Below are 55,000 nucleotides of genomic sequence, written 5' to 3'. Positions count from 1 at the left end.
TAGAGGCACCATCAAAGGTGCTCAACGCATTAGAGGTTTGTGGCGCCTTTACCCGCAACAAAAACAATTCAGAGACAAACTGCTGATAGAGGGCATTGATTTGAGTGGAGTACACATAAATTTGTTGGACAAGAACCCTTTTGCCTTCAGTGACAGTGACGGTGAGGAAAAACCAGCCACCAAAGTCTGGATTTCAGACATCCCACTGCATTGTGGAAACAAAGATATAGAAACGGCACTAAGAAAGATAGGCTCAGAAATTCGATCGCCCATAAAGAACGAACTTGCAAGAGACAAAAGCGGACAACTGACAAAATGGGAAACGGGGAGGAGATTTGTGAGTATCTCCACCCCAAAAGAACCTCTACCCCCCAAAATAAAAGTTGGCATCTTCTATGCCGGAATATATCATAAAGAACAAAAGCAGGGACAACAGAAAAAATGTAACAAATGTTTAACAGTGGGACACGTTGCGGCAGAATGTCCCAACCAAGTTGTGTGTTTCACATGTGGTGTTGAGGGGCACAAGAGGGGGGATCCTGTGTGCAAACCACCACCCCACTCCCACTCCCAGGCAAACACACAACACACCACAGAGATGTGTGCTCAACCAGAGGCACTAAACTTAGCCTCCTTCTACACTCTCTGGCTCAACCAAGCAGTGTGCAGGAAGAGAGTGAGAACGATGCTGACGCACATGAGCCCTCGCCTGCCACGAGCACGAGAGCAGTGCCAGAGGAAAGGAACAACACGCAGCGCTCACGCTCACACAGCACACCAAAGAGAAGACGCAGCCAGTCTTCGGAGGAGGAGAGGAGTAATCTTCGCCGCTCGCGGATTGAGGATTTCTTCTCGCAGAAACTAAAGGAAACGGGAGTCAGCAATGAAAGAACGGAGCCACCAGCAGCAGACAGCGCCATGGGTGATACATGATATCACCGGTGTTCTCTCCGTGTCTTCCCCCACCACGATCCCGGCTATGTTTTACGGACTTTATGATTGAATGAACAACGATTTTTGATGTGATGTTACCACTTCAATGGCTAACGAAATTAGCATCGGAACTTTGAACGTTAGAGGGCTCCGAAATAAGCTAAAGAGAATGGCCTTGTTCAAATACTTGAGAGAAAGGAAACTAGATATAATCTGCCTACAAGAGACATATATTACAGAAGATTTAGCTTCCCAAATTAAAAGAGAGTGGCATGGAGATATTTTTTACAGTGTAGGTACAACAAAAAGTAATGGTCTCCTTACTCTTATAAGTAAAAAGCTACATTATGATAATATGGACCTAAAACATTCCACCAGCAGAATATTAAGTTTACAATTTAGTATGAAAGATAAACTACACACAATTATCAACTGCTATGCACCAAATACCACGGCAGAGAAAGTAGCCTTTATTACACAGCTCACAGCAGTGCTACAGGATAGTGAATCAGATCATATTTGGGTAAACGGTGATTTCAACATTGCTCTGAACGAAATTGATAATATATCAGGATTACAACATGCCAAAAGAGAAATTCAGTCGCTCACGGAAATGGTAGCCAGTTTAGACCTGCATGATGCATGGCGATCCCAACACCCAGACACAGTGGCTTACACGTGGTCACGACCCAACCCTTTCACTGCCAGAAGAATAGATTATATTTTTTGTGATGCCATTGCTAAGACGAAAATCAAAGAGGCGAATATTGAAACGTTCCCACAATCAGACCATAGACTTGTTACAGTCACCGTAAAGCTAAATAACTTCCAAAGAGGAACGGGGTACTGGAAATTCAGCTCAACACTTTTGAATGATAAAGACTTCACAGATCAGATAAATAATACAATTGATGAACATTTCAATGAATATTATAACAACGATCCAGAAACCGCATGGGAAATGCTGAAAGTTAGAATAAAGTCTTTCTGTATACAATATGCTATCAGCAAACGCAAGGAAAAAACAGACCCAAATGAAAAGTTAAAGCAACTAATAGAACTAGAAAACACTCTAAGTGGGGATCCACAAAATAAAATGATACAACAGCGAATTCAGCAAAAGAAAAGAGAGATTGAAATGCAGGAAATGCAACGAGCAAGGGGAGCCCAAGTTAGGTCACGAATGAAATGGATTGAGGAAGGAGAAAAAAATACAAAATACTTCCTCAATATGGAAAGAAACCGGGGAACAACACATATAATATCGTCACTGAAACTTGATAATCGAACTATGGAAAATCCATCAGAAATTATAAACGAAATTAAATGTTTTTACCAAAACCTATACAAAGAAAAGAAGGGCAGATCACAAAACCGAAGTTTGACACAACATTTCCTCAGAAACGAATCATTTCCAACTCTTTCTCATGACGAACGAGAACTGTGCGATATAGATTTGTCTATAGAGGAATTCACACAAGCCCTCCAGACTCTAAATAAAGACTCTGCCCCAGGCATTGATGGATTAACCCCTTCGTTCTACCTACACTTTTGGGAAAGACTAAAAATGCCTTACTTCAATTGCATTATTTCATCGGTCCAAAATGGACGACTACCTTATTCGTTAAAGAAGGGCGTGATTACACTATTACATAAAGGTCAAAATCTGGACAAGAATAACTTAAGAAATTATAGACCGATTACATTGACGAACACAGATTATAAGATTTACACAAAAGCTCTCGCTAAACGTCTGCAAAAGGTAATAAAGCAGATAATAAATGACGATCAGGTAGATTTTATAAAAGGCAGAAATATAACTTCTCATCTAAGGCTTATTGATGATCTTACTTCATATATAGATAAAACAAATCAGGCTGGTGCACTAGTCGCGCTAGATTTTTCCAAGGCCTTCGATACTCTATCCAAAAAAGGTATCACGGAGGCACTCAGCATCTTCAATTTCGGCCCAAAATTCATACATCTCATCACAACCGCGATGAGTCAATCAGAAAGTTGCATCCATAATGGAGGTTGGCTATCTGAATGGTTTCCTGCGGAACGAGGAATAAGACAAGGTTGTCCACTGAGCCCTATGCTTTTTATAATTGCTGTTGAGATCCTTGCAATTAAAATCCGGAATAACCAGGATATGAAAGGAATCTCTGTTCGAAGTGGTTCCATCAAAGCAACAAAAAAAGTCAAACAATTCGCAGATGATACAACATAAACAATGAAAAACGAAAGAGACATTAAACTAGCGATCCAAATTGTCGAACAGTTTGAAGAATTCTCTGGTCTAAAACTGAATAAGCTAAAATCGAAAGGTATATGGCTTGGTACAAAGAAAAATGAAAGTGGAAAGGTTGACGAAATCCCAATGATAAACGGAAAACTCAAAATCTTGGGAGTCTACTTTTCGGCCTCTATAGAGGCATCGCTAATCAGAGAAAACTGGTCAGAAAAAATCGAAAACATCCTGAGAATAATAAAGACATGGGAACGCAGGAATCCTACACTATATGGTAAAATAATACTGGCAAAAACCCTGCTTCTGTCACAACTCTCATATATCTTGCAAGCGTTGGCTATACCTAAAATAACTCTAAATTACATCAACAGTATCGTATACAGATTCCTATGGAAACGCAAATATAACAATAAAAAGGCTTTCGAAAAGATAAAGAGAAGCGTGCTTAATCTAAAATTAGAAGAAGTTGGCTTGAATATGATAAACGTGGAACACCAACAAAGGATGTTTCTTGCAAAATGGGCATCTAAATTTGTAGCAGAAGATAGAGACAGGTCTTTTTGGACACTATTAGCTAAAGAACAAATGTCTCCCTTCACGAACGTTCATTGCACTTTCAACGCAAACATCGTCCCAAACGAAATACAAGGCTTACATAAGATGAAATCGGTATTTTGGAAAGAAGTCCTAAAAGCTACTACAGCTTTGAATACAGAACGACAAGTAGAAAATACGCGGACCGAACCAATTTGGAACAACAAAAACGTTAAATACAAAGGGAAAACTATTTTTTTCGCCAGATGGGCAAAAGCCGGTATAGTTACCTACAAGATTTGTGGACTACTGGAAATCTAATGACGTACGAACAGATAAAAGACATAGTTGGTTCTGACGCTGGCCTTGTGTTGGAGTACAATGCCCTGATCAATGCTATACCAAAATTAATGACTGGAAAGCTGAAATGAATAGAGACCCTACACAACACACAGTTGGACACGAAATCAACACAGACAGAGGGTTCCTGAGTACATTACATAACAAAACGATCAGAGAAATAATAAACAAAAAACAAAACCATGACATATGCGCAAGTCAGTTCTGGAAACGAAAGCTAGATATAAATATAAACAATTACTTTACCACAGCTCGTGACTGTACGAAAGAATCAAGACTAAGGCTGCTTCATTCATAATATTTACCCAACCAACATTATGTTGCATAAAATGGGGGTAGCAATTTCAAACAAATGCATGTGGTGTCAAGAGGTTGATTTCATTGAACACTCCTTTTACCACTGTCAGAAATTGTCATCTTTTTGGAAAATGGTACAACAATATATCTTGACACATTTTGAGCAGCACATCAATATTAGTGAAAAAGTCGGTCTTTTTGGACTTCCCAGCCCTTTTAAACTGAAAACAAATCTCAAAAACCAAATCAATCATGTCTTGCTAATAGCACGACTAACAATCTCCAAGTTCAAATATGGAAAATGTAAACACTTAGAACTAATATTTGATACTGAGATAAACATGAGAGTGAACACCAGGGATCGATTTTAAAAAGGCATTGGAAAATATTGAAATATTGGGAAAATTACAACCAAGTGAAAGAGAGAGGGAGAAAGAGAGAGAGAGAGAGAGAGAGAGAGAGAGAGAGAGGTGCATGCTACATTGCTTTGCATATCAGCAAGAGATGCCTATGTGACTGTTGTATTCATGTTCTATATATGTATGTGTAAGTATGTATATATATATATATATATATATATATATATATATATATATATGTGTGTGTGTGTGTGTGTGTGTGTGTGTATGGAGAGAGAGAGAGAGAGAAATCTATATATGTATGTATGTATCTAAGGAAATAAAGTAGATTTAGGGACCAAAAGGGAAAAATGATGACGAGAAAAAAGAGGATCACACACACACACACACGCGCTCGCGCGCGCGCACTCACCCCACACATTCAAACGCACGACTTTACACGTGCATGCTCATTCACATACTAATGGCAATACATGAACGACCAGACACCCTCCCTGGCCTGCCACCAAACGTGAAGAAAACAAAGAAGAGGAGATGGACGGGAAATGCAGTACGATGAAAAGAGGACACCGGGCAACAACCAGTGAAAGAACCAGATGAAGAAGATAAAATGTATCAGCAGGATGGAAGAATAAGCCCAGGACAACAACAACCAAACAAGCTGCAGCTCTGAAGATGAAGTCAGAGGATAAAAGGCGACGAACCCGAAGGGCAAGAGACAATGACAGAAAACACGAGAAGAGAACCCACAGACATACAGAAACATACAATAGCGAACAGCCAACTCTGAACCATTAACAGACAAAATGGACATAACCAAATACAAAGTACATTACAGACACAACAAAATAAGGATGGTCTCAGTATAGACCAGTCATCCCTGATGACGGAAATGTCTGATTTCCCTTTATAAAAAAAAAGAAAGAAAAAAAAGAGAAAAAAAGTATAACCAAAAACAAAAAAACAAAACAAACAAAAAAAAAAAAAAAAAAAAAAAAAAGGCCCGGGGTCAGATTTCGCGGACAGGACGCTCCAAGCAAGGGCCTGATTACACGGTCATGGTTTAACTCTCTCCTTACCGAAGGGCACACAACAGGCGACGATGCTGCGTGTGTTTTTTTTTACTGCTGCTGACACCACTAACACGTAACAAAGCAAGGGAAGGTTCTGACATGGAAGACTTTACAAAGGGGAGGTTCTGTTACAAAGAGAAGGTTCTGATATGGGAGACGTTACAAAGGGGAGGTTCTGATATGGGAGACGTTACAAAGGGGAGGTTCTGTTACAAAGGGGAGGTTCTGATATGGGAGACGTTACAAAGGGGAGGTTCTGTTACAAAGAGAAGGTTCTGATATGGGAGACGTTACAAAGGGGAGGTTCTGTTACAAAGAGAAGGTTCTGATATGGGAGACGTTACAAAGGGGAGGTTCTGTTACAAAGGGGAGGTTCTGACATGGAAGACGTTAGAAAGGGAAGGTTCTGTTACAAAGGGAAGGTTCTGATATGGAAGAGGTGGGTGATGACGATTAAATGACGGGGTGCGATAGCCGAGTGGTTGATTAAAGCATTGGACTTTCCATCTGAAAGTCCCAGGTTCGAATCTCAGTAACGTAACGGCCCCTGGTGGGTAAAAGGGTGAGAATTTTTCTGGTCTCCCAGACCTGCTTGTGCCTGAACCCCCTGTGTGTGTGTGTGTGTGTGTGTGTGCGTGCGCGCACACACACACACGCAGAAGATCAGATACGCACGTTAAAGATCCTGCTATCCATGTCAGCGTTCCGTGGGTTACGGAAACAAGAACATACCCGGCTTGCACACCTTCCGAAAACGGAGTATGGCTGCCAACACGGCGGGGTAAATAAACAAAACGGCCTTACACGTAAAATGGTACATGCCTGTCTGAGTGTGTATGTGAGTGTGACTGAAACCTGATTGAATAACACAGGAAACGAATGATGAGCGCCCAATGGCAGCTCTCAGTCGGCTCAACCCAGGAATTGCGGCCTATTGTGCAAATGTGTTCGTAAATCACTTAGAGCTTGGTCTCCGACCAAGGATAAGCACTAAATAGGTATCCATATCATCAATACCGCAAATACTACCCACAAAAGGTATAGACTCTGTTTACGCATACCCAGATTCAAACAGTCGACTGTTGGCCACCGTTCTTTCTCTGTCTCAGGACCTTGCAATTGGAATGAACTTCCTCTTTCACTTCGTCAGGTCTCCGCACTCAGCTCTTTCAAGCCTGGTCTTAAAACCCACCTCTTCCCAAAATAGCCTCCCTTCTCTGCCTCTTCCTTGTTTTCAGTTTCTCCAGTTTTAGAGTTTTGCATGTGTGTGAATGACTGGTGCGAAAGCACTTTGATTTGTCTCTGCACAAGATTCGGTGCTATATAATAATAATAATAATAATAATAATAATAATAATAATATTAATAATAGACTGGACTAATCAGACAGGAGTAGGTCCGTTTCGCCAACGCTATTTGATCATGTCGTCCTCCTAAACGGCCTCTTGGAAGTCTTGACTCTTTTGGTTCTGTTTCGCTTCGCCTACCTGCTGTTTCCGTTTCGCCTGTTCAGTCTCTCTATCTCCGTCTGCCTCTCTGTCTCTGTCTGTCTGTCGGCCTGCCTGTGTCTCTCTGTGTCTCTGTCTGCTTCTCTGTCTCTGTCTGTATGTCGGCCTGTTTGTCTGTCTGTCTGTCGGCCTGTCTGTGTCTCTCTCTGTCTCTGTATGTCGGTCTCTTTGTCTCTCACTCTGTGTCTCATTCTCTCTCTGTCTGTCTGTCACACACACATACACACACACACATATGTTCATATATACACACGTGCGCGCGTTCGTTCTCCTCCTTCAGGGGAAAGACGATACGTGAGCTGACATGATACGACTCTTTCGAGTTTGGAAGAGAGCATAGTCTACAGAGACTGAGTTCATTGTTACAGATTTCCCTGTAACTTTTCCCCTCGAGCCACTGCCTTCAACGGAACTCCAGGATCGACACTGGAACAGTCTTCGTTCCCCTTCCAGTTGTCCTCTTCAGTTTTTCCTCACTCCCGCTCCACACTTCCAGCGCCCTTTCCTATTCTCCCTCTCACTCCATCCAACCGTAACCCCCAGGTCTACAAATGACATCCATCTTCAACTGTCGGGTGAAGTTCGCGCCAGGTGGACGCTGGCAGTGTCACTGAAATGAACTGGTGCCGCAATTGACTATTAAATTACGAAGTCTTGAATCTGAAATGGAATTGTGCTTTATTTAGATGGGGGTAATCTTTGTGTGTTTGATTTATTTAGGGTGATCACAAGTAAACAACTGAGCTGAACTTTTCTGTGTCTCTGTGTTTGTGTTGTCGGGATGTTAGATATTCTGGGAAGGGTGGGGGGTACATGGGCAACCCCTTACGGGTTGTGACAGAGCCATACGTTAAAACGCTGCAGACAACAGATGTGTAAAACATTTGGAGCATCTGCTTGCACACATTAAAATACTTCATTTTTATAAGACAGTACATGCGACTGTTGCTTGTAAGGTGGACAACTCTGTCTTGCCATTTGATGCTGCAGATACTGTGCAAGCATTGTTGATGGAACAGTTCGAATTGTGGTGGTACGTGGTCCAAGTCTCACAAAAGCAGAGGCGACCTTTGTGCGCAATTTGATGTCACGGTCTTGCCACAGTCTCTTTCAGAGTCTGCCAAAGACAGAGCTGGCCTTTGAGATGCGCAACATCACTCCTGCATCCAGAACTCCATTGCTGCTTACAGTGCTGCCCAAGTGGCAGAACTTGTCCACAGATTTGATCTCAGTGATGCTGATGACGAAAGGTGGTGGTGGAGCACTGGCAGTTCCTGACGGTGAAAGCTGGAACATGGCCTCGGTCTTACCAAGACTGATTGTAAGTCCAAAGCGTTGACAGGCCCTTGCAAAGTGACCTGTGATGCACTGGATGTCTTCATGGGAGTGCGCGACCAATGCACAGTCATCAGCAAAGATGAACTCTCTCAGAAGGGCCGCAAATACTTTAGTCTTGGCCTGAAGTCGTTGAAGGCTAAAGCGTTTGCCATCTGAACGAAACTGGGTGCATACCCCCTAGTTTGCCAGAACGAAGGTTGTAGTAATCAAGTAATGTTCGGAACTCATCGTGAAACAGAGAAGACGTTAGGTTGTTTTTATGACTACGAGGAGGACGATACAGACAACAGAAAATAATTGAGTGGCCGGGAACATTGAAAGTGACTTCGAGCATTTCAAAAGTGTCATGTGGAAAGGCATGGTTATGGGAGAACGAAGGGGAAGATTCCAAGATGTCTCTATAGACGATGACGATGCCACCTCCACGAGACAGTTGAGGAAGTAACTTCTGTTTTGTATCCAGTGGGGGTCAGTTGTTTAAGTTTGAGTTCGTGACCTTGTAATTTCAAACAGGTTTCGGTAAGAAATACGATATCAAAGTTATTTTCAAAAATATAATCAGAAATATGTGACCCGTTCTCTCAAAATCACCCATAAGTTATAATTTTCACTTTTTGAGATATGTACATATTCGAAAACTAGATTTAATGAAGATTAATATGATATAAGTATCATTATTGTATTAAAAAAACTGACCGAGATATGCAGCTTTGAAGTTGGTATGTATCAAGGCGGCCATTTTGAGAAAATGGACTTTAAAGATTTCGTGTCATGCTGCTTCAGATTTTCCTTAGCAACGGACCTTCAATATTCACCAAACTTTCCCAAACTTTGCAGAACACAAGATTAATGTCGAATACATTGTCTGAACTAGTAAAATTTTAATTCTTTCTTTTGATATGCCCATTATGGGTCTGCTAACAGTTGTACGTTGGACGCAGATTTTCCAGTCAGACCAATAAAACACACTGAGAAATTTATATCCAGAAATATTTCATTTATATCAGCACACAGCCACATGAAGCCATACAATGCATATATATATGCAGGTTATTTTGTGCATGTATGTATGTATGTGTGTGTGTGTGTGTTTGTAAGTATGTCACTATGTGTGTATGCATGCATGTGTAAGCATGTTGTTTCCACAGTGAGTGCATTTGACATGTCACATGATGGAGCATATTGCATGCTGCATAAACTTAATACAAGGTAGTCTCCCATTCAAATAAATGGTGAAAGGATTTAACAGTAAACAAAAACTTGGCTTAAAAAATAAACAAAAAGATTAAAAATAAACTTATGCTAAATAGTAGCTTCAGCTTCTCATGCAATGACACAAGTAGTTCAGCCAGCATATTTTAATACAGTTTTATAACAATAATAATAATTTTGACATTTCTTGAAATGGAAACGGATTTCTAAAAATAATGATGATAATAATAATAATATAAAAAAATAACAATAAATGCACTTACATTTTGATGCTTGAATCTTGTGAAGAGACAAATAAAAGCACTAACACAGCAGCTGTTCACACCACAACTGAATCAGAGGGAAGCACACTTTGACACCTTGAAATGGAAACTTTTTTTTTTAACAGCACAGCACATGTGAAGTGGTGTATATGGATCAGTACACACACTTTGACACCTTGAAATAGAAACTTTTTTTAACAGCACAGCACATGTGAAGTGGTGTATATGGATCAGTACGCACACTTTGACACCTTGAAATAGAAACTTTTTTTTTTAACAGCACAGCACATGTGAAGTGGTGTATATGGATCAGTACGCACACTTTGACACCTTGAAATAGAAACTTTTTTTAACAGCACGTGAAGTGGTGTATATGGATCAGTACGTACACATCCTTGAAACAGAAACTGAGCCTGGGGCCTTATTCTTCGGTGCGATCTTCTTGGGGAGGAGGGCACACAGTGTCTTTGTGTTCTTCTTTCACAAACTCCCTGATGGCTGTGTACAGGTAGTTCTGCCGAGTGTAGTCCAGCCCTGGAGGGGGCAGAGCAAGAGGCATGGCAGCAAGCCCCTGGTATCCTGCTGGCTTCACTAGCTGTCGACTCTGTTCTTCATCCAACAGACCAGATTTGAAGAACACAAAGCCAGGCCGCTCTGCACTAAATCTAAAATGTGCGCACTTTTTGATGCCCCTGAACTCAAAGCACGCAGGCTTCAAGTAGTTCTGCCAGTCATAGGTTGGCACAGTGACTGACCAGTCCTCCCTGCCGACAAGCTGTGGAATGTTCACACCGGACTCTGGGGTTGAGCTGCTGACAACCCGACACAGATCTTCCAGGCAGTGAACTGGGGTGCGACGGAAGCAGCGTTTCAGTAGGCCAAAACACCAATCTGGCGAAAACTTTGTATGCCCAGGAGGCATAAAGTTTACTGTGATACTGGTGTGGAGGCCCCGCATCACTCTCCAGGCACAATACCAGAGCACAAATTTGTTTTTGTTCTGGCCAGAACAGTTGTCACAATGCAGATCAACATGCATTTCACCGACAGCAAAGTTTTCAAAGAAGTGATGTAGGTAGCTGATCACTGCATTTGAACCTTTGCTGACGTTAACACTTTCGTCAATGAGGTAGTTAATTTGCTTTGGAAAACCTTCACAGCAGATCCCAAAAATACTGCATTTCCTTGGGGTGAGGAAATACATGGGACCTGGCTGATCTGGCCAACTGGGGTAGTGCACCTGCTGAGCAAAGTCAAAGGAGTAGTGCATTCTGATGTCCTTACTGTTGGGAACAGATGGGCCAAGGTTGGCAAATGCATGCTCTGTCACTGTTGCCTTTGAGCTAGCTACCATGTCCCGGTAGAGCTGTCGTTCAGCATCAACCTGACTCAGATGCTGCTGATGTTTTTCCATAAGGGCTTGTTTTTCTTCCAGGGTCAGGTTAGCTCCCCGAAAGATCTGTGTTGTGTTTTGCTGACACCGCCAACAAAGGTCAGTCAGAGGTCTGGTCACCACAATGAAAGGGCAGAGCTGCAGCCAGAGCTTCCTAAAAGTTGAGGCACTCACATGCCGATGACCTGAAACAAACCATCAGAATATAAAAAATTATGTTTTACACTATGTTTACATTTTTTCCCATTATTCATTTATGTCTGCTATACTACTTTCATAAAAAAAATCACATTACTTGTGATTTATGTACACAGTCTTACAATGCTATGGTTTGTTGTGCCATTCCTAGACCTAGTACAATGAAACATCAAAGGCATGTCACCAAAGGGTCATTTAAATCTGTCATTTAAATATATATACATATATATATATATATATATATATATATATATATAATATACATATAATTATTGGTCCATAATGTTACAGTCTTGGTGTGCATGTTAAATAACAATAAGCCGACTTGTGTGTAATTACCTTAGTTGTAAAACTGTCCCATCTTTTTAATTTTTTTCATTCATAATTTTTTAGTTGTGGATTCAGAAATTCAGAAATTTTCAGTGCTGACCTGCATTCTGGCAACTTGCACGGTACAGCCTGAAGATGCCGCTTTTTGTCTCTGCTGACGGAAGCAACTGGATATCATCTCTCTTGAATCCAGGGACTCGACCAGGCAAACTGACAGCATGATGTTGAGCGTAGCCTTTAATGAAGTCAACAACACGTTCGGTGTCAGGGAGGGAGAGAGCCTTTGTGTTATTTTTTCTCCCACCAGACTTCAGGTTCCGTGGGACCAGTCCAAACTCCTTGTAGTGTTTGCAGAGTGTTTTCAGCTTCTGGTCACCAATACTGCAAACATATCAACAGGTTGCACTGTAAAAGTAGCTGAAGGGGAACATACTACACTGTCTTATGTTACAATAAAGCACACACACACACACACAGCTGATGAAGTCTGCCATATTTGCCAATAAAAATTTTCTGTATTATCAGAGATAATAATCGAGTTGTATTAAAATCAAAGGCATTCAAAATTGTTTACTCAGTCAGTGCACTGCTATTTGTTTTTGCAGTGATTAGTATACTTCAGCAATGTATTCAGTAAACTGCAGACAATTCAAAGTAAAAGATTAAAACTCCACTTCTCAATTTCTTAAAATGAGGGCTAACTTCAATTTCAAGGGGATGGGAAGGTAGTGGTAGTGGTGTATAGGTATGCCTATGGCAATGGTATAATGTTGTAAAGCATATTTTTCAATTTTTTTTTTCAAAATCATACAACAGTACAGTTGTAAAATGTGACAACTAACACTGCTGTCAGTGCAAAGTGATAACTGATTTCAATTTTCAGACTGGCAATGGTAAAGATGAAGATAATTTTTATTTATTTATGTATTTTCAATGTACTACAGTTCATGTGTAATAATTAATATATGACAAGCGACACTTGTGTCAGTGCAAGTGATAACTGATACATTACAGATTTAATTTAAAGTTATATGCAACATTTAATTAGATAGTTCACACTACTAACAGCAAAACAAATCTTGCCCAGTCTCCAGGAGTAATTAAAGCCCTGTAGGTTTCTTTGATCTTACCAAACAAGTTTGCAGAAAGTCTTGCTGCAGACAGATTTGCCCATCAAGATATATGAAGAACGGGATTTCTGGCGGTCCTTCTGCTCTTTCCGTCTGGTACACTCAGTTTTGTCACCAGTGCGGATGCACATTGCAACCATACCAATGACAAGGATGTCTTTTGCTTCTGCAACGCAGATGAGATAAATATGAAATTTGTTGATTTTAAAAAGTGTTATTCTGTCATTCAAAAAATTCAACTAATACCAAAAGCAATATATTATATGCAAGTGCATCAATTATGTTTGCACACATTTTTGTCATTGAACTACTAATACAACACACACACACACACACACACACACACACACACACACACACACATTCTAAAACCTGAAATCACACAATGTGAACAGATGTTAAACTCAAATTAGTGAAAGACACACACATATACAGCACAGCAGAGTTAGTGCATACACACACATAATTATATAAAGATATATATGTAATTATTATGTATGTATGTGTATACAACATTGTTGCTTTTTATCAATTTTAACATCACACAAAAACACCAGAACTCAAGGCACACACACACATACACAGATTTGTCGCTTTATTATGGCATATCCAAAAATCTCAACACCTAGTTACACACACACACACACACACACACACACCAAGTGTTGTTGCTTTGTTATGACATCTAATTCAATGCACACTGAATACATGCACTCTGAGTATTTACTTTGTTATGACGTCTAAACTCTCAATGCATACACATACCATCATCAATGTGCATGTTCACCAACAGTAACACACACACACACACACACACACACACACACACACACACACACACTACATTTTTATTTTGCCATAAAACAAAAATTGTAAAAATAATAATAATAATAATAATAATAATAATAATAATAATAATAATTGTCTTATCAAGTGAAAAACACAAGTAAATCACATCACAACTTACCTCTACTCATGTCTTGGATTGACAGCTGAAATTCCACAATTTCATCTGGGGTGAATTGTGCAATGCACCCACTTCTATGGTCACCAGCCGTTTTTGAAGCAACTTTGATTTGCTTGCAATGACATGACCACTGATGTGCATTTGCAAGCATGGCAGGACTTGGGGCTCCGTTGCAGGCCACGTCGTCAGCACATTCAGCGGCTCCTACCACTTGAAATTTAATTTCATTGGTAGCACTGACTATCCCGACATTAGTAGGTGAACTTTTTGTCTCATCGGTTGTGTCGGAATCATCACTATCATCGCTGTTTTCACAATCGACCGTCGATTTGGCAAGGCCACGTGGTGGAACTAGGCCATCTCCACACTCTTCATCCGAGTCCTCATCCGAGTCCGACCAGTTTTCTACAGCATGATCAGCAGTGAAATAATCACTAATGAAGTCTTTCGCTGCATTTCTGTCCCTTCCATTTCCAAACAGATTGCTAGATTGGCAGGAATTCAGATAAGAAAGCAGAGCACGGTCCTCACGTTCCATCGTTGAAAGCGTGGTTTGTTTGTTTGTGTTCGACCGGAAACTGGGTTTTCATAGCTTAGCCAATCAGCAAAGGTTTTACAACCACTATCACTTCATATCACCAACGCTTTGTTGTAGAATGCTTGCTGATTGGTCGAGAGTCTGGTTTTATTTACAACCAAACTTTGCTGTCTAAAGCATTCTGGTTGGTTTGTCAGTGGATATCTTACATCAAACCTAAAAATAGAAGCATCGAGCTTTCCACAAAGGTATGATGTGTGGGGGGCCCTGTCAAGTTTGCAGAAGAAGAATGAATTTGAAAACAGACGATTTTACACTGATAGCGACCGCAAACTGGGCATTCGAGTGCCAGAAAAACTGCAAATTAAGCCATTTATTATGCTTTTTCGGATAAATCCAACCAGTATGTGGTAGATTAACCTCTTATGAAGTGATTTGTCCACAAAACTCAAAATCGTCAAATTTCACCTCAAACCCTTTAAGGCCTCGTTACTCGAAATGGGGTCGGCCGACTTATGGGTGATTCCGAGGAAACAGGTCACATATAGTCAGTGTTTTGATCAGGGCAGACAGACAGAACATTGAACAGACATGCATGTGTTATAGTGTGCCAGCAGTGTCACCCCCACCACCCACACTCTGTCCCCTACCCCCCACCCTCCTTCTTATCTTCCTTCCCGCTCCATCCCAAAGTCCAGTCTTTGAGGTTGTGCCTACACCACGCCCCCCTCCCTCCCTTCCATCCCCGCCCCCCCCCCCCCCCTCCTCACCCCACTCCCTAGTTGGCCCTCTTTGGTCCGTGACACCGTGTCACCCGCCCCAGTCGTTGAAATACGTGCGGTTATGTGACGTCTGCCACAATCCCCATGTTCGAAACGGACGAGCACGACATGTCGGAACATCCCGTGTGGCGGCCTGTCTTTCAAGTCGTTCCCCATCTCCCCTTCCACGAACGCAACTGACGTAGATGGCGGGACTTCGGAACATAAGCTAGGGAGAATTTATGCTAATGTGAACTTTGATCATGCCGGCTAACATGCCCAGAGTTGTATTGTCCCGTCTCCCCATTCTCTTTGTGACGTAAATGTAAACGGGTGAACCTGTCATCACAGAATGTTGTAGAAACAAGTGGAATGAATTGTAGCGAATCAGATCAATCTGTTGAACTGGACGAATTGGGATTAAGCAGTGAATCTGTCAGTCATTCACATAGCATCACTAGGGTAAGCAAAGATTGGTTATTTCTGTTTAACTAGTTGGGGGAGTGAGTGTTGTAGCTTGCATTAGTATGCACAGTATGTTGGGGGAAGGGATAAAACCAGTCAGCACAGCCAGTTCTTAGCTGTCTCCCAGAAGAACTGACTGACACAGGGTGACTGACTGATCAGTGATGTGAGGAACAAGGAAATCCCTGTTGGGCTGTGTGCTGCTTATAGGTGCTGCTTTAGGTGTAGGATGATCTTTTTACTGTGTGCTGCTTGTAGGAAGTACTTGAAGTAGGCAGTGTGTGCTGCCTTAGTGTGCGTTGCTGTTGCTAAGTAGGGTGAACTGCTTAATGTGTGTGCTGTATTGTAAAGTAAACACTCTATAAAAACCACTCCATGTGGCCCTGCTATTGGTGTGAGGAGAGAGTGAGTGAGTGCATCATTAGTTGATCCTATACCCCCCTGTCTGTTCCCCTCTCTCTCTCTAATAGAATCGAACCACACTCTCACAGAAAACACTTTTTACACAGGAAAGAGATCAGAGGCAGGCTGAGAGGAATTTAATGGTGAATCAGGTGAGTCAGACAGACAGGCGACGGAAGGAGACAATGGTGACTGAGCAGTGGAGGACAGTGGGAAGGAAGAGAAAGGTCCGGGAGTTGAGACAGGTGTGGGAGGAGTAGGAAGCAGAGCAGAGCCAATCACGGGAAATACATCACATTCTGGAAAAGTGTCAGAGGACAGTGTAGCGGGAAGTATAGGTGTCATCTTGAACATGAATGTTGAGGTTGTCCGTGACAGTCACAGCAACAGCAGGGCTGACATCGGAGACAGGACGATCAGTGCAGGAGACAGAGCCCCACAAACGGCGAAGTCTGCCTGCTCTGGATCCTCTTTTTGTCTTTGCTCCGCCGATGCCCAGGCTGATGATGTGCTGCGTCGTGTCATCGTGTCGTCTGAATTGTTTCTGCCCTGATATATTTGGCAGCAACGCTCTGATGTAATTGACGTTCACCATGGTGACAGAAGCAGTGCGAGAGCAGAGGTCGGATGGTAAGAGAGGGCAGGGCATGTGAAAAATGGAGAGTATCGTTGACAGGACGAAGATGGTCGCTGATGCGATAACGAGGGTAAGGTGAGTAGCATTCGTTTATGTGAGTTTGTAAATGGAAACACTGATATGACGAATATTATTTAACAAATTGTTATAAAAAGCATAAAGATATCCATAAGTAGTAATAGTAGGTTTTTTTAATTTTTTTTTTTTAATATACATTCTGGTCTATGTCTGTCACTGTAGACAGTACACTTTCTTTGGCATATTTATACTGTTGACAGTACACTTTCCTGGGTATGTTCATGCTGTTGACAGTACACGTTGCTAGGCATGTTTATGCTGTTGACAGTACACTTTTCTAGGCATATTTATACTGTTGACAGTCCACTTTTCTGGGTATGTTTATGCTGTTGACAGTACACTTTACTAGGCATGTTTATGCTGTAGACAGTACACTTTTCTAGGCATGTTTATGCTGTTGACAGTACGCTTTTCTAGGCATGTTTATGACACGGGGGAGTATTGACACGGGGGCAGTATTGATACGGGGGCAGTGTTCACATGGGGGAGTATTGACACAGGGGGAGTATTGACAAGGGGGAGTATTCACAGGGGGGGGAGTATTCACAGGGGGGAGTATTCGCACGGGGTAGTATTAACACGGGGAAGTATTGACACGGGGGAGTATTCACACGGGGAGAGTATAGACACGGGGGAGTATTGACACGGGGGAGTATCGACACGGGGCAGTATCGACATGGGGAGAGTACTGACACGGGGCAGTATCGACATGGGGCAGTATTGACACGGGGCAGTATCGACACGGGGCAGTATTAACACGGGGCAGTATTGACACGGTGCAGTATCGACACGGGGCAGTATCGACACGGGGAAGTATCGACACTGGGGAGTATCGACACGGGGCAGTATTGACATGGGGGAGTATTGACACGGGGCAGTATTGACACTGGGGAGTATTGACACGGGGTAGTATTGACACGGGGCAGTATTGACACAGGGGGAGTATTGACACGGGGGAGTATTGACACGGGGCAGTATCGACATGGGGGAGTATTGACACGGGGTAGTATGGACATGGAGCAGTATCGACACGGGGGGAGTATTCACACGGGGAGAGTATCGACACAGCGGCAGTATTGACACGGGGCAGTATAGACACGGGGGAGTATTGACATGGGGCATATTAACACCGGGCAGTATTGACACGGGGCAGTGTTGACACGAGTCAGTATTGACACGGGGCAGTATTGACATGCGGGGAGTATTGACACGGGGTAGTATTGACACTGGGCAGTATTGACATGGGGCAGTATTGACACGGAGGCAGTATTGCCACGGGGCAGTATCGACATGGGGTGGTGGTGGAGTATTGACATGGGGGTAGTATTGACACGGTGCAGTATTGACACGGGGCAGTATCGACATGGGGCAGTATCGACATGGGGGGAGTATTGACATGGGGGTAGTATTGACACGGTGCAATATTGACACGGGGGATTATCGACACGGGGCAGTATTGACACGGTGCACTATTGACACGGGCGGAGTATCGACACGGGGGGAGTATCGACACGGGGCAGTATTGATATGGGGGGAGTATTGACACGGTGCAGTATTGAGACGGGGCAGTATCGACACGGGGCAGTATTGACACGGGTGCGGTATCGATACGGGGGGAGTATCGACACGGGGCAGTATCGTTACAGAGGGAGTGTCGATACGGGGGGAGTATTCACACGGAGTAGTATTGACACGGGGCAGTATTGACACGGGGTAGTACTTCACACGGGGGAGTATTGACACGCTCTCCGGGTGGTCGTACACACGACGAGAGGAGAGGGGTCAGTAGGTCAAGTACAGCGAGTTTAATTCAGTTACTTCATGTTTTGTATTTATTTGTGATTGTTTTCCAAACCCTAACAAATGGGCCGTCTGTAGGGAAAAGCAAGGCAGAAAACTTTCCGTCCCTAGTGAATTAAAAGAATCCTCAGTGTCCATTCACGGAATCTCTTTTTCTGTGCCCTTATCCTGCCAGTTGTCTATTATGCGTCACCCCGTATGGCTGCCTACATGGCGGGGTAAACACGGTCGTACACGTAAATGCCCACTCGTGTTCATACGAGTGAACGTGGGAGTTGCAGCCCACAAACACACACACACACACACACACACACACACACACACACAAAAGCGTCAACTTTATGGCACAGCTGTAGCGTCACAAACATAAAATTTATTCACCATTTGTACAAAAGAACACTGAAAATAGTATTTGTTAAAATAGATCACCCTGACCCCAATGGACTATAAACAACTTAATATATTTTTTTATTATCTTTTTACAACAGGCTGTTCTTCAACAAAGCTGTTTGCACGCATAATGCTATGTATGGAAATGCTCCAAGAAAGATTGCAAACACTTTTAAAACTAATGAACAGACAACCACATGCTCTGCTTACCTAGACTAAGAAATGTTCTTTTATATCCAGCTTTCTGTATTCTGGTGGAAAATTTTGGAATAATCTTCCACTCACTCAAAAAAAATATCATGAATAAAAAGAAGAAAATCCTGAAGAATGACATCACTGAAAACGATTAATAGTGATACAAGTCTCAATGTATTAGACTAATACTGCTTTCATTGACTGTGAATTGGTTAGTATATGCTTGTGTTGGCAGCAGCTTTGCATAATATTTTGTGAATGGGATGGGTGTGGTGTATTTGTGCTTGAGTATTTGTGTTCATGTGTGTGTGTGTGTGTGTGTGTGTGTGTGTGCGCGCGCGCGTGCGCGCGCTCGTGTGAAATAGAGATGCAGTTGTGTATTTCATTATCACACTATTCTTGTATGTATATGCATTTATTGTTGTTGTTGCTTTTCCTCTCTCCCTCTCTCTTTCATTGATGGACTGATGTGAAAAAGCAACTGTGAAATAAGATTTTGACTTGGCCTGACACACATTCACACGCGCGCGCGCACGCACGCTAACGAGGATAAAAACAAGACATAAATCACACCTGTGCCAGTAATGGGAATATCATTGAAATGTTGGTTAATATGTTGAAACAAAGCGCGTTACTGTCTCGGCACAGGATTCAGAACAAATTTTATATCCAACATACAGCTGTTGGACATGTGACAGACGTGGCTGCATTGATTAACATATCAAGTGACAAGAAAATTGTCTGCACTTTATTTCGCATACATTATTGTCGGTTGCTAGCTTGTGAAAGTATGATTTAGGAATAAGGCTCCAGTCTTCGTCATGGGACTTGTAGAGTCGGCCAAACCATTGTTACTAAACATGTTTGTAATTCGTTGACATTTATCAGCTTCATACCACTGTTTTCAGGGTTGCTTTCCATTATTTTCCTTTTTACCTTTTCAAATGTTTTAATTCATTGTTTGGATTTAATTGGATAAAAGAATTGAAACATTAAAGGGAATAATTCTGGATCTATTTTGTTGTGGATCTTTTCCTGTTGACGACGCCACTTTTGTAGCTGTGGTCCCGAGTGGTTTATTATATAAAGGGGCGGTAGAAAAGAATTACTGATGATTTACTGTATTAAAGGATAGAAAAGATCCACGCGCAGGCCAGGGGCATATAGCAGGCCAGCCACAAAAGGGTTTTTCTATTGATTTATTTACAATAGTTAAGTAAGTAAAGAAGGAGAAAGAAGATGAAAAGACAAAGAGAAAATGAGAAGATAAAGAGAAAACAGTGCACTGATAAGACACAAGTAAACAAAGGTCAGTAAGTACATGCCAGGAATGCAAGTGAATAGTAAAGCACATGTATACATATTACATGGAAAGACTACCACTCGGTTTGGGTTAATCAACAACATAAGATAAGATAATGCATATGTGTGAAGACCAAACACTGACATCAAATGACATTTCTGATATTTTGAATAGTGCAGTTACAGTGGTTGAAGCAAAGCTGATTTAATGAAATTACACTGAGTATAGATTATGTAAAGCTTATGCTGTGTCAGTGATTCAAATGAATCAGTTATTATGTAGCACTGTACTGGAGTAAACGATATAGGAGAGAGCATAATCGCTAAATTACAATTAACAGACTGTGATACATATCAGAGGGTTTTAACCAATAATTGATATTAATCCAACGCTACCTTGTTATCACCACAACATAATACTACACACATCTTAGAGTACTGAGCACACTGTAGCAGTACAACTGATATCAGCATGTGAAATAATACATGAATAATAAACAATAGAATAAGCTGCTTTGATAGAATACTGGCAAACTGAGAGACCAAATAGTAATCAGTGTACAACACAAAGATTGGAAAAACTGTCATGGCTTAACCATTAAGTGGCGAATGAACTTACACAAGTAATCTGTTGCATCAAAGCCAAATATTAACATAGCTAAGCTTGTGTTAAACGTTTAAATCTCCTCTGCTGAAGCTGGATAAGTAACCTATCCTTCTTCAGTTACAGCAAATGAGAAAGAACATGTCATTCACTAGAACATTCTGAACAAACTATCAGTGTGCAGAGACATCACTGACTGTGGTGTTGAAAAGAATGAAATGGAATAATGCTACAAGCATATGACGACATGGCGATTTTCTAGATCAATCATAGCTGAGCTGTGACTACATGTCAAAGCAATAACTGAACAAAGCAGTATCAACATACTCATATGAACACAAGTACTGTATCGAAGAATACAATTTACAAATCATCAGCACATTTTAAATGGAGTTCTTACAGAGCAAGGTGTTGGCCACTTGGGGCCACTCTTGTGTGTAACACAGCAAGAGACACTTTGACACTTTGACTCTTTACTGTCATTAGCTTAACAGCCCATGTGACAGGGGGGTACAGGGGAAGTTACAGTGTCGTTTTATCCAATCATTTGAAAAAGTAAAACAAAATAAAACAAAAACAAAAACTAACGCACCTAATGTTACAAAGGTTATATCAATAAACAACAGCCAACAAATTGCACACAAAAAAATAACAACAACATCATCATCATCAGATTGACCATCCAAATACTAATTCTATCTGCTTCTACTTTTAACCCCCAAAGAAATCGTTTTGGAAACCATTAATGTTTGTATATATTTTGAATTAACGGGCATTTTGATCATTTATTTTCTTTTTCCGTGTATCTACTGCCTCTGAGACGTATTTTGCAAGTGAGAGGATAATATTTTCGTCATTTGATGTTAAGACACTGACCAGGTCTTTCCTCTTTGCTGCAGCTGTTTTAAAGAGTGTACAGTTTTCCCGAACCTCCTCGTATCCTTTGCAACTGAACATGAAATGTATCTCATCTTCTTTACTCTCACCACACATTGGACAAGGAGATGTTAATCCACCTGTCTCAAACCATCTTTTATTAGCATTCAGCCCGACTGTTCTCAATCTAAATCTAGCAAGATTGACTCTGTGCCACCTGCTTGTTATGACTGAAATATATCTTTCTGTCTGAAATGCTGTCTTGAAGGAAAAGAACCAGCTATATTTATCATTACTTTCCATTTCTCCATGCCAATTTTGTTTATAGCATGCTATCAATCTATCTTTAAATTCTGAGATAAACACATTTTCGTAACCCACTCCTTGACACATCCAAACAAGTCCAAATCCATGTTCAGTTAGAGTTTTTTTTATTTGATAAACCCAGTTTTGTTTGCCTCTCTCTTCTTGCACTAACATCATCTCATACGCTTGCTTACATAATCTGGAAGCCGGTAGCCTTGTCAACTTAATCCAATACTTTACACATTTAACGAAAGTCTTAACATACAGTGGATATCTGCCGGTTTCCCCATATAGTGCTGTGTTTGATGAGTGTAGTGGAACGCCGAGAAAACGTTTAATAGCAAATGTGTGCACCCTTTCGAGTTGACTATTAATCTAAAGTCCCCAAATTTCTGCTGCATAGGTCAAAACCAGATCAACTTGTGTGTCAAACAATTTCCAGAAAAGGCTCATATCAATGGAATGTAGCTTCCGAAAAGATCTGATAATTTCTATTACCCCTTTTTTCCCTTTTTTGCTTGTTTCAGCCCAAGCAGACGACAGACTCAATTTCGTGGTAAATAACATCCCAAGATACTTATAGGAATTCATCACTATTAATTCTTTATCACCATAAAACCATTTTTCATGTGCTGAAAGGTGGCCCCCATTTCGAAAAACTATAACATTAGTTTTTTCAAGATTTACAGTTAGCCGCAATCTGTCTGCTTCTTGCTTTAAAACAGTTAGTTGATTCTGCAATCCAATGACCGTATCAGACAAAAGCACAATATCATCTGCAAATAACATCAAAAACAATTCTACTGCTCCTGGAATCATCTGAATTCCATGTCTGCCCTTTTTTGATATTTCAACAGCAAGTTCATTAATGAAAAACGAAAACAACAAGGGACTTAGCAGACAACCCTGTTTAACACCATATGGACATTCGAAAAAATCAGAATAATTACATTTATCACGTACACACACAAGGACAGAATCATATATGCTCTTAACGGCGTATAAAGCTTGCCATGTACACCAGTTTTTCTCAAAATATCCCACAAAATATTACGATTTACAGAGTCGAACGCTTTTCTGAAATCTACAAATGCTACATATAATTTAGAATTTCGTAAGAGATAATTTAGTACCAAAGAATACATTGTGAATATGTGATCTATCGTGCTATAACCAGCTCTAAAACCCGCCTGCTGCTCAATGTTTTTCTCTTCTGTTTCTGCCCACTTCGTAAGTCTTTTATTCAAAATATGAGTATAAACTTTGCTGATTACACTTGTCAATGCTACTCCTCTGTAGTTATCCGGATCAAACACAGCAAGAGAGAGAGAGAGAGAGAGAGAGAGCAGGCTCTAGCCAGTGACTGACCAGGTGGAAAGTGACCAGTCTTCACCTGCTGTGGCTATTAATGCAAGTTAAGGGAACTGCAATGACGCTAGTATGGCCCGTGAAACAAAAGGTCCCCAATCAGGCTAAATCTGATTAGAATTGTGTTTGTAACAAGGTGTTTAATGATAGATTTCTAAATGATTCCTGAACCAATTTACATCGGATGTCGCAAAAGAAAGAGCTCATCACCTATGTGAGTATAAAATGAAGTGTTGATTATTTAAGATGAATTTGTAACCTTAATTAAGTCACTTGAAAAGGGTCAGTTTTAGCAAGCTTGTCTGAAAATTACAACTGTATTATATCAGTTTAACATGGGCAAACACAAATGGAATAGATTTAAAGATGGAATTGTGACAATTCAGCCAGTAAAAAATACTTGTAGTTTACTGATCTGACAAAAGAGATATTTAATTAAATATGGTGTAGCAGGAGCACATGTTTTAGCTCACCCAATGGTGTACAGCAACACTAATTGTTGAGTGGTTGTGTGACGAGAAGTACAAAATGACGTAAGTTTAGCGTCAGTTGTAATCTTTAGACTGAGGAACAATTAAACTGAAATCAAGCATGCTTCTAATTGATTAAAGTGTGTGTGCAAGCTCAACAAATATAATATTGCAGTGCATGATGCACAGACTGGATTTAATAGATGTTTAGGAGCAGTTGTTGAAAACGGACTTTGCATTCAAACCGGGAATGGCGTCATACATTCTGCGTGAGCTGTTGGAGACCAGGGTTAGTTGTGAAAAAGGCGTCTGCTATAGCTCAGCTTTCAGCTTGTGCTGTGAGTTGAGCCACGGTCATCTGTTGTCAGCTGAGTGCTTGGCTACATATATAAAGTTTTATTATTGCTGTACGTCCAGTTGATTGCATCACAAATATGAATTGACTGATTAAAAGGCTCTTTTCTATAACGATTTTGCCGTGTATGCTTAGGTCTCCAGCATACGAAGATTTCATTATATTTTGTATTTCTGAATTCTTGATGTCCAGTTGTCTTCTATATTATGAGCTCTAACACTGTTTTTGAAGAAGATTCCAAGTATCGAGATCTTGTCTGTAATTTTGAGTGGTAGATTTTTCTGCATGGTTGTGTTTTCCCATTTTCATTGCTTTAGTTTTCGACTGGTTAAAAAAAAGACCTAAAAACTTTGAAAATTCTCTAATGATAGAAGAGGCACACATATCTTCCTTATCCTGAAGAAACAGTGTTGTCATCAGCTAGTTGTTTTATTATAAAAACAAAACAAAAAACAAAACAAAAAAAAACAAAACAACAACAACAACAACAAAACCACAACTCTGTTCCTTGTTGTTTGGTAATATTAGCTTGCTATGTCTTCCTGCTAATGTTTTGCTAGTATTTTGTAATCAGTGTTTGTGAGTGTGGTTGGTCTCCAGTTGTTAAGCTGATCGCGAGCAAGTGTTTTGCTAGTATTTTGTAATCAGCGTTTGTGAGTGTGGTTGATCTCAAAGTTGTTAAGCTGATCGCGAGCAAGTGTTTTGCTAGTATTTTGTAATTAGCGTTTGTGAGTGTGGTTGATCTCCAGTTGTTAAGCTGATCGCGATACCTTGCTATGTCTTCCTGCTAATGTTTTGCTAGTATTTTGTAATCAGTGTTTGTGAGTGTGGTTGATCTCCAGTTGTTAAGCTGATCGCCAGCAAGGTCTTGACATTTGTGCAAAAGAAAAACTATACCGTGTCTTTGTGTACACGACATTTTGCCCTTTTCAAATGAGTCATTGACAGTGCGTGTGTGTTGGTTCTTGATTTTGTCCCATAATACTTTCATGAATTCGACGGTTAAACCATCGCTACGTGGAGAAGAGCCATTTTTCACTGCCTGCTTTGTCTGCTGTCACCAGACCTTCACACAATGCCACTTCCTCTGCATCTAACGTGGGGAACTGTAAATCTTTCATAAAATATTGTACGGCTTCTTGTGTATTGTGTGTGTCTCTGTGTCTGTGTGTCTAACTCTGAGAAGTATTTAACTTGTTCCTCTATTATTTTTATTTGGTCCTTTAATATTTTTCCATCATGTCTTTCTAACCTCGTTATAACTTTTTTTTTTCTTAGCGCGAACCTTTTTCCTAATTAAGAAAAAAAAAGTGTACTGTTGGTTTAACTTCTTCAGACAACATTGTAGATCCACTGTTTGATTTTTCGTTCTACATGCTTTGAACTTCCCGTATTCTACGCAGAACTCTCTCTCTCTTTTAAATTGACAAGGTTCCTATTTTTCTGATGGATTAGTCAACGTGTTTGTGCTATTTTCTCCAGTGGATCTACAGTAGATCATCTAACAGATCGTTCATACGTGTTCAGAAATAAGTGTCTTTCAGGTAAGAATTATTAAAACGCCAATATCCTGGATCTGTGGCAAACTGTGAATAATTCAGTTCAGTTAAAACGGCTTTATTGGTCGGAGTGTGGAACAGTGATGTCACACGTGGAACACGAAGTTAACAATTCTTGATTTGCAAACTGTAGTCAAATCGCCGTGCAGTGAAGGGATGCTGTTTACACCACGTACATGTATCTTCTTTTTCTGCGTCATAGAGCAGTCTCCACGTGTCAGTTAAACACACGCTCTTTACTAGACTCAAACGTTTCAACATTTTTTTTTGCATGTGGGTGACCAGCTATGATGTTGAGATCACTGGCCATTGTACTTGACTATTAGACGGTTGAGGCCCCGTCAAGGGCATGTTCGTCGTCCGAGATTTATTTACTTATGCGCAATGGCAAGTACAAAGGTGGGGTTAACACTGGTAGGCAGGAACAAACACTGAAGGCAGCTCGGTCCAAGGTATGCTTGAGTGTTTAAAGAAACGGACTTTTGAGATGCTGCCATTTGGTGTGTATATATTTACAACAATAAAGTTTAGTTCTTGTGCATGTACAGATGCTATCCATATTCTATCGTGTTTGTTTTCCACTTTTAGTTCCTCAGAAAAAATGTTTTGAAACTAAAATGATTTCCCCTCTGCAGTGTTCTGTTCCGTCCTGATATATGATTTCCACTCCCCATTGTCTTTCCCATGTATAAATGTCACTTTTGCTTATGTGAGATTCTTGAATACATATAATGTCAAATTTCTGACTTTTGAAATAATTAGATAATGCTTTTATTTTCATGTTACTTTTAAGCCCTCTGGCATTGACAGACAAAACATGAATCACATCCGTTATAAATGAACATATTTCAGTTCGCAAGACTGTAATCAAAGTCCAAGAAACAAAGCGTGTTTCGTTAAATTTGGGACAGAAGAGGGTGGCGGGTGCAGGGGGTCAGTCAATATGATCAGTTGAGTCTCAGTACATGGTCTCGTCGTCGTCAGTATCAACTTCGTTTTGTTCCCCCAACTTGAGGATTTTGTCCGTCTGGGAGGAGGGGGACACAGTGGAATCTTTGGGTCGAGGGCGTATAACCAGAGGCACTAAACCTAGCCTCCTTCTACACTCTCTGGTATACCTGATCCAGATCCGTCCCGTCTGTATGTGCTCAGTGTTGTCTGTCTCTTTTTGACCCGTGGTCTGCTACGGTCATTGATTCACTGTCGTCAGTCTTGTCTGTGTTTTTTCTTTACTGTTGACATTTTGTTTTTGTTTGTCTGCGCTGTCGTCATTTTTGTTTGTTTGGTCTGTTGCACTGTCTGACAAAGTACGGTCTGTTGTGATCGTAATGCATTTTTCACCCCTTGTGTGCAGGGTGCACTCAGGGCCCTCTGCCTTGTGTCCGTCACTGTAGCATTGTTTATAATTAACAGGGTTTTTACAGTCCGTGCTTCTGCAGCCTTTGGACAAACAGTTACAACATTCAGAGTACTGTTGTTGCCCGGCAGTCTTCTGTTCTGTGTGGTACAGACTGGCCCTGAATGGACCAATCTGTACAGTTCTCTGGAGGGGTAAATGAAACCTCTCCCTGTCTTCCAGTGTGTCAACTTTCCTCACTCATCTCTGTCTCTCTCCAGAATCAGCTTTCTCACAGTTTGCAACAGCTCCTCATCAGAGAACGACAGGGGCACAATACCAATGGTGAGCTTTGTTGCAAGTGACTGTTCTTCTCTCTCCTTCGACACTCCGTCTGCAAAGTCTCTTAGGATGAATGGATTTTGGCTTTTTATGTTTACGTGTACACCACGAAGAGCAAAGCCTTGAAAAAGTTTTTCTGTTCTCTCTCTGGTGCGAGGATATATCCACCACAGAGACCCAATCCTTTGAGCACCGTCCATACTATTGTGGCCACACACTTTTTCTGCTGTGGCACAAATTCCTGCCGTAGTAAACAGTTTCTGTTCAAAAGCCGGTAGTTCATTGTTAATGACAAAAACTGATAAGACTCCCACCTTCTGTCTCCAAAAGCGTATCATTTTACTCTCAATGATCATTTTGACTTGACTTCATAAAGCACACACACACACACACACACACACACACACACACACACACACACACAGTGAAAGACCGTTCAATTAAAGTAGGAAAAACACAGGTGTTCCAAGCCCCCGTGACGTGGTAACACAACAGGGAAGTGATAAGGAAGCTCGTGTTCCACATCCTTCATATTAACAGCTTTCATAAAGTCTCCTGTAACAGTCTCCATGTGGAAGGATCAATATGGGTTGGCCTTTATTAACACCCGTCCCCCCCCCCCACACACACACTGGTTTGAAATCATGCGTTTAATGAAACTGTTGATAAATGGAGGGTTATTATGGGTTGGCCTTTATTGACCCCCCCTCCCCCCAGCCCCCCTCTACCTTTTTCTTCCACTATAGCTTCGCGGAACCAAAGGCAGAGTGCTTATGCGGGTTGGAGTTCCTTCCTACTAACATATGGCGAAAGTGAGGAAATGGAATGAACGAAAAGAAGGAAAGACAGAAAGAAAGAAAAAGTCCAATGTGTCAGAAAGAATCGGGAGAGGGCAATTCCTATGTTTACCCTATCTCTAAGTTCCACAAAATGGACATTTTCTGGGTCTTTGTAACCCCAGGTCTATGTTCCTTCAGGTCCATGGCCACTGCTGACCACCGTTGATCACAAGCCCAGGGTGTTCAGATTGCGTTATTTTGTCACGTTTTTGTATTGTAATGTCTTGATCGGATTGGAGAATGTCGGCTGTGGTCTGACCCGGAGAGGGATTGGTCTCTGCCAGGTTCAAAGACCCAAGACACGCCGCACGGTGAGCACACCCAGATACCTCTTCATGTCGGATCGGTCAACCCGGGTCACCAATGACCGTGCCATCCGTCTCCCACCACGGCGGACGCCGTAAATATGCTACTGGTGCAACGAAGATACGAGGCAGAGAAAACATCACCATCACCACATGGAATGTGAGAACACTGAGCCAAACAGGGAAGCTGAAGGAACTCACACAAGAGATAGATACGACTGGCATCTCCCCGGGCTCTGTGAAACCAGATGGAAGAACTCTTGAGAAGTACAGACTGAAGAAGGACATGTGTTCTGTTACAGCGGAGAAGAGAACAGACATGCAAATGGACTAGGGCTCCAATTCGACAAAGCCATCAAGAGCACAGTACTAGGATGGTAAACAGAACATAGTACTGGGATAGTAACCAGAACACAGTACTGGGATGCTAACCAGAACACAGTACTGGGATGGGATGCTAACCGGAACACAGTACTGGGATGCTAACCGGAACACAGTACTGGGATGGGATGCTAACCAGAACACAGTACTGGGATGCTAACCGGAACACAGTACTGGGATGGGATGCTAACCAGAACACAGTACTAGGATGGGATGGTAACCAGAACACAGAACTGGGATGCTAACCAGAACACAGTACTGGCTGCTAACCAGAACACAGTTCTAGCAGTATTCCATTTAATTCTTTTCAACGTCACAGTCAGTGACGTCTCTGGACACCATAGTTTATTCGAGAATGTTCTACCGAATGATGCGTTCTTTCTCATTTGCTGTAACTGATGAAGGAGGAGGAGGAATTTTTGTTTAATGTCCCGTCACACATATCGGTGATTAAAGACATTTTGTTGAAGTATTTATGAATACATTTTAGTATTATCGGTTAGAAGGGGTGGGAGATGAATGGAGGATTGGGGAAAATGGGCAAATGAGGGTGAAATGAACAGGAAATTACTTAAAGGACTTCGTAAAAGAGAAGTCGTTAAACTGACAAGCGAAACAACAGATAATGAATGCAAAAAGTCAAAAACATCAGAGACAACGACTGGTCTATATAAAGACCTTTTTACGTCGTCATCCGAGGAGATGAAACTACAGCTTGTTAACTACCTAACATTGCATCAAATCAGTCATCACATTGTCTACACGAAGAACACGTCATCACCTTGTATTTTGATAGTATAAGGCCCTTTATCTATCATTATCTTAGTTTTAAATTCGGATATCTCATTATCTAATGATATTTTTTTCTACGATTCATTCTAGCTGATAAATGACTAAGAAGTTGCAAATAACATGTAGGAATCTATCAGTCTTGCAATGGAACTCCCGCTCTTTGAGTACAAATATTGATAATCTGCGTGCTTACCTTTTTGAAAATTCTCATCATATTCTCCTTTTTCAGTCATTGAATGTTACTAAAAATAAGTTACCGAATCTGAAAGGTTATTATTATCCTCCGGTTTATCATATAAGCGAGGATTCTGACAAGATTAGTACAGCTATTTACGTACAATGTGGTTTGAATTATGCAAGTGTCCATCCATCTCCTATTTCTAACTATACTGAAAAGATGTCAGCTACGTTTGTAAAATTGCATGTCTCTAATAATCAAATCATACATTTTGCGTCAGTCTACTATCCCAAAGGTCCAAGTAAGCAAAATACAAATTGGTTGCGAACATTAAATTGCTCAAAAGAAAGATGGATCGTCGGGGGAGATTTTAATTCCCATGCTCCCTTCTGGGATAGTGATTGTCAAATAATATCTCATCCTGACTTTGTTGAAAATATTGTTGATTCATCGTTGCATTTACTTAACGATGGGAGGATTACACGTATCCCAGATGTGGCTCATCATAGAGCATCGGCACTTGACCTAACCTTCATATCACCATCTCTAGCTTTAACAGTACAGTGGGATACTGGGGATGATCCACTAGGCAGTGATCATGTGCCAATCACACTGTCTTTTAAGGATTGTAATATATCTAAATACAGCGGAGAAGACGAAATCCCAAAATTCAATTACAAATATGCAAACTGGGAAACATTTCAAAACTATCTTACGAACATTTCTGAAAGTGAAATTTTTTGTGAAGATTTAAATGTTTTTTATAACAACTTTCAAAAATCAATTATTGGAGCTGCTGAAATAGCAATTCCCAAAAAAGGTTCAAAGAGGAGTGACATTTTTTCTGGAAATGTTTGGTGGAATGATGCATGTGCGGAGGCTGTAAATACAAAGAAACTAGCATACCTAACATGGTTGAAACTCAGAAAAGTACGTGATGAAGATGTAAAAGAAGCCGCTCATAAAGAAATGTGTTACACAAAAATCAAGGCGAATAGAATCATAGCCCGAGAAAAAAGACAATACTGGTCACAATTCTGTTTGAATGAAGTATCTGACCATAAGGATATGAAGAAAGTGTGGGCCAAAATGAAAGAAATGAAATCAGGCATTGTTCTCCAAGACTATCCTATTAAAACAAAAGATAAAGAGTTTCTGTCCCCTCAAGAGAAGGCTGAAGAATTTGTTTGTATGTATTCTAAAACAGGCAGTGTAGATAGTTTGTCAACTAAACAAAAGACTTTAAGAGAGGAAGAAGAAATCAGTGACAAATATAGAGATCCTACCCCACAAAATGATAATACAATCAATTCGGCAATAACTTTACATGAGGTAAAGAACGCTATTCATTTGTTGAGTAACAAAAATGTGTCAGTTGGTAAGGATGTAGTATCTTACACCATGTTAAACCATTTGCCAGAAAACTGGTTGATTATATTACATACATTATTTCAAAAGTGCTGGGAATGTGGACAAATCCCTGAGGTATGGAAAACTTCCATTGTAACTCCTGTATTAAAACAGAGTAAACCTCGAACAGAAGCTTCGAGTTATAGACCTATTTCGGTTACCTCCCACGTTGGGAAAGTCATGGAGAAAATTGTAAATATTAGAATGGTGTATTACTGTGACAAAAATAACATAATTCCGTCAGCTCAAACTGGATTCCGGAAAGGAAGATCTACAATTGATCATCTGACCCGTCTCACTACCCAAATTAAAAAACAGTTTTCTAAGCGAAAAAGTATCCTTGCGTCCTTCTTCGATCTTACTAAAGCTTATGACCGAGTGTGGCATAGCAGACTGTTATTTAAGCTGAAACAAATTGGTCTGTCGGGTCATGTTTATGACTATGTTAAATCCTTTTTAAGTGGGAGATATATAGTGGCAAAAGTGGGAGTAACTTTATCAACCTCTAGGCCTATAAACATGGGAATCCCGCAGGGTTCCATTATTTCTCCATTGTTGTTCAACATTATGCTTTATGATTTACATACATGTTTTTCATCATCTACCAAGCTGGCTCAATATGCTGATGATATTGCTATATGGATTCAGACATCCTTGAGGAAAAGGACAAGCTTACATTACATAAATTATGTACAGAAACATTTTCAGGGTGAACTCGATAGACTGAGTAGCTATATGCAATCTAATGGTTTTGAGTTTTCTGTAGAAAAAACACATTTGATCCTCTTTAATAATGGTTATAATCCCAGCAAACTACCACGGTTTTTTTTAGGAGGACGTGAAATATTTTTCAAGTCGGAAATCAAATTTCTTGGGATCCTATTTACTTCAAAACTAAACTGGAAGAAACACATTGATTCAATGGTGACTAAAGCAGTTAAAAGTTTAAATTTCTTAAAAATTGTAAGTCACTCTCCTTGGGGACAAGACTCCAAAATTCTTTTACATTTAGCGATATCTCTCGTAAGATCAAGATTGACCTACGGTCAAGAAATTTTCTTTTCTGCCCCGCCGACGTTCCTAAAGAAGCTGCGAATAATTGACAGTAAAGCTGTGAAACTGGCTTTAGGGGTACCTGTGCATACTAAGACCTCAGAAGCCTATAAGCTTGCGGGTATTCTACCACTAGATGAAATCAGAAAATTAAGTTCTGCTAAATATATTGTGAGATGTACAGCAGTGGATGATTTTGAGGAATTAAATATTAGGTCTGATATTGATTTTCCAAAAAATGCACAAAATAATTCAAATCTACAAACCATTCGCACATATGTGTCAGATATTTTAAATTCTTCAGACATTGATTTGCATGATATGGCACCTCGTGTTCTGGTGCCACCTGTCCCTCCCTGGGAGTTAACAAAAGCAAACGTCAACATATGTGCTTCTGACACAACAAAAGGAGAATCTCCACATATAATAGCAGCATCTGTCAGAATTGAATTAGAAGAAAATTTTGATTATCATTTAAAAGTTTACACTGATGGCTCGGTCCTGGATGATAGCAGTGCAGGATCTGCTTTTGTCATTCCTGACCTAAAAACAGAAAAATCATATTATTTAGGTAAGGGACATTCAATTTTTACAGCTGAATTGGTGGCCATCCTTATGGCTTTAAATCATCTTGTTGATATACCAATCATAATAAGTAATATCCTATTTTGTGTTGATTCTCAATCTGTCTTAAAAGGTTTGCTCCTTTTTGAGAATAATCAAAGAGAAGATTTATTTTTTGAAATTAGGTATTTATTGCACTCCCTATTTGTGAAGGGTACAAATGTTGATTTTTGTTGGATACCATCCCACACTGGATTCCGTTATAACGACCAAGCAGATAGGGCAGCAAAAAGGGGAGCAAAAAATCATATAGATAGTATAAAAGTATATTGCCCATTGTCATACAAGGAAATAAGCAATATACTAGAAAGAGACTTTTATAGGTGCTTGAATTCAAGTCTAAAACCTCGTCAGTTGACTCTCTCAGACTTTGGTCCGATTCGCAGACCAATTCTGAGCTTAGCTCTCAGACTATTATCAAATTTATTACGGACCAAGTATTGTTCTAATGTCAAGTGTATATGCTTTAATAACCTGACAATTGAGCATATAATTTTTCACTGTAGCTTGATGAAGCCTTTTGTACACGAAAGTGTGTCTTCACAAGTGACTGAGAACGTTGATGTTTTTGACTTTTTGCATTCATTATCAGTTGTTTCGCTTGTCAGTTTAACGACTTCTCTTTTACGAAGTCCTTTAAGTAATTTCCTGTAACTGTATTTAGAGGGGTTTTTTTTGTTTGTTTGTTTGTTTTGTTTTTCTTTCAAATTTCACCCACATTTTTACCCTCATTTGCCCAGTTTCCCCAAACCCTCCATTCATCCACATCTCCCACCCCTTCTAACAGATAATACTCAGATGTATTCATAAATACTTTTACAAAATGTCTTCAATCACCGATATGTGTGACGGGACATTAAACAAAAATTCCTTCCTTCAAAAACATCAACCTTCTCAGTCACTTGTGAAGACAAACTTTCTTGTACATAAGGCTTTATCAAGCTACAGTCAAAATTTTTTGCTTAATTGTCAGGTTACTAAAGCATGAACTTGACATTAGAACAATACTTGGTCCGTAATGAATTTGATAATAGTCTGAGAGCTAAACTCAAAATTGGTCTGCGAATCGAACCAAAGTCAGTCAACTGACGAGGTTTTAGACTTGAATTCAAGCACCTATAAAAGTCTCTGTCTAGTATATTGCTTATTACCTTGTATGAAAATGGGCAATATACTTTTATACTATCTGTATTATTCTTTGCTCCCCTTCTTGCTGCCCTGTCTGCTTGGTCGTTATGTAGGAATCCAGTATGGGATGGTATCCAACAAAAATCGACATTTGTACCCTTCACAAAATAGGGAGTGTAATAAATACCTACTTTCAAACAAAAATCTTCTCTTTGATTATTCTCAAAAAGGAGCAAACTTTTTAAAACAGATTGAGAATCAACACAAAATAGGATATTACTTACTATGATTGGTATATCAACAAGATGATTTTAGGCTTTTTGGATGGCCACCAATTCAGCTGTAAAAAAAATGAATGTCCCTTACCTAAATAGTATGATTTTTCTGTTTTTAGGAATGACAAAAGCAGGTCCTGCACTGCCATCATCCAGGACCGAGCCATCAGTGTAAACTTTTAAATCACAATCAAAATTTTCTTCTAATTCAATTCTGACAGATGCTGCTGTTATATGTGGAGATTCTCCTTTTGTTGTGTCAGAAGCACATATGTTGACGTTTGCTTTTGTTAACTCCCATGGAGGGACAGGTGCGATCAGAACACGAGGTGCCATATTATGTAAATCAATGTCTGAAGAATTTAAAATAAAAAACACATATGTTGCGAATGGTTTGTAGATTTGAAATATTTTGTGCTTTTTGTTGTTGTTGTTGAAAATCAATATCAGACCTAATATTTAATTCATCAAAATCATCCACTGCTGTACATCTCACAATGTATTTAGCAGAACTTAATTTTCTGATTTCATCTGGTGGTAGAATACCCGCAAGCTTATAGGCTTCTGAGGTCTTAGTATGCACTGGTACCCCTAAAGCCAGTTTGACAGCTTTACTGTCGGTTATTCGCAGCTTCTTTAGAGAAGTCGGTGGAGCAGAAAAGACGACTTCTTGACTGTAGGTCAATCTTGATCTTACGAGAGATGTCGCTAAATGTAAAGGAATTTTGGAGTCTTGTCCCCAAGGAGAGTGACTTACAATTTTAAAGAAATTTAATCTTTTAGCTGCTTTAGTCACTATTGAATCAATGTATTTCTTCCAGTTTAGTTTTGAAGTAAATAGGATCCCAAGAAATTTTATTTCTGACTTGAAAAATATTTCACGTCCTCCCCAAAAAATTCGTGGAAGTTTGCTGGGATTATAACCATTATTAAAGAGGATCAAATGTGTTTTTTCTACAGAAAACTCAAAGCCATTAGAGTGCATATAGCTACTCAGTCTATCGAGTTCACCCTGAAAATGTTTCTGTACATAATTGATAATAATGTAGGCTTGTCGTTTTCCTCAAGGATGTCTGAATCCATATAGCAATATCATCAGCATATTGAGCCAGCTTGGTAGATGATGGAAAACATGAGTGTAAATCATAAAGCATAATGTTGAACAACAATGGAGAAATAATGGAACTCTGCGGGATTCCCATGATTATAGGCCTAGAGGTTGATAGATACTCCCACTTTTGCCATTATATATCTCCCACCTAAAAAGGATTTAACTTAGTCATAAACATGACCCAACAGACCAATTTGTTTCAGCTTAAATAACAGTCTGCTATGCCATACCCGGTCATAAGCTTTAGCAAGATCGAAAAAGGACGCAAGGGTACTTTTTCGCTTAGAAAACGGTTTTTATTTTTTTATTTTTTTATTTTTTAATTTGGGTAGTGAGATGGGTCGGATGATTAGTTGTAGATCTTCCTTTCCGGAATCCAGTTTGAGCTGACGGAATTATGTTATTTTTGTCACAGTAATATACCATTCTAATATTTACAATTTTCTCCATGACTTTCCCAACGTGGGAGGTAACTGAAATAGGTCTATAGCTTGAAGCTTCTGTTCGAGGTTTACTCTGTTTTAATACAGGAGTTACAATGGAAGTTTTCCATACCTCAGGGATTTGTCCACATCCCCAGCACTTTTGAAATCATGTATGTAATATAATTATCCAGTTTTCTGGCAAATGGTTCAGCATGGTTTAAGATGCCACATCCTTACCAACTGACACATTTTTGTTACTCAGCAAATGAATAGCATTCTTTACCTCATGTAAAGTTATTGCCGAGTTGATTGTATTATCATTTTGTGGGGTAGGATCTCTATATTTGTCACTGATTTCTTCTTCCTCCCTTAATGTCTTTTGTTTATTTGATAAACTATCCACACTACCTGTTTTAGAATACATACAAACAAATTCTTAAGCCTTCTCATGAGGGGACAGTAACTCTTTATCTTTAACTTTCGTTTTAAGGTTAGGTTATTTATCCGGCTTCCGCAGAGGAGATTTAAATGTTTAGCACAAGCTTAGCTATGTTGGTATTTGGCTTTGATGCAATGAATTACTGGTTAAGCCATGACAGTTCTTCCAATCTTTGTGTTGTGCACTATCTAGTCTCTCAGTCTGCCAGTATAATATCAAAGCCACTTATTCTATTGTCTTGTATATTATTCATGTATCATTCCACATGCTGATATCAGCTGTACTGCAACAGTGTGCATAGTCAGGACTCTAAGATGTGTGTAGTATTTTGTTGCGTTGATCACAAGATAGTGTTGTAGTGATATCAGCTATTGGTTAAAACCATCTGATATATATCGCAGTTTGCTAATTATAATTAAGTTATCATGCTGTCTCCTGTACGGCGTACTCCAGTATAGCACTACATGATAACTGATTCATTTGAGTCACTTTGACACAGTATAAGCTTTACCTAATCTGTACTGCCAGTATCCTTTCACTAAATCAGTATAGCTTCAATCACTTTAACTGCACTATTTAAATATAAAAGAAATGTCATTTGATGTCAGTGTTTGGTCTTCACACATATGCATTATCATATTGTCGGAACAATTTTGTTTATTTTCATTTGCTCTAAGACTAATTTGATATTTTATATTTGTCATATTTGTGTATTTATTTTCAAACTGAAACATATGAATGCTGTTCACTTGACCCTCGTTGTCGTGTCAGCGACCCTCTTCGTCCTGCCTACAATACTTTCCGCCTTTTGGCACGTTTTCACGTGCCCAGCCCTCTCATACCGTCCGACCTCTGCTCTCGCACTGCCACTGTCACCATGGTAAACATCAATGACATCAGAGCTTTGCTAAGAATGCCATGGCATAAACACTGCAGACTACACGACGACACGACACGGCGCATCATCAGCCTGGGCATCGGCAAACCGAAAACGAAGAGAGGAACCAGAGCGGGCCGACTTCGCCGTTTGTGGGGCTCTGTCCCCTGCACTGACCGTCCTCCTGTCTCCGATGTCAGCCCTGCTGTTGCTGTCACTGTCACTGACAACGTTACATCTGCTGACCTGTCTGGCATATCCTGTGACATTGTTCCCGCTGTGTGTGACGTCAGCACTACTGACAGTACCCATGATGTGTTACCTGAGTGTGTTGACAGATCCACTTTATGCGGCGCTGTTTGTGCTGCTTCCAACCTCAACACACGTGTTCCTGCTAACATTTTTACTTCCCGTGACATTGTCCCCTCTGATGACAATATTCCAAACTGTAATGTATCCCCCGTGCTAGTGATAGCCTCTGCTCCGCTTCCTATTCCTGCCACACCTGTCTCAACTCCCGGACCTTTTTCTTCTTTCCCAGTGTCTTCCACTGCTCAGTCACCATCTTCTTCTTCCACTAGATTCCTCTCTCCTTACCTCTGATCTCTTTCATGCCTGTCTGTTCAATGCTCAATCTGTCTGCCCTGATCAAAAGACTGACTATATTTCTGATTTTATTTTTGAAAATAACTTTGATATCGTATTTCTTACCGAAACCTGGTTAAAGTCACAAGGTCACGAACCCAAACTTAAACAACTGACCCCACCTGGATACAAAACTATGCCACTTCCTCGATTGTCTCGTGGAGGTGGCATCGCCTTAGTCTTCCCTCTCCTTCTCCCATAACCACGCCTTTCCACATGATACCTCTGAAATGCTAGAAGTCACTCTCAGTGTTCCCGATCACTCAGTCATCTTATGTTGTCTCTATCGTCGTCCTCCTAGTCGTAAAAATAACCCAACGTCTTCTCTGTTTCACGATGAGTTCCGAACACTACTTGATTACTACAACCTTCGTTCTGGCAAACTTATCATCCTCGGAGATTTCAATTTTCATTTCGACAACCAGACGTCCACTGATGTCAAACGCCTATGTCTGTCTCTGTCCACTCATTCTCTCTCCCAGTTCGTTACAGAACCAACACACAGATCTGGTCATACGTTGGACTGACTCATCGCACGTGACTCTGATGCCATGGTTGCGTCAGTGACTGTAACTTACAAACTTTCTTCCGACCATTCTGCTGTTATATTCTTGCTTAATATTTCAAAACCTACCAGAACCAAAAAATCTGTTACTCGTCGCAATCTGAAATCCATCAACATTAACACTTTTTCTTCTCAAGCTGCTGAACGCCTTTCCAAAATTTCTTCCCGTACCGACGTATCCACACATTACAACACTGTCCTCTCTCAACTGCTGGATGCCTCCCGAAACCTGGAGGGGGTCAGGCTGGTGTTTTCTTGACCCCCTCCCGGGAGGGTCACTACCTTGTCATGGTCGGGAGGCTTAGTGGCCAGTGATCGAGCGAGCTATGTCGGCGGGGGCATCAGTGCTTCTTGGGGTTTGCTGCTCTGGTCCCAGGTCTTAATTGACTGCCTACATAGCCATCGTAGCTGTTAGGGCTGAATAAGTGGTGGTTTTCGTACTGATGCCCCTGATAGGGCTTCCCATGCCGAACAGGTCGTGAGTGAGGCCCAAACTAAACGTGACCCACTGTCCCTTTCGCTATTCCCTATTCTTCTTTTTACCGCCTCTTTTCTGTCCTCAGCTCCCCATCAAGCCTTCTTTTCCACATTCTTTTTTCTCTGCGGCCTTCTTCAGGCCCGCCGTGTTTGCCGTGCGGCGCGACCTGTGATGGAGGGGAATGAGATCCTGGGGATTGAGAGAGCACGCTGCTCTCAACACATCCCTTTGGCTCGGACCTCTCCTAAGACAGGCGGCACACATTGGCCCGTGTGTGTCAATCGGCTACCCCTTCGTGGGGCTGGGTCAAGACTGGCAGTTTAGAGGCTAACGAAGATAACCCCCGTAGTGCTCGGTTCTCTGTCCCCGGGAGCTGGGCATGATCGGCGGGGAACACGTTGGAGCTAGGCTGTTGGTCGTATATCCCTCCCGAAACCTGGAAGGGGTCAAGCTGGTGTTCCCTTGACCCTGGCCCCTAAGTTGGACCCCATGGTGGGTGGGTAAGGGAGGGATGAATTTACATTTATTTAAACATGAATTCCAAACAACTACACCCCCATAAACTCGGAAAAAGAAGAAGACAAGGAACAGACGATTCGGACTCAGATTCGGAGGTCGTTGAGACCTCTGGATTTTGGCCGTCGTGGCTTGTGATGGAGGGCGCTGATGACGACAAGCCTTTGTCGGCTCTCAGCCCCTTGGCTATCCAGAAGGGCTTCCAGTGTCTGGCGGGATCGCTGAAATCCATCAAGAGGCTGAGGAGCAGAGCGTTTTTGATGGAGACAGAGTCTAAAAGGCAGACACAGCTTCTGCTCAAGGCGACCACTTTTGTGGATAGGGCAGTGAGTGTTTCCCCTCACAAAGGTCTCAACTGCTCAAAGGGGGTCATCAGATGCCCGGAGTTGAGAGGAGTGTCTGAAGCTGAGATCAAGAGCGAGCTGTCCTCTCAGGGAGTGACCGACCCTGATGGTGAGTGTAGGCCTGAACATGCCGTCCCCTCTAAGATGTTTCAAATGCCAGAAATTTGGACACGTGCGGGACCGATGTAAGGAGGAAGAGGCGTGTGGCACCTGTTCAAAGGCGGCACACCAGGGCGATTGCGTCAGTCCAGCCCGTTGTGCGAACTGCGGAGGCGGCCACCCGTCCTCATCGAAAGACTGCCCCGCCTGGAGAAAGGAAAAGGAAATCCAGAAGGTGAAGACAGGAAAAAAGATATCGTTCTTTGAGGCAAGGAAACAGGTGGAGGCCGCGTCGCCTAAGGCGTCTTACGCCTCTGTCGTCAGACCCGGGATGGTGGACGTCGCAGTCCAGACGACGTCCACAGGGACGCAGACGGACGACGTGCCTACCTTGTTAGAACCGTTGGCCTTGGGTGGAGGCGCCGTGTCCACCCCTTCCCATCCTGTGCGGCAGTCCTCAGGGGCTGCTGGACGGGAGCGGAAAGCCTCAGGCGGAGGCACGTTGTCCGCCTCCCGCCCCCCCACCCCCCACCCCCCGGTCCCCCTCGCCCCGCCTCTCGTCTGCCTGGCCCTCGGGCTGGCAGAAGTGGCCAGAAACCCCCCGTACCTCCAAAACTCAAGGAGGGGAGGGTTGCGGCCTCGGCGGGATCGGGAAGGGCCGAGGTGGTGGATATTCCGACTTGGTCGGAATCAGAAAAATTCAATTCTAAAAATATGTACTCAATCTTGGCCGACCTTGAGCCACCGCAAGCAGAGGAGCAGGGGGTAGCGATGGAATAGGCTGCTGCTTTTTAAAAAAAAAATTTTTTTTAACCTTTTTAATGGCAGTGATCCACTGGAACATCCGGGGATTCTACGCCAATTTCCAGGAACTTCAGCTGCTTTGTCGTGCTTTGAAACCTTCAGTGCTGGCGCTGCAGGAGACTCTGCAAAGAGATGGCAAGGTTTTATCTCTCTCTGGTTTTAACTCCGTTTTTAAACCCGCTCAGCCGAAGCAAGAGGGATTGACGGGAGGTGTCGCTCTTTTTATACGCAAGTCCCTTTTATGCAGTACAGTTCCTTTAAGCACCCCTTTACAGGCGGTGGCAGTCACAGTCACACTTGAGAAAACCATCACTGTCTGCTCTCTGTACCTTCCTCCTGCCGTCCGTGTTCTGAGGCAGGACCTCATGAACCTGGTCGACCAGCTCCCACGACCGTTTTTACTGTTGGGCGACTTCAATGGACACTCCCCGCTCTCGGGAAGTGAGATGACATCAGCCCGAGGTCTTCTCTTGGAAAACCTTCTTTCCGATATGGACTTGTGCTGTCTTAACGACAAGTCTCCCACTTACCTTCATCTGTCCTCTGGAAAGCTCTTGTGTTTAGATCTGTCGGTCTGCGATCTATAGTTGGTCCTGGACTACGAGTGGAAAGTGCACGACGATCTGCACGGGAGTGACCACTTTCCTGTCGTCCTCCGCCCCACAGATGGAGAAGGTGACTCTCTGCCTGACCGCCTGAACTATGACAAAGCAGACTGGGGAATTTTTACCAGGAAGATAAGAGCGGAGCTGCAGGAAGAAACAGACACACACACACACACACGCACACACACACACATACACACACACGCGCGCGCGCACGCGCACACACACACACACACACACACACACACACACACACGCACGCACGCACGCACGCACGCACGCACACACACACACACACACACACGACCGTTGGCAGTAAGAATGAAGGCATTTATATGTTTGACTTTCTTGATACGTTGTTTCTGTTTCTCCTTCTTGTTCTTATTCTTTCTTTTTTGTTTTTTTGTTTGTGTTTTTTTTATACATTTATTTTGTTTTTTGTTTGCTTGTTTGCATTTCTTTCATTTATTATTTCTAATTTGTGTGCATGCATGAAAACATGTAACTGAGTTAGATTGGCAAGGAAGAATAGCCCATGCCAAAATCCTTAATCCTTGGGAAAAAAACAACAAAAACAAAAAACAAAAAAACCCACTTTATTCATTCTGTGGAAACCATTACAGCCGCGCCGACATTTGTGGGAGGGGAAATGACCGTGTTGAAAACACGTGGAGCGGATGTGACGTTGACATGTCAGGTGACTGGAAACCCTCTGCCTGCCATCCATTGGGTCACCCCGGATGGCCACATCCTGCCGTCAGAGTCTCCAGCGGACGACAAGGTGAGATGCACTTTCACTTTTTCAAGGAGACAACTCCATAACTATACCTAAATGTCGAAATCGCTTTTGCGTTCCGTCGTCCGGAACGCTACCTAACGTCAGGAACGCTATAGCGTTCATTCATCCGGAGTGAGTGAGAGAGATGAAAAGAGTCTCATGCAATCCTATTTCTTGTACATTTTCGATAATTGTAAGCCTGGCGTTGTCCTTTTTATCACCATGTGTACACGGACATGTTTCAATGGAGTCGTGGCATGGTAATAACTCGTCAGACTACAATCCAGGCAATCTGAGTACGGGACGGAATCCCACATTCACCCGTGTTTTCTCCCACTCCACTACACCTTGAGTGGTTGTCTGGACTCTAGTCATTCAGATGAGACGATAAACCGTGGTCCCGTATGTAGCTTAGCGCACCCAACGGCAACAAAATGCTGGTCCTGGTAATTTTCCATTGAACAATTCACTTTGATTTAAAAAAAAACCCACAAAACAACACATACACAAAAACAACAACAACAAAAAAACATTCGCAGGCACAAAAAAAGAAAACAAAGAAAAAAGATAGGTGGAGCTTCTCTGTACCAAAGATCAGCAGGGACAGCACCCTGTTTTTTTTTTTCCGAGAAATCTGTTGTAACAAAAAGGATTGTAATACGATATATCTTAACTTTCAGCTTTCATGGATATTTGAAGCCACATTATGCACAGTAAATGTTATGGCCCATTTTATGTGCTTTTCCACTCTTTGTTTAATTTTCAACGAGATTCAGAAGCTTAACTAATGGCTCAGCCATCTTGCGAGGTCCAGATAATTGTATGGCTTGGTGCATTCATCCAGTCTGTGCCAGTCAGAGAGCCGTTCGTTCACTTTTATATACTGCCTCCCATGCAAAGGTAAAGAAGATACATAACGACAAGTGTAGACTCCCTCCCATGCAAAGGTAAAGGTAAAGAAGATACATGACAAGTGTAGACTCCCTCCCATGCAAAGGTAAAGAAGATACATGACAACAAGTGTAGACTCCCTCCCATGCAAAGGTAAAGAAGATACATGACAACAAGTGCAGACTCCCTCTCATGCAAAGGTAAAGAAGATACATGACAACAAGTGTAGACTCCCTCTCATGCAAAGGTAAAGAAGATACATGACAACAAGTGTGACCTGCCTCCCATGCAAAGGTAAAGAAGATACATGACGACAAGTGTAGACTCCCTCCCATGCAAAGGTAAAGGTAAAGAAGATACCTGAAGACGAGTGTAGACTGCGTCCCATGCAAAGATAAAGATATATGACGACAAGTGTAGACTGCCTCCCATGGAAAGGTATAGAAGATACATCACAAGTGTAGACTGCGTCCCATGTAACGTTAGAGAAGATACATGGCAACAAGTGTCCATTTCAGTTTATGATGTAGGTCATAGCGCGTCGGCCTTAAGCTTCACACATGACTAGGCACTTTGTCACTTACCGTATGCTTTAAGCCTTACTCTTGACTGGAAGGCAATGTGTCACTTTAAGCCTTACTCATGACTAGAAGGCAGTTTGTCACTTATTGTAACTATACATTAAGCCTTACTCATGACTAGGAGGCAATTTGTCACTGATTGTAACTAAACATTAAGCCTTACTCATGACTAGAAGGCAGTTTGTCACTTATTGTAACTATACATTAAGCCTTACTCATGACTAGGAGGCAGTTTGTCACTTATTGTAACTATACATTAAACCTTACTCATGACTATGAGGTAATTTGTCACTTATTGTAACTCTTCATTAAGCCTTACTCATGACAAGGAGGCAATTTGTCACTTACCGTATACTTTAAGCCTTACTCATGAGTAGAAGGCAATGTGTCACTTATTGTAACTATACTTTCAGCCTTACTCATGACCAGAAGGATCTTTGTCACTTACTCATGACTATAAGGCAATTTGACACTTGCCGTATACTTTAAGCCTTACTCATAGAAGGCAGTTTGTTACTTACCATATACTTTCAGCCTTACTCATGACTAGAAGGTTCTTTGTCACTTACTCATGACTATAAGGCAATTTGACACTTGCCGTATACTTTAAGCCTTACTCATAGAAGGCAGTTTGTTACTTACCATATACTTTCAGCCTTACTCATGACTAGAAGGTTCTTTGTCACTTACTCATGACTAGAAAGCAATTTGTCACTTACCGAAAACCTATTTTATAAAACACAGTAAGAATTCGGTTAAAGAGGTCCCAGAATTTGAAAACTAAAAGACAGATTACCTTAAAATTGAAGTCAGTGGCGAACATTGCTGTACTTTCATTGAAGTGACAGCCCAGCCCACTGTGAAGACACCACAGCTATCAAATTCCATTTAGAAGAAAAGTGTGAATTTCCAAAGTTACAAACGCATTGTTATGCATCTGTGTATTCATGCATGTATGTTTGTATTGTGTACGTGCATAATTTGCACTGTGTACTTAATGTATACTTTTTGGTGCATTGTCTTGTGATAGTTTTAAATGTTTCTCACTTTGTTGGACTGAATTATATGATTTGATGGACAGTTTAAAACATTGTAATGTATTCTTATTGGAACTTTTGTATCGTAAAGTGCTTGTGACAAAATTTATTTGGTTATGCATTACACAGATCAACTCATCCTTACTTATTTTCTTTTGGTATCTGACTCTGTCCACGTGAATCATATACTTTTTGGGACATTTGACATCGGCACAGAACTCTTCCAGGTAGACCGATACATAAACCTACCACAGTGGTGATGTGGTTAGTGTCACGGTTTGGTGAGTGGGAGGGCGTAAGTTCGATCCCCATCTGAAACATTATCGTCGTGGCGTTTTCCAGCCCGTGGCTTGCCGGCCCCTGTCCGGAGCTGGATATGCCCTGGCCAGCTCCACAGAGATTGAAATAATTGTGCATTTGGGCCAACAGCAAAGTGAGGGCTGTATGATCAATGGTTTCTCCACTGCTGTAGGAAGTCATTCACAGCTAAGTGAAGTACATTGACTTTCAAACTAGGAAATGAGACTGTACTGACTCATAGTGCTTCAGCCTCGGAGGCTAGTTGGTATCTCTCTGACCAGGACCTTCTTAGAAAAGGTATCGCTCTGACCAGGACCCTCCTAGAAAAGGTATCTCTCTGACCAGGACCCTCCTAGAAAAGTTATCTCTCTGACCAGGACCCTCTTAGAAAAAGGTATCTTTCTGACCAGGACCCTCCTAGAAAAGTTATGTCTCTGACCAGGACCCTCCTAGAAAAGGTATCTTTCTGACCAGGACCCTCTTTGAAAAAGGTATCTTTCTGACCAGGACCCTCCTAGAAAAGGTATCTCTCTGACCAGGACCCTCCTAGAAAAGTTATGTCTCTGACCAGGACCCTCCTAGCAAAGTTATGTCTCTGACCAGGACCCTCTTAGAAAAAGGTATATTTCTGACCAGGACTCCCTTGGAAAAAGTATCTGTCTGTCCAGGACGATGCCGACACATCTTGTGACAGGAAGAATGGAGAACCTACGTGATGAGATATTTCTAAACATCCACGTTACCACTCCCTCCTGCATCTCTCTCCCCCCCCCCCCAAAAAAAAAAAAATAAAAATAAAAAACAACAAAAAAACAACAACAAAACTCCCTTAGTGCAAGTTAACATGGTTCGACTTTAAAGTCAAACCAAGACTGATTGTTGATATTTTCGTCCCTTATTTTAAAGGAAACGAAAACATCGGGGTTTGGATTTCGTCATTTTTGTTAGTAGTAGTAGTTGTAGTAGTAGTAGTAGTAATAGCAGTAGTAATAAGTCAAATATCATTTTAGTGGACAGACGTGAGCACACACACACACACACACACACACACACACACACACACACACACACACACACACACACACACACACACACACACAGGGGTTTCCTTTTTAACACTTCCAACTTCCCACCCTTCCTTTCCAGTGGTACACCACAGCCGAAGTGAAGGCAGATCTTCACAGGATCACCAGCAAACTGCACGTGCATGGCCTGGAACCTGATGATTTCGGTTTCTACAAGTGTGATACCGTCAACTCTGCGGGCAGCGATCGACGTTATGTTAAAGTCATGAAAGGAGGGCGATGAAAGAGATACGGATTTAGGCATTAAACAACGAATAAGTGTTGTTACTACCCCGCCAAGCCTTTGAATTAGGTGCCTGTGTCTTATCAAGAATGACTCTTTCTCCCTCCTTCTCTCTCTCTCTGAAATTGTCCATAATATTTACGCAGACAACTCACCCCATCCTCCCCACCCCACGACTATATCTCTCCCCAGGTGGGTGTGACCTCCATTTTACACAGGTTTAATCAAGCTGTTGTTCTTCTTGGCACTATCAACTACACCATCAGTCCAACTCTGGCGATGGCAGGTGGGAGATGGCACCAGCTTCAGTCTTCAGTACACGTGATTGTTCAGTGTGTTGTGAGCGGTGCGGTCTCACTGGACACTTCGCTGCTGTTTGGGTAACGTAAGGTCGTCGGCCCAGACTGCTGTTGGCGCCGTGAGTGCCCTGATGATGGACTTCACCTCACTGAAGCTGACACTCTTAGAAAAAAACAAACAAACAAACAAACAAACAAAAAACAACAGAAGGGGGCGGGGGGGGGGGGTGGGGGGTCGGTATGTTTGGTCAGTTCAAGGTGTAGGCTGTGAAGTAGGTATGATACATGTTGTTGACAGTGGCTGATTTGGATCTGCATCGGTATAAAAAGGAAACAAAAGATTATGGTTTGTCATGTTTTGAGTGTAAACGTTCGAAAGAGGATAAGACTACATTTTTCTCGGTAGGGGAGCACTTAGAGAAATCAGACGATGTTGTTGCTATCTTGAAATGACCCAAATGATGTGCCAAATATGTCTCTGTATCTTTATAAGGCTTTGAGTAAGTTATAGGAAAATAATTTCATCCTGAAATTTGTGATGAAGCTGATATTTTCACCGTCCCCACGTTCATAGCTCATTAATTAAAAAAAAAACGTCTATTTGGCCACATTGCCCATCTTTCTCTGTTTAGCCACATTCCCAATTTCTGTCTGTTTGGCCACATTGCCAATCTCTGTTTCGCCACAATGACCATCTCTGTCTGTTTAACCACATTGTCTGTTTGGCCACATTGTCAATCTGTTTGGCCACGTTGCCCATCTATGTCTGTTTGGCCACGTTGTCTGTTTAGCCACATTGCTCATCTCTGTTTGGCCACATTGCTCATCTCTGTCTGTTTAGCCACATTGTCTGTTTAGCCACATTGCCCCATCTCTGTCTGTTTGGCCACATTGCTCATCTCTGTCTGTTTAGCCACATTGTCTGTTTGGCCACATTGCTCATCTCTGTTTAGCCACATTGTTTGGCCACATTGCCCCTCTCTGTCTGTTTGGCCACATTTCCCATCTTTTTCCGGCCACATTGTCTGTTTGGCCACACTGCCCATCTCTTTCCGGCCACATTGTCTGTTTGGCCACATTTCCCATCTCTTTCCGGCCACATTGTCTGTTTGGCCACATTGCCCCTCTCTGTCTGTTTGGCCACATTGCCCATCTTTTTCCGGCCACATTGTCTGTTTGGCCACACTGCCCATCTCGAGGGGCCTGGTTCTGAAATGAATAAATCATCTGAATCTGAGTCTGAAATCCGAGTCTCTCTCTCTCTCTCTCTCTCTGTCTCTCTGTCTCTCTGTCTCTATTTTGTATAATGATATTATAACGGGCCAGTTGGCCTTCACTATTCTCTCTCTCTCTCTCTATTTATTTTGTATAATGATATTATAACGGGCCAGTTGGCCTTCACTATTCAGTTTGTGTCAGTGTCAGACTGTTTCTCTCTCTCTCTCTCTGTGTCTGTCTGCCTGTCTCTCTCTCTCTCTCTCTCTCTCTCTCTCTCTGTCTCTCTCTCTCTCTCTCTCACCCCTTTCCATTTTATATAATGATATTGTAATGGGCCAGATGGCCTTCACTATTCAGTTTGTGTCAGTGTCAGACTGTTTCTCTTTGTCTCTGTCTCTCCCTCTCTCTCTCTCTCTCTGATGTTATGTGATGCCATTTGCAGTTCATTTGTTTGTATTTTTCCCCAATTTCTCCTTTAAGTTCTTAGTCCGTCAGGCCATAAAGACATATTTTAACAGGATATCGACGTCGGAAGCAGACAATACTTCATCCGTATGGAAAGCTCTCAATGCTCTGACCAGTAAGTCCTTTCCTGGTAAATCATTGAAATCTGATTGTTTCACAGCAACAGACTTTAGCAACCACTACCTATCCATCGCGCAAAGTTTGACAAATCGTCTGAAACAAAACTCAGATCAGTATAAATGTCCAACCAGTCCAAAATCATTTTGTTCAGACAGGCTCAGCCATCAAGATACATTTCACATTCCACAACTAACCGTCAATGAGGTCGGTAAATACATATCCAACCTTGGACAAAAAAAACAAACAAACCCCCCCCCAAAAAACCCATGGCTGTGACGGACTCGGCAATAAAATTCTGCTTCTATCGTTGCCATATACAGTGCACCATCTGACATATATTTATAACCTCAGTATTTCAAAAAGTTTTTTTCCAAGTATGTTCAAAACTGCCAAAATTATACCACTATCTAAGTATAACAGGCCATAAAGACATATTTTAACAGGATAGCGACGTCGGAAGCAGACAATACTTCATCCGTATGGAAAGCTCTCAATGCTCTGACCAGTAAGTCCTTTCCTGGTAAATCATTGAAATCTGATTGTTTCACAGCAACAGACTAAGTGGAGTGATGGCCTAGAGGTAACGCGTCCGCCTTGGAAGCGAGAGAATCTGAGCGCGCTGGTTCGAATCACGGTTCAGCCGCCGATATTTTCTCCCCCTCCACTAGACCTTGATTGGTGGTCTGGACGCTAGTCATTCGGATGAGACGATAAACCGAGGTCCCGTGTGCAGCATGCATTTAGCGCACGTAAAAGAACCCACGGCAACAAAAGGGTTGTTCCTGGCAAAATTCTGTAGAAAAATCCACTTCGATAGGAAAAACAAATAAAACTACACGCAGGAAAAAATACAAAAAAATGGGTGGCGCTGTAGTGTAGCGACGCGCTCTCCCTGGGGAGAGCAGCCCGAATTTCACACAGAGAAATCTGATGTGATAAAAAGAAATACAAATACAAATCTAAGGTAAAAAAAAAAAAAAAAAAAAAAAAAATCCCTCAGACATCAACGATTACCGACCAATATTGATACTGTCATTGCTTTCGAAACCACTTGGAAAACACGTACACAAACACCTTTTGCAATATCTTGACCGGCACAACTTGGTTCATAAAAATCAGTCAGGGTTTCGCCCTAAACACTCCTGTCATACAGCCCTCACTAGTCTCTTAGATAAACTGATCAGTTTCAGTTTCAGTAGCTCAAGGAGGCGTCATTGCGTTCGGACAAATCCATATACGCTACACCACATCTGCCAAGCAGATGCCTGACCAGCAGCGTAACCCAACGCGCTTAGTCAGGCCTTGAGAAAAAAAAAGAAAAAAGAAAAAAAAAGGTGAATAAATAATAGATAAGCTTACACAAATGAATAAATAAATAAATAAATAAATAATAACTATAATGTAAAAAGATAAATAAATAAATAAATAAGATAAAAATGATGATAAATAAGCAAATAGATGTAAAACATGAAGACACACATTCACATATACACCCACACATGCATAACAGATATGCACTGAACATGCAGTTTCACAGATATGAAAGCACAGTCAAATACATATAAACGTACATGAGCTCCAACACACACACACACACACCACACACATTACCCTGCACCTCCTCTACCCCCCTCCTCCACACACTTATTTCTAGTCTACGTATCACAGCTTCCATGGCACACACACACACACACACACACACCACACACACACACACACACACACGGATGAACACTTACTTGTACAAGCACACACACCTATGCCCATATCTCCACACACATATATACAAAGATATATATATATATATATATATATATATATATATATATATATATATATATATATATATATATATATATACGTTCCAATATCCTGTTACTCCCACAGTGTAGGCATGCATACACTCACATACCTCATCCTCTACCCCACCTCCACCCACACCCCCACCTTCCCCTCACACACACACACACACACACACACACACACGCACGTGCACAGAACTCTACTGACACTTGTGTACACTTACACTCTCGCGCATGCACAAACGCACTCAAAAATAGACCCACACATGCACACAAACACACACACACGCACAGAGGCTGCCACTGATTGGCCGCAAGAGGGATGGGAAAAGATCTCTGATGCCAAGAACGTGGCGTCTAGTGTGTTGCTCAGTCTAATGTATTTGGAAAAGCCCACAGAGACTCTGTTCCGTTTTGAAGAAATAAACTGATCACAACTAAAAAAAATCCAAAAAAAAAAAAATCAACGGAACACTATTTATAGATTTGGAGAAAGCATTTAATCTCGTTAACCATCGAATACTTCTTGAAAAGCTACGGGTATATCAGCTTCATATAAATTCTGTTAAGTTCTCAGAGTCATACTTAAAAGAAAGGAAACAGAGTGTATTAGTAAACGGGACTTTTTCGGATGTAGGAATAACTAAAATGGGCGTTCCCCAAGGCTCTGTGCTTGGCCCCCTATTGTTCAGCCTTTATATCAATGATCTTTCATTATGTGTCTCCTCATCTGCAGTATCATGTTTGCAGATGACTCTTCTCTTCATACAAACGGAGAAAATTTTAGAGCACATTAATGATAGATTACAAACCAGCCTAACCGAAGTATCCGACTGGTGTACAGAAAATAATATGCTCCTTAACCCAGAAAAAACAAAGAGAATGATTGTAGCCACTCACCAAAAGCACCAGCGTGGCTTAAATCCGCTCACTTTGTCAATCGATGGCCAAGCTATTGAACAAGTTACAGAACATCGACACCTTGGTGTCGTTATTGACAACCAGCTAAAATGGGAGGCACATATCAGTTCTTTATCAAGGACAGTTGCAAAAAATGTTTACCTGTTATCCCGTTTAAAACATGTCGTCAGTCCAGAGGCTTCCTATTTCTTTTTCCATTCTCACATCATGTCTAGAATTATTTACGTTTCAAACGTGTGGGACAACTGCAGCGAAGTGCACATGAAAAAAACTAGATTCTGTACACAGACGTGCTGTAAAACACCTCAGTGGTGTTTTACGAAACACACACAGTCATCAATATCAACTGCCAGCACCTCTTCTCTTGACGAAGCACCTGATATTGAATAAGTGCATACTTATGCATAAAATTATATTCGGTAAATGTCCTACTTATGTACACCAAACCATTGTCTGCTAAGAAATTCGCAACCCTAACTCCCGAAATAAGATAAGATAAGATAAGATAAGAATAACTTTATTATCTCCAACTGGAGAAATTTGGTCAGATGCATTATCACAACATAGACAAGTAAACAACATGGGGACCATAACTGTAAAAGTCAACAACAGCTTTTACGAATATTACGAAGATACAAATGTAAAAAATATCACATACACCGTTTCATACATACATCCACACACTGCAGGTAATAACTAGTATTCTTAATGTAAAAACAGAAAGAATTAAGAAACATTATTTGAATATAGTTATAAGCATAGCCTACTATAATGCACATTGATTATAATAGACAGATAAGATAAGAATAAAGATAAATTGCGGAAAACCGCAACTAGATAATCAGCACACACCCGCACCCACCCACCCACCCCACACACGCGGGTTACTTGATTAAACAAGAGTAATAAACATATGTTCTCAAACAAAAACATTTCACATATTCGCTTTTAAAACATTGCAATTAATTATTACACCGTAATTATTAACAGAAATATATTTAGAATATCGACGTTAGCATTAGACATATTCCTTTGCACATTATTCCTCCTACATATTGCACATTCATAATAACCAATTGTCACGTTTTTAAGCTCAGTAAACACACACACACACACACACACACACACACACACACACACACACACACACACACACACACACACACACACACACAGACACACACACGCACAGTTCTCAAGAATTTAAAAGGTGGATTGAACGTGGAATAAAAGTCTTCAGAGCTCTGGATTTCAACTTAAAAGTTCTGTTGCGTCGTCCTGATGGCAATAGCTCATAATACTTTGCTAAAATATGGGTGTCGTCAGTTGCTATCTGCCTGCTTTTTTTAACCACTCGACTTTCATACAGCTCTTGCATACTAGCTTGTTTCACTCCCACAATTTACTGCATACACTCATGACATCGTTCAAAACACTTACTCCTCACTCCCAAACTTCCATACCAGCACATAAATGAAACTGTGAGCACGGACTCGATACAACATCGATAATAACTTTGAAGAATATTTGAATTTATACCAACATTTCTAAGCTTCTGTAAACAAAAAATTCTAGATTGACATTTCTTATGAATGGAATCAACATTTCTGTCAAAAGTTCATTTCATTTTAATATTAATCGCCATGTTATAATATATAATCATTTATTTATATAGCGCTGAATGTTGTGCAGAGACAAATCAAAGCGCTTTCGCACCAGTCATTCACATGCATGCATAACTCTAAAACTGAAAAAAAACACAAAAACAACTGAAGACAAGGAAGAGGCAGGGAAGGGAGGCTATTTTGGGAAGAGGTGTGTTTTTAGGCCAGACATGAAAGAGCTGAGTGCGGAGACATGACGAAGTGAAAAAGGAAGTTCATTCCATTTACAAGGTCCAGAGACGGAGAAAGAACGGCGGCCAACAGTCAAGTGTTTGAATCAGGGTATGCATAAACAGAGTGAATCCGAAGCTGATCGTAGAGAGCGAGATGGAGTGTAGAGGTGAAGGCAGCCACAGAGATAGGAATGGGCAGATTTGTGAATACATTTATAACATAGAGTTTTGATCTTGTACTTTATTCTGTGTGAGACAGGGAGCCAGTGGAGATGTTGCAAAAGAGGAGTGATGTGCTCAGATCTTTTCTTTCTGAAGACGAGTCGGGCAGCAGACTTTTGTATGCGCTGAAGGCACTGAATGGATGAAGCAGGCAAACCAGACAATGGAGAGTTACAGTAGTCAAGGCGAGAGAGAATGACAGAAACGACGAGTGTAGATGTTGCGTCGGTGGACAGATATTTCCGGATGGAACTGATGCGGCGCAATTTACAGTAGCAGGAATGACATGTCTGACTGATAATTTTGTGCATGGACAGTGTGTTGTCAAGGACAACGCCGAGGTTCCTGACTGAACTGGAAAGAGGGCTGGATGCACTGCCAAGTTTGATTGTGTCTTTTGTGATGGAAGACAGCTTTGTTTAGTTCCTATGATCATTGCCATGCTCATAAGTTAATGCTGCCTCTTCCTAGAATTGATCTTTTTAAAATCCAGTCTCATGTATTCTGGTGGTTTGCTCTGGAACAATATTCTACCTGCATAACCACACCTCATTAAATAAATTCAAAAATGCATATCATGTTCATTTGATTGAAATAAGTTGCTGACACCTTCAAGTGAATTTGTTCGAAATTTTCTCATCATTTTCCTTTGTCTTTTTGTTGCAGTCTGTCTTCAACAACAGGCATTATCCTCATGTACATTTGAATGTTTACGTATGTATTTGTGTGTATCCGAATGTCCTGTGTGTACTTCATCATCATCATCATCATCATCATCATCATCTCTCTCTCTCTCTCTCTCTCTCTCTCTCTCTCTCTCTCATTATTGCACTTTTATATCATTATATGTATATACACTTTTTCATTGCATTATGATTATATACCTGTAAATGTTTACTGCGCATTTGAGTGTATTTGAATGTCATGTATGTATTTCTATAACCTGCTGACATCTGTGAATATTTTTATTTCATTTCTCGTTGCCCTGAGGTCTGGATGTAAAAAAGCATATGCATGCTTATTCCACTTCCCTCGTTACAAACAAAATTCGTTCGTTCGTTCGTTCGTTCTCTGTCTCATCTCATCTCATTCACCACTAACTCCTCTTGATGTTTATTGAATGACAACTTGGTGATTCGTGACCAAGTTACGTGTGTTCCTGTCAAAACAGGACGGAAAGCTTTCTCTTGATTTGCTGTCATGATTTATTCATTCCTGTGTTGCCATGATTTCTGTCATCCTGTCATTGTAACGTTTCATTGGTAACGGGTAGATTTCTGGTATGGGGCCATCGGTTTGGGTGTGACTTGTGATTCATATTTAAAGGATGATTGAGCGAGCCATTATCTCGATCGTTTGTCTCTTGTGATGAATATGCATGAAAGTGTTCGTGGGTTG

The 55,000-nt window shown here is 41.2% G+C and overlaps 1 protein-coding gene across 1 annotated transcript; it reads right to left on the bottom strand.

Moving 5' to 3' along the window:
- Positions 1-9,223: 9,223 nt before the first annotated feature.
- Positions 9,224-14,156, bottom strand: LOC143282263 (uncharacterized). The gene is made up of 4 exons (XM_076587864.1): positions 14,147-14,156; positions 13,180-13,345; positions 12,150-12,430; positions 9,224-11,706 (listed from the first exon to the last, which is right to left on the bottom strand). The coding sequence occupies exons 1-4, from the start codon at positions 14,154-14,156 to the stop codon at positions 10,550-10,552; spliced, it is 1,614 nt and encodes a 537-aa protein (XP_076443979.1). The 3' UTR covers positions 9,224-10,549.
- Positions 14,157-55,000: the final 40,844 nt, after the last annotated feature.

This window comes from Babylonia areolata, chromosome 5 (genome assembly GCF_041734735.1).
Source record: "Babylonia areolata isolate BAREFJ2019XMU chromosome 5, ASM4173473v1, whole genome shotgun sequence".
Classification (NCBI taxonomy): Eukaryota; Metazoa; Mollusca; class Gastropoda; order Neogastropoda; family Buccinidae; genus Babylonia; species Babylonia areolata.
The sequence above is the reverse complement of the archived record's forward strand: the minus strand, read 5'-3'. Positions and strand labels throughout refer to the sequence as shown.

Bases quoted from the DNA above. Each gene is read 5' to 3' on its own strand.
- LOC143282263 (XM_076587864.1), bottom strand. The intron at 12,431-13,179 runs GTAAGATCAAAG...ATATGTTTGCAG, and splicing joins ACTTTCTGCAAACTTGTTTG to TATTGGTGACCAGAAGCTGA. The intron at 11,707-12,149 runs GTCAGCACTGAA...GGTTTGTTTCAG, and splicing joins TGCAAGTTGCCAGAATGCAG to GTCATCGGCATGTGAGTGCC.